General features: G+C 41.2%; 1 non-coding gene across 1 annotated transcript; it reads left to right on the forward strand.

The window, feature by feature from the left end:
- The first annotated feature begins 36,585 nt into the window (after positions 1–36,585).
- On the forward strand, positions 36,586–36,691 carry LOC140858899 (small nucleolar RNA R71). Its single transcript, XR_012142303.1, has one exon. It is a non-coding gene; the product is annotated as a small nucleolar RNA R71 (small nucleolar RNA).
- Positions 36,692–66,609: the final 29,918 nt, after the last annotated feature.

Genomic DNA, 66,609 nt, shown 5'->3' on the forward strand with positions numbered 1-66,609 from the left:
TCCTTAGTGGGTACTAGAATCCACACAGACTACACACGAGACCAACTTTGGTTGGTCAACCCATGTGCATCTATGGGTAGGTTCATAACCAGTTGTTTCTCTAAATTACTTCTAGTAATTGATTTTGCCCCAGAACCTAATCAGTAGGCTTTGGCCTCCACTGAAAAGATCTGGTTAGGTCCAACCATTAACATGACTTGATTTGGTGAATCGGACCAATAAATGATCAGGCCCGACTTTGGCTGGCCAACCTGACCACCATCAGAAAGACTCAAACCAAATTATCATATTATGAATGATAATTCCATTAGTCAATAAGCACCAGGCCTTTGGGCCTCCAATGATTATTACACTAATGGACTGATTATCACTCACTTAATAGGAGGCTATGACTTAGTTATCACTATAACTTAATCATTTTAGGGATCTAATAATTTTGAGGATTTTATTAAAGGATAGATGAGAAGAAAATATCATATCTAGCTAATTTCAATCCTCCCACTGACTTCACCAAGTCAGATTAAAAAGGATTTAATTAAAGCCGGCATTAAGAGCACCTAAATCAGTCACACTGATTTACCTAATGACATGGGTGAGCCCTAATCACCAAGTGATCTAATCAAAACCTAATTCACCAGGTTGGCCAGGTAAGTGAGATCAGTGGTGGGGATAATCCATTAACTCGTCAGAGATCGAATCACTGCGAGTAGCTCCCGCTTAAAAACCACTGGTCAAACTGCCAAACTTACCTTAGACACCAACCGGTTCATTAGTTTTAATTTGATCAACTTAGTAAATAGGGTTCTACCGCATAGCCATGAATTAAGTCCATCTTGGTCTAGTTAAAGACATGGACCCATTCAACTACAACTATTGGAGTTGAGTCTAGAGTATCCTTGACCTAATCTAATTCAACTTTTGATTAGATTTGATCAATTACTCTAATTTATTTTATTTCTTTAAGCTAACCTTAGGTCTAACCTATCTAACCCATTGACCCACAAGTTTATGCAATTGTCTTAGGTCTTAATTCATAATTCTAGACCTACTAGACAACACTTAATTTTTTTTTTTAATTAAGTATTTGGGCTGATGGGTCAGGATTTGGCATTTCGAAAATAATTTTGAAATTTGAAAGATTTTATTTTCTGTTCACCAAATATGTTGACTCATTTCACAAATAGATCAGCATATTTCACAAATAGCAATCCTATTGCTAATTACATAATAGAAAATAACTCAATCAAAATAAATCATGAATATTTCTTTAGATCTAATCTAACACATTCATGATAAATTTCATAATTGAACCTATACAATTAATTTCTTTCGCTGCTTCATCTGCATGGGATATAATTGCAGCGGCATCCCAACTGCCATAGGAGACCCCATCGAATGGGAGGAAAGGGCCTTTAAACCCTACTTTTCTTCTATGACCGGATGGCCATGGCAACCAACCCAATTCGATTACTTGCTACTTGGATCAAGTATATCTAAATATATCAATTTTAATATTTAAATTTTAAATTTCAAATTTTAAATTTTGAATTTTAAATTTCAAACAAATTTCAAATTTCAAATTTCAAAATTTTGAATTTCAAATTTTAAATTTCAAATTTTGAATTTTAAATTTTGAATTTCAAATTTGAAATTTCTATCAAATTTCAAATTTTAAATTTCAAATTTTGAATTTCAAATTTTTGAATTTTAAATTTCAAATTTTAAATTTTTAATTTCAAATTTCAAATTTTGAATTTCAAACAACTTTCAAAATTTAAATTTCAAATTTTGAATTTCAAATTTCAAATTTAAACTTTTTTAGATTATAACTTAATCTATGCATGCAAATATATATATCATATCCTAGAACCTTGCTCTGATACCATTTGAAGCGAAATTCAGTGCAGGAGTAAAATGGTAATTTTAAAACTTTTTCAAAATTATGATTTTATAGTGGAAAAATATTAATTAATCTAATTAATTAACATAAATTTATCCTATACTAGGATCTAAATATGATATATAGTATGCATGTATTTAAATTTAAAATTCGAATTTGAACAATAAATACTTTACTGTAATGTGTTCAGAACACAATACCTTTGTGCGGGTAGTAGATCACCGCAATCTGATTACCGTTGGAAGAGTCTGATCGTCATGATGTAGCCACATAGTGTGTCTAGCCTCTGTGGATCGTCCACATGAAGTTTTTGATCTGATCGACTCCTCACGAGTGCTAGCTCGTTGTAGAGCCCTTTCGACGGCCGATGTTGATCGAACTCCTTCGATCGATGTTTGTCGATTCTTTGGATGCTCTGGATCATCAGCAAACATGCTTGAGAGGATAATAAAGATCTTCCTAAAATTTGGTGGGCTCACGACACTCGTAGCTCACCTTCTCACTTCCCTAACCCCAAGCTGAAACCCTAGGGAACTCACTGAAACCCTGCGCATCTTTTTTTTTTTTCTTTTTCTCTCAGAAGGATATGGACCTTCACCTCACGCACAAGGATTCCTTACACCCAAATTTTCTCTCCAAAATTTTTCCAATTACCCACGCCCAACTCTTCTCCTCCTTTTAAAACAACAACAAACGTCTTATCCACGTGAGAGGATAAAGATGAGTAATTGCACATTTAAATTAAAATCAAATTTTGAATTTAAATAGAAACTAATTTATCCCTATGCACTAAGAGCATGAGAAGAGGAGGGCATGGATTAATTTGTGCATGAGTGATTTCATGAGAAACATTTTCTCATGTAATAAATGGGGCGTTAGAAGAGGATAAGGTCAAGGCGCTAAGATTGGTTGCTAATTCAAATTCAAACTTTGTTTTGAATTTGAATGGCCAACCAATCATCCTTATCCACTCATTTGGTGCATTAAAGTAGGGCATGAGGAAGGCTTTGCGTGAGGTAAAATTCATGAGAACTTCTTTCTCGTGAATTCAAATGGGCGCAGTGGAAGTGAGGTGGCGCAGGGAGAATGGGTCAAGGTGGTTTCATTATTTAAACCAACCTAATTGAACCAAATAAGTTAGGCCCAATTAGACTAATTTAAATCCAACTTAATTAGGCTTAATTAGGCTCAATAAAATTTTAATCAAATCAAAAATTGATTAAGCCCAACCCCTGATCATATCAGGGACCAAACCATCTCGACGATTAGGTCAACTCTTAACCTAATCAGGTCAAACCCAACTGAATCCAATTTAATTGGACTTGATCCAAAAATAATTACTCAATCAAATCAAGTTAATTAGCGATCAAATCACTAATTAAACCTCTCATAAATATTGAGTCCAAATTTGATGGGTAATCGGGCATCAGAATTTATCGATATGTAACCCTGATCGAAGAGTCCTAAACCAGTGGGACTCTTGACCTCGATACCCAAAATGTGTGGAATTCGTGATCAGAGAATCCTGATTCTCGATCACAGAATCCCAGACATGAAGGACTTTTCACCAGCTATCAGATCAGATAGGAACCTCTAATGTGTGTGACCCCGCAGGTTCGAATCTAAGCCGGTAGCACAGGAATCAATTCCTGTACTAATCGAAGTGACCATCTAGCAATGATACCCGATATCCGGATAGGTCGAATAGTCGCAATCGCAACACTCAGAACCTACGTTAATATGGTTACTGTATAATTCATCCTTTTGACCCCTATGTTTAGGATGACTCAGGGTTAAACTATCAACCCTGATCAGATCATCCGAATCGTGCTCAACTTAAACAGTCCTGTGACTCCTCACTAGGACTATCTTGGCCAAGGTTTTGATAAGTTGAAATACACAGCTCCTAAATTGGAGTGGTCAATCTCATCTTGACACACGCACCGACAAGTCAAGTACTTGACTACACCCAGCAGCCTTCCATCACTGAATTAGAAATTCAGATAGTCCAGTGCCTAAGTGCAGTGAGTTGCTTGCAAGTCACCATGGCGGTCTCAGGTCGGAAGGACATTTATACCCATATTCCATCGGAGCAAATCATGACAGTAGAAATAGCTCCAGAGACGGTCACGTTCAGTGCAGATGTACCCTTACATCTCACCTGTATGCCATACCAGTATCTACACACTCTTTGGTTAAGAGGACAACCATCCTATATGGCATACAATGACCTATGCTTGATAAACGTTGTCATCCTTGGTAGCAATGTATCATTTGGTCGTGAACAGATTTAATGACTAAATGACAAATCCTCCTTTGTCGAGTCTAAATAGTCCTAAGAACTTCACCACAATATAGGAGTTCATTAGAAGATGAAATATTTTGTGATGAATAAAAATATCAAAATAATTTTTATTAATTCATAATTCATGTACATATACAAAAGAAGCACAACCGTCAACAGACTGACAATTGGCTTTGGGATACTATTCCCAACATACTCTTCGCACCTCAACATGTTTCTTTTCGAGGTAGTCGTGTATGATATGATACCACCGTTCAATGTGCTTTGATTTCTGATGAGACCTTGGCTCTTTAGCAAATGCTATGGCTCCATTATTGTCACAGTAAAGTAATATGGCATCCGATGTCATAACCCCAAGTTTTGCGATAAATTTTTTAAACCAGAAGCCTTCTTTTGTAGCATCTGAAGCAGCGATATATTCAGTCTCTGTGGTCGAATCTGCTATGATGGGTTGCTTAAAACTCCTTCAGTTGAGTGTGCCACCATTGCATATGAACACATAACCTGACATAGACTATCTATCATCAGGATCAGACATGAAGTCTGAATCAGTATACCCCTCGACTCGCAACTCAGAACCTCCTCCATAGATCAAGAACAAATCCTTAATTCTTCTCAAGTACTTAAGGATGTTCTTCACAGCTATCCAGTACTCCTCACCTAGATATTCCACTGATATTTGCTCGTGACACTCATAGTAAGGGCAATATCAGGTCGAGTACATAGTATGACATACATGAGGCTCCTTATGGCTGAGGCATAAGGAATCCTACTCATACAATGAACTTCTTCAGATGTGGTCGGACACATCATCTTGAAAAGATTAATATCATGCCTAAGAGGTAAAAATCTTCTTTTAGTATTTTTCATGCTGAACCTTTTCAACACTTTCTCTATTGTATAGCTTTTGTGACAGGCCTAGCATCCTTTTAGATCTATCTCTATAGATCTTTATTCCAAAAATATAGGATACTTTTCCTAGGTCTTTCATGGAGAATTTTTTGGACAACCATTTTTTGACCATGGTCAACATGGAAATATCATTCCCAATGAGGAGAACATCATCCACGTACAATACAAGAAATATTATTATGCTCCTACTGACCCTTTTTTATACACAAAGTTTTTCTTCATTTTTAATGAAATCAAACGATTTGATCACATCATCAAAATAATAATTCTAACTCTGAGAAGCTTGCTTTAATCCATATATGAATCTTTACAGCTTGCAGACTCTATGATCACCATCACCAGATGTAAAATCTAAAAGCTACTCTATATAGATATCTTCCTCAAGATATCCATTCAGGAATATAGTTTTCATATCTATCTGTCAGATTTCATAATCATAATGAGCTATAATAGCAAGCAGAGTGTGGATGGATTTCAACATGACTATAACCTTTTGTCACAAGCTTAGCTTTATAGGTCTCTACCTTACCATCAGTACCTTTTTTTTTTTGTAGATCTATTTACACCTAATGGATACTATACTATCAGGTGGATCCACTAAGGTCCATACTTGGTTCGAGTGCATCAAGTCAATTTTTGACTTCATTGTATCTAACCATTTCTTAAAATCGATGTCAGACATCGCCTCGTCAAAGATATTAGGATCATCACCATGATCCTTATCTCTCATAAGGAATATTTTTTTCACTTCCTCCATAAGCATACCCATGTACCTTTCAGGAGGTCAAAAGACCCTGCGAGATTTACAAGATGGTAAAAAAACATCAACTACTGGCTCATGAATAGTGGATTTCTGAGGATCTATAGCTCCTTGTTCTTCAGAGACCTTCTCTTCGAGCTCAACTAATCTCCCACTACCATCATCCTGGATAAGCTATTTTTTAAGAAATATGACATTCTGACTCATAATCACATTATGATCTTGTAAAAAGTAGAAATAGTATTCCATTGATTCCTTCGGATACCCAATAAAATGAGCTATTACAGATCTATCCTCCAATTTATTAGCCATTTGTCTCTTGACATAAGCCGTACATCTCTAAATCTTAAGATAACCTAGACTTGACTTCTTACCAGACCATATCTCATATGGTGTAGTAAGAATGAATTTTGATGGAACCCTATTCAATAGATGAATGGCAGTTAATAAGGCATATCTCCAAAGATATAAGGATAGATCAGTGAAGCTCATCATGGACCTAACCATATCTAATAGGGTCCTATTCCTCCTTTCGGATACCCCACTGAGCTGAGGTATTTTGGAAGGAGTCCATTGAGAGACTATGCCATTGTCTTTGAGATATCTCAAAAATTTTTGACTAAGGTATTCACCTCCTCGCTTAGATTGAAGAACTTTAATGGGTTTGCCTATTTATTTTTCTACTTCATTTCTGAATTCTTTGAACTTTTCAAAGGCTTCAGACTTGTGTTTCATCAGATACACATATCCATACCTAGATAGATCATCGGTAAAGATAATGAAGTAGCTATAACTATCCCTGGCCTGCACATTAAATGGCCCACACACATCAATGTGTACCAGAGCAAGTAACTCGGAGGCCCTTTTCTCATGTCCTATAAAGGATAACTTGATCATTTTTCATCAAAGACAAGATTCGCAAGCTGGATACAGTTCTGGATGAAGAGAGCTAAGGATCTCATTCTTTTTCAGTTTGTTTATCCTATCCTCTACAATACGACTTAGTCTATAATGCCACAAATACTTCTGATTAATTTTATCTCTGAATCTCTTTTGACCTATGACACTCACTATTTGCTCGTTTCAATTCATATTCGTATCAACATACAAGTGATATAGACTGTCAATTAAAAGATCTCGGGCAACTAATTTATTTCATAAATAAATAAAATAAAAATTTTTATTAAAATTAAATTCAAAATCTTCTTATGCTAGTACAGAGATGGAAATCAAATTTTAACTAGCTATAGGAATAAAATAACAATCTTTTAAATCTAATCTAAATTCTGACGGTAATCGAAGAGGACAAGTGCCAATAGTTTCTGCAGTAACTTTTTGCTCCATTACTGACCTAAAGGATTATGTCACCTTTCCTCAACCTCTTACTTTCTATTAGACCCTACATTGAAGTACATATATGAGCACTCGAACCAAAGTCTAATACCCAACTAGAAGTAGAAGAAATCGTAAGGTTAGATTCAATTACGAGCATACCTTCTGAAAGTTTATTATCCTTCTTGATCTTTAGGCTCTCCAGGTAGAGTAGACAGTTCTTTCTCTAGTGACCTTCAGCATCACAGTGAAAATACTTTCTCTTTGCTTCAGCCTTCTTTGGCTTGCTGTCTTTCTTTTGCTTCTTAATGGATTTAGTCTTCTTCTTCTAACTAGACTTTTTCTTAGAAGAAGTCCGCTCTATAGTAAGAACAATACTCCTTGAACTCTTCAAGGTTCCTTTCATAATGACCAATATGTTGATCAATTCAGATATAGTGCAATCGAGTTTGTTCATGTAAAAATTTATAATAAATTGACTATATAAATTTGTAAGAAATTGAAGGATCAAATCCATCTATAATTTCTTTTGCATATCAAGCTTGAGCTTTTCAAGCTCCTTAATGTCCTTAATCACTATCATACAGTGGTCATGGACTGATTGTCCTTCACATATCTTCAAATTGAAGAGTCTCTTGGATACTTTGAATCATGCTGTATGGCTTTGCTCACCATACAACTCTTGTAGGTGAGTTATCATAGTCCTGATAGTGGGCATATGCTCATATTTGCTTTGCAACTCATTTGACATAGAAGCTAGCACATAGCACTTAATCCGGCTGTCCTCATCCATCCACTTTTTATAAGCAGCTCTTTGCTCAGTAGTAGGATAGTTTGGTAACACTATGGATTTCTGGTCGAGTACATAATCTAGTTTTTCTGAGGTCAGGATAATCTGGAGGTTTCTTAACCAGTCTTTATAATTTGTTTCGGTCAAATGATTGGATTCAAGGATGTGGGCTGGAGAGTTTGAGGCTGACATTGTTTAACTGTGAGAGTAGATTCAAGTTAGACTTTTATACTTTAAAATTATATTTACATTTAAAAACTTTAAGATGCAAACAATGACTCCTATGGTGCTGTAGTCCCACCGATGCCATGTATCTCACCTAACAGTTATTGGTAATATGCACACCGATGCATGGACAACTCTTTGCCCAAATGATTTTCTAAGCATATTACAATGACTTGATCTCTAAGTTATGTGGGCTCACCTAATAGTTATTGACTACACTCCTTAGTTAAGTCTGACCCCCAAGGTTGTCATTGGATCCCTCACCTAATAGTTATTGGGCCCAACCCCATCCTTACCCTAGAGTAACTCTTTGCTAATAGAGTGGTTGCATGTTCTTGGTGTAATTGAACCACTGTAACCAACTGAGAACAATCAACACCAATAGCATGCTCGCATATCTACAATGGTGGAAGACCTATGGACTTAATATTTATGGAGAGATTTAGGTTTAGATCTCATCTAACAATCATCATATGATTGATCTAATTAGCATAGACTAAACCAAAATACCAAGCAACCTTATTGAAGATCCAATCTTTCAAATTGGCCAGATAAGTAGAGATCGATGGGGGTCCCCCCATTGCTTTTCTTAAACATTAATAAATTGATCAGGTCAGCTAACGGAACCAATTAAATAATCATCTCTCAATTACTTGCCTTAGACATCAATAGATCAATTGGTCCAAATAGGTTAACTTAAACAAGTCAAGCTCAAGCCATTGAGCTGAATTAGGTCCTTAGGTTAATCGATTCTACATACGAAATTCAATCGATTTGATCAACAATAATTGCATGATCATATTACTTAATTGATCTAACTATAATCAACACTTGACTCGATTTGATCAATTACTTAATCAAATTAGACTCATATTATTCAAATCAAAAATCTTAGATGCAATCTAATTACATGATCTAATTTTTAATTTTTTTCATAACCAAAGCCCTCATGCATAAACACAAATTACAGATTCTAAAACTAAATTTCAAATCTAAATTCTTTATATAAAAGATAAGTTTTAAAGTATAAAAATAATTTTTAAATTTAATATACAAACATATATCTCATATATGTATATAAAATTCAGATCTAAGTAAAAATTTAGATCAATACATGATATTATATATCTCATATACAAATCATGAATCATATTGAAAATAATTTTATGATCTAAATATACAATCATATATCTCATTTATAAATCATGAATTAGATCAAATAAAATTTTAGATTTATGCATGCATCTACATGCCACATAATTATGAACTAGAAACCATTCTAGAATAAAATTTAAATCTATGCATGCTTTCACATATCAACTATATATTTTAAAATTAAATCTAAAATAAATTTTAAATTCAAAATATTCATCTATATATCTCATATATCAAGAAAAAAATAGATTTTGAAACTCTTTTCAAAATATGTATATCAATTTTATGCATATGAAACTCGTGGCTTTGATACCACTGTTGGAATTTTGATGTAGGGGCATGCATGTATGTTTCAAATTTTTTTTTTCTAAACATGATAGTAGAATAGAAGATTAAAATTTTTTTTAATCTATATTATGTATGTATAAAATATAAACCATAAGGATCTACTTCATATACTGATATTGAACATATGCTGAAATTAAATATGTGATCGAATCATATATATGTTTCATAATTTTTTTCTTTAAATTTGGATGTGGAAGAGAAAAGGCTCTCTCTTAGCTGTACAAATGCCCAATCTCTACGAGTATCCACTCAAGATCAGTCTAGAACAGCCCTTTTAAAATTGATTTTTCTTCTTCAAGAAAAATCAACTTGTGAATCTGAATGAAGCCTGGATCGCGATCAACATTTTGATCTTTTCTTCTCTTCTTCTCTTGCTTTTTCTTTTCTAGATTATGGAGCAACTAGAGACTACAAAGCAGCAAATAAGAGGGATGCCCAATAGCCCTTGGGCATGGAAGAAAGAGGATGCCCAAGCTTGGGGCGTTGATGCTCCAAGGGAGAAGAGAGGGGCATGGGGCTCTCCTAAGGGGGCGTGGGGCTGCTGGTTAAAGTGCCTAGGGACCTTAAGAGAGATTTTTTTAAATAGACATAAGATTTGAATCCTATTTAAAATCAAACAAGCACTTAATACAAGTCCTACTTGCATTATGTTTCCTTATTCTTTTAGTTATTTGACTTCTTTTAGGAAACTAATTAGGCACCAACTATTAGAGCCCTTGCACCCTCAAAATCATACCCCACTTTGCACCCATTGGATGCCCCATAAAGGATCCACATGCCCTCTAATAGATGGGCATGCCCAACTTGATCAAATCAAGTGGTACCCAATCAAAACTATCAAAAAAATTAATTAAGGACTTGCACCCTTAATTCATTTGATCCAAAATCTTAGGCACCCAATAATTAGAGCCCAATAAATCTAATTTATTTAGGTTATTAGCAGAGAATTTAGTTTAAATTAATCTTATCAAATAAAAAATTCAAATGTAAAGAAGAAATTAGGTCTAATCATGTACTTGCAAGATTATCCTGAACCCAATAGGGTTTTTCTAAACCCAATTGAGACTTCATAAGCCCAATTGGTTATTCTAGATCTAATTTCTTTATTATGTGATCTTATAGGTTCAATTCTATCTGGTAGTGAGATATACAATGATCTCTATCATTGCATCATTGAAACTCTTTTCAATGGATCAAAATAATTTTACTCTAACTCATCAAGGATTGTCGATCCTGAGCAATCCTAGTGAGCTCTCACAATCCACTAGTGACACCTAGCAGTATGTAGTGGCAACCCAATAGAATAAAAAACAAATCTCAAGATGTAGTTAATGTGTGATTCAATCCCTTTATCATGAGTCCTGATTAGATGGCAGGTCATAAATAAATCATCAAACCTCATCATCAATCATATGATAGATTCGATCAGCTCAAGTCCAATTGTGATCCTTATGAAAACTCTTTTCCAATAATCACACAACTGTGGTCACAGACTCTCGAATTTAGCCTCTTAAATTTCATAGGATTACACTTTTTTATTAAGGTCGAAAGATCTCATCTTGATGCATACTCTACTACTACAGTGGACCAACTATCACCAATATCCACTACAAAGGCTTATTGAGATCATGTTTATGTGTCAGTTAAACTCCAGCAATATCACTGCGAGCAGTCATACCATTGCAGATCAAAGGACCATTCACACAACTACAGTATCAAGACAATCACTGACAATCGAGTAAAAATTCAAGTAATCTCTTGTATAGTCATGCTCAGTACTAATTATTTTCTAACAACTACCTGCACTCATCTCTTAGTGTCTCTACACTGTAGATCAGAGACTCATCTACCTTGAAGGAAGTGACCTGTGTACCGATCTATCCAAATTGATCACTGTTCTCATGATGATACTATGATCGAGAGTATTTAGAAATTAAATATATATCTCTAATTCTCAATACTTTGAGAATATATATCAAAATATTAATTCTATAGATGATTGAAGGATACATCCCACTTGAATGAAAAATAAACTTTCCTTTTATTGATCAAATCAATGTATTAAGTATAAAATTGTATCCTAGCTTTATTACAATGTGTTAGCTATATTGGCTTCTAGACATATATCTAACACTCACATCAAAATATGAATCGATGTGACTAACTACAACTAAATTCAACTTTGAGCCTCTTTGATCTAATCCTAATCAGCCATCGATTAGGTTCAATCAATTACTCAAAATCAAAAATAGATTCTAGCCTGATCTAATCAATTAGACCTTAATTGTAGTTTGATCACTAGACCTAATTTGCTCAACCCATACCCATATGTAACAACATAATTTAAGATCTAAAAGAATTTTTAGATTATATTTCATTGCATGCAATTAATGGCTTATGATCTTGAAACTGTTTCAGTTTTAAATCTAATTTTATATATCAAATATTTGTAATTTTTGATCTAAATTAAATATGCATCACATATATATTAAATTTTAAATCTAAAATTAAATTTATACATATCAAATATATGTAAAACTAGATCTAAAATAATGATTAAAATATTTTAAAAATATTTTTTTAAAAATTGATTTACATAAAAGTAGGACAACCTTTACAATATAGGGGGTAAACCCTATATCAGGACAACCTTATATTAGTTTGTTGTGAACTTTTAATCATTTTAATTTTAGATCTAAAGTTAAAATTAAATATATCATATATATTAATTTTCAAATCTAAAAGATTGATTTAATTACTTTAAAAATAATTTTCAAAATCGATCAATCTTGTGCTAGGATAACCTTTGCAATATAGGGGGTAAACCATATACCAGGACAACCTTATATTAGCACAAGATCGATTTTAAATCATTCAAACTTTCAGATCTAATAGAAAAATCAAACCATATATGTTTTCAAAAATCTGGCTCTGATACCATTGTTAGAAAATCAGGTAGGCAGCATGTGTATATTTCAAAATATTTTTGAACTGCAATGAAAACTAAAATGGGATAAACCCTTTAACCCTACATACATAAGATCAAATCTAATCCTATCCAAAGCTCAAGAGAAAAAAAAAACATATAATCTAAAATTTAGAGATAAATATGAGATCGGATCTTAATACCTTGGTGCAGGTAGATATTCATCTCTATCAATGATCACAGATTCGTAGATACTCGAGCCATACATGTGTCCGACCTCTACGGATATCTATCAAGATTAATCTTGAATGGATCTCCTTGTAGTAGATTCTTTTTCTCCAAGAAGAATCTTAGCCTTGGAACTTAGATCAACTCCTTGATTTAGACTGTGGGATCAACTTCTTGATCTGCAGCCTTTTTTTTCTCTTCGTTCTTCGCTATAGATGGACAGCAGCTCCACTATTGGCATGTGAAAATATGGGATGCCCAACCCTTGGGTGTGGAAGAGAAGAGAGGGAGGAGAGGAGGCTTGGAGAAGGGAGAGAGAGAGAGAGATTTTTTCTCACAAAAATTCTATCCTTTGTAACCCTAGAGACATTCTCTTTATATAGGCACTACCTTGACTCAAAATAAGAATCCAATTATTTTAAAAAGGTATATTCTTATCTCATAAGAATATTCTACCTTTTTAATCTAATTTATTCTCAATAAAATCAAATATGATTGATAAATAATCAGCCCCATAAGGTAGGTACAAGAGGTGCCCATGGAATATAAGTCAGGTAGTTGGGGCGTCAACTCTTGGCACCCCACATTAGGATTTTGATCAAGAGAGGGGGTGTGGCCCCTTTCTCTCTCCTCCACATCATGCCACATAAGAGGGATGGGCTCCTCTTGCAATATCCTAAGATTTGGTGCCCCTTTTTCTGCCAAAATTGAAGGAAGGCGCCACCCATTCTTTCCTTTATTCCACATGCACCCTTAGAGATAATTAGGAGATAAAGAAGAGATAATGTTAAGATAATTATGCCAACTAATTGATTTAATCAAATTTTTTTGGGCTCACAATTGAGAGTCCTATTAAATCCAAATGGATTTAGGTTAGGTTGAAGGCTATTGACTTGATCAAATTCAAGTTTAGAGAAGAATTAGGTTTTACCATGTGCTAGCATGGTTCTCATAAACCTAAAAGGATTTCAATAAATCCTAACTCAATTAGAATTTTATAAGCTCAATTGATAAATTTAAGATTAAATCTCTTAATGTGTGACCCCATAGGTTTCATTCTATCTGATAGTGAGATATATTGTGATCTCTATCACAATATCATCAAAACTCTTTTCGATGTATTGAAATATTTTTAATTCTATACTTTGAGGGTCACGATCATTAAGACAATGTCCGATGAGTCTCACAATCTTCCAGTGGTACTTATCAGTATGTAGTGGCAACCCATTAGAATGAAAGAATGAACCCTTAGGTGCAGTTATCATATGATTCAGTCCTTCTATCGTGAGTCTCGATTTGACAGAGGTCATGAAAAATTTATCAGACCCCATTGTCAGTCATATACTAGATTGGCTTGACTTGAGTTCATTTATAAATCTCATAAAAAATATTTTTCAGTATTCACACATGCTTTGGTCAAAGACTTTCTGAACTCAGTCTCATAAATCACATAGGACTTCTCCTTTTCTACCAAGATCGATAGATTCCTTCTAGATGTTTCCTACTCCAAATAGCAAACTGGAATCTATTGAAGCCAACATACATAGCAAAGATCTGAATGGCTAGGGACCAAGAAAATATGTAGTCAAACCCAATAGCCTCGCTGAGAATAGCTAATGATGAGTGAGTGGACATCCATATGATTTTCGTGTTGGTCACACTCAGTGTAAGTTGTTCTCTAACAACCACCCGTACTTTCATCCTGCTATCTCTACACCACAGACCCAAGACTCATCTACCCATAAAGGAGGTGAATCCTACACCGATCTCAAATAGATTGATCACTACCCTCCATGATGATCTTTTGATCGAGAGTATTTAAAAATTAATCACTAATTAATGTATGTCTCAAATTCTTAACACTTTAAGAATACACAAAAATCATCTTTATTAATTTTTAGGATAAATCATGGACACATAAACATGATTGAAATAAAAAAGCCCTTTATTGATAATAAAAAGATTATGAGTATAAGTTTAAGCCCTGAAATTACATAACGTGTCAACCAACAATTGGCTTCTAGGGCACAAATCTAATAGGTATATCTTGCTGTGAAAGTCACGAGCAGATATTAGTCAAATCTAGGCTGGGAGCATTGGATTGTTGTGAAAAATATCCCTAAGTACTTAAGAAGCACTAAAGATTATTCTTCATCTTTGAAGAAGGGTTAGAGCTAAGAGCAAGAGGATACACTGATGCTAATGATAGAATATCTACATCAGTATATATTTTTGAATAATATTGATTCGGTATGTTGGAAGAGTTCCAAGCAATCAACCAATGGAAGCTGAATATGCTATAGGTGTGCAGGATGCATTTTGATTCTCATGATAGTTACAGTACTAGATGTCATACCATTTGATGCTATGATATTTTACTACAAAGATAATGATCCATAGCCCTCTCTAAGGAGTCAAGGTCTCACCAGAAGTCCATGCACATAGAGCAAGGATATATGCGATTATCTTAAATAGAAATACATGGAGGTGTAGAGAGTAGACTCCACATAAGATGTGGTGGGCCCTAGTCACTTAGCCAGCTAAACACTGAAGCCTGTCTTCAGAAGATGGGGCTCAGGTATATGATAGATTGACTTTAGTGCAAATGAGAGTTTGCTAAATATGTGTCCTAGAAGTAAATCTTGGCTGACACATACCCTTTTTTAGGGCATGTTTAGTACTTGACGGGCAGTCTTTATAATCAATCATGTAATATGTGTCCATAATTTATCATAAAAATTAACAAAAATAATTTTATATATTCTCGAGATATTGAGAATTTGAGACATACATCATTAATGGTTAATTTTTAAATACTTTTGATCAAAGGATCGTCACAGAGGATAGTGATCAATCTATTCAAGATCAGTGCATGGATCATCTTCTTTTTCGAATAGATGAGTCTCGAGTTTGCAGTGTGAAGACACTGGAGTGAAAGTATAGGTGGTTGTTAGAGAATAATTTGCACTGAGTGTGACCAACACAGAAAATCACTTGGATGTCTACTCACTTATCAGTGGTTTTCTTGATATTGCAGTGATACGACTGGTCCTTTGACCTGCGGTGTATTGGCTATTCATAGTGAGGCTACTTAATTTGACTACACGTTCTCTTGATCCTTAGTCATTTGAATCCTTGTTGTGTATGTTCGCTATTGTATATTCAGGTTCGCTGTTTGGAGTAGGATGTACCTAGATGGAATCTATCGACCTTGATAGAAAAGGAGTAGTCCTATATGATTCGCAAGACTGAGTTTAGGAAGTCTTTGGCTAGAGCAAGAATGAATACTGAAAAAGAGTTTTAATGAGATTCAAAGATGAACTCGAGTTGAGCCAATCTAGCATATGACTGACGATGAGATTTTATGAGTTCTCCATGATATCTGTCTAGTTGAGACTCACGACAAAGAGATTGTATCACACGATAACTATACCAAGAATTTTATTTTTTTTTATTCTACTAGATTACCACTACATACTGCTAGGCATCATTGGTGGATCATGAGAGCTCACTAGGATTATTTTTGGATCAATAATCATTGTTGAGGTGAGTCGAAATCATTTCAGTCAATTGAAAGGAGTTTCGATGATACTGTGATGGAGATCATGATATATCTCACTACTAGACAGAATAGAATCTGAGGGGTCATGCACAATGTTGGGTATAAAATCCCCCCCCAACTGAAGTTCATGTCAGGAGTGACTACTCAGGGATTCTACCGGCATCCGACCTTTGGCGACTTCTCTCCTACGACCGAGTCTCTGTAGCATTCCTGAGTTCTGCCGATGGATAAACCCCCACCAGCGTCGATCAGATTCTTCACGACTGCAGGAAGACTTCGTCCGGACTCCTACGGGAGTCGGACTTCATCCCCGATTCTGGCTGCAGGAGGACTTCGTCCGGACTCCTACGGGAGCCGGACTTCATCCCCGACTTCAATTGCAGGTAGACTTCGTCCGGACTCCTACGGGAGCCGGACTTCATCCCTGACTTCAATTGCAGGTAGACTTCGTCTGGACTCCCACGGGAGTCGGACTTCATCCCCGACTCCAATCACAGGTAGACTTCATCCGGACTCCTACAGGAGCCAGAATTCATCCCCGACTTTAATTGTAGGTAGACTTCGTCCGAACCCTTACGGGAGCCAGACTTCGTCCGAACCCCTACGGGAGCCAGACTTCATCCCCGACTTCAATTGCAGGTAGACTTTATCCGGACTCCTACGGGAGCCGGACTTCATCCCCGATTTCAATTGCAGGTAGACTTCGTTCGGACTCCTACGGGAGCCAGACTTCATCCCCAACTCCAATTGCAGGTAGACTTCATCCGGACTCCTACGGAAGCCGGACTTCATCCCCGACTTCAATTGCAGGTAGACTTCGTCCGGACTCCTACGGGAGCCAGACTTCATCCCCGACTTCAATTGCAGGTAGACTTCGTCTGGATTCCTATGGGAGCTGGACTTCATCCCTGACTTCAGTTGCAGGTAGACTTCATCCGGACTCGTACGGGAGCCGGACTTCGTCCCCGACTCCGACTGCAGGAAGACTTCATCCAGACTCCTACGGGAGCCGGACTTTGTCTACAGAAAGCCTCTGACTGGGCTCCTACAGCAAATGGTCCTCGCCTATAGTACTAACGCTCAAGGCACCCAATGGTAGACAGCCCGCCAGCAGCATCCGAGCTCCTTTCAGATGGATAGCCACCTCTCTTCGCCAGACGCTTCAACCGAACTTCGATCGATAGGCCTGGACTTCCTAACAGGCCACAATAACGGCCATGACTCTGCTCCACCTCCTGCGATGGATTCTGCAAGGCTCCATCACTCCCCGTAACAGGCTCCATGCGGTAGGCCGCAGTAATGGCCACGATTCTGCTCCACTTCCTGCGACGGATACTGCACGGCTTCACCACTCCCTGGCGAGTCGCGACAACGAACACCGCTCCACTCTCTGCAACAGACTCCATGTGGCGAGCCATGGTGACAGCCACGACTCCACCCCATTACTCTTCATAATAAATTCCTCCTGACCCCGAGCGGCCCACTACTAGGTGGTTACAAACGTCGCTATCAATCTGTTGCTCCCTCCGCCTATAAAAAGGGGGGCCCCAGATACGTTACTCTCTAAGCTCTAATTTCTATCCCAAAACTCTGCTAAAATTTTTGTTCGAGCACTCCATTCTTGTTGAGGCAAAGAACTGACTTGAGCGTCGGAGGGTCTTGTCGGAGCAACCCCAACTCCGGTTTAGACTTCCTTTGCCGGAGCTTCTCCGATGCAGGTGGATTTTTGCACCAACAGGATTGGCGGTAGAGGAAGGACCCTTATGTCTTCACAGTACCCTTGTTCTTAAAGGAGCGCTCAATGGGACCGCCTCCGGTCATCTTCTCCGATATCTTCTCCTCCAGTTTCCTGCCTGGCCTCCACCTGATGCCTCCCCGAAGGGCATCCTCCAGGCGGTCAATGGCCTCCGTGACCAGGTCTCAGCGAGCTCCGCAAACCCCGACCCCATCTCCGGCCTCCCAGGCTCCTCCTCCGGCAACAGCAATCGGCATGGAGCAGTCCGATGATCGGCCTCCGACAGATTTTGCCAACACCATCTTGGGAGAATCCCTATAGGAAACAACCGATGTATTGGTCGGACCCCTTAAGCGACAAAGGATCGAGGAATCCATAATCTTTACTGAAGAAGATGCTCGGAGAGTTCAATTTCCTCATGACGATGCAGTTGTAGTTTCTTTAAATATAGCTAATTACGATGTCCGTCGCATTCTCATCGACAATGAAAGTTCGGCCGATATTTTGTTCTATGATGCCTTCTCAAAAATATCCATCCTTGACGATCATTTGGGGCCGATCAGCTCCCCCTTGGTAGGATTTACCGACGATGCTGTCCCGATGGAGGGAGTAATAACTTTGACTGTGGTTGCGGGTTGATATCCAAGACAATCCAGGGCTTTGGTGAATTTTCTGGTGGTGAAGGCACCGTTAGCCTACAATGCTATCCTCGGCCGACCCGGTCTCAACGCTCTTCGGGCCGTGGTATCAACCTATCATTTGAAATTGAAATTCTCTACTAATCGAGGGGTTAGAGAAGTCAGGGGAGACCAGGCCCTGGCCAGACACTGCTACAACATAGCCTTGCAAAGAAGTGACCAATCTGACCTCGTCCGGTTGATGGATTGGACACCCACGATGATCTCACTGAGGAAAGGGGCGGCCCAATCGAAGACCTGGTTTCGATCCCTTTGAACGATGGGGATACGAAGCATGCGGTGAAGATCGGCTCCAACCTGGGGGAAGAGGTGCGGACACAGCTCATTGATTTCCTGCGAAATAATGTGGATGTTTTCGCTTGGGTCCCAACAGACATGCCAGGGATTGACACAGAAGTCATGGAACACTGTCTAGCCATCGATCCAAAGCATCGACCGACGAAAGAAAAAATCTGAGGTCATGCACCGGAGAGGTAGAAAGCGATAGCCGAGGAAGTGGACAAACTCTTGAAAGCTAGATTCATTAGAGAAGTCAATTATCCTGACTGGATTTCCAACATCATCCTAGTCAAAAAGGCAAACGGCGAGTGGAGGATGTGTATAGACTTCAAAAAGCTGAATAAAGCCTGCCCGAAGGACAGCTACCCTCTGCCCAGAATTGATCAACTGGTGGATGCAACCTCGGGCCATGAGCTTCTCACCTTTGTGGATGCATTCTCCGGCTATAATCAAATCAGGATGGTCCCAGAAGATGAAGAAAAGACTGTTTTCATTACTAACCGTGGTCCTTACTGTTACAGGGTCTTACCTTTCGGCCTCAAAAATGTCGATGCAACCTATCAGCGGCTGGTGAACAAAATCTTTAAGGAGCAGATCGATCGCAACATGGAGGTCTACGTGGATGACATGCTCGTGAAAAGCAAATCTTCCATGAACCATGTCGTTGACCTCGAGGAGACCTTCGACGTGCTCCGAAAGTATAAGATGAAGCTGAACCCGACTAAATGTACTTTCGGAGTGACCTCGGGAAAGTTTCTAGGCTTCATGGTATCGGGAAACGAAATTGAGGCCAAACCAGAGAAAATTCGTGCCATCTAGGAGATGGCTGCCCTGAAGTAGGTAAAAGAGGTTCAGCACCTTACAAGGAGGGTGGCAGCCCTGAATCGCTTCGTTGTGAGGTTGGCCGAACGGTGCTTACCCTTCTTCCAAACCCTCAAGTGGTCGAAGGACTTCTGTTGGACCACTGAGTGCCAACAGGCATTTGAAGAACTAAGGAGCTACCTCAACTCACCTCCACTGTTGGCGAAGCTCGAGCCTAGAGAGGAGCTATTCTTGTACCTGGCGGTCTCCCCTATGGCTCTCGCAGCAGTTCTCGTTAAGAAAAAAGCAAAAATTCAACGGCCGATCTGCTACATCAGTCGTGCATTGAGAGACATCGAAACTAGGTACACTAAATTAGAGAAGCTAACTTACACCCTGTTGATTGCAGCCCGGAGGCTCCGACCCTACTTTCAAGGACATACCGTAACGTTGCTCACTGACCAGCCGATCAAGGCGATCCTGCACCGGGCAGATGCCTCTGGGAGGATAGCGAAATGGGCGATCGAGCTTACAGAATTTGACATCAACTATCGACCCAGACCGGCAGTGAAAGCCCAGATATTGGCGGACTTTATAGTAGAATGCACTATCTCGGAGAAAGCCAAACCTGAACAGGGTGAAATTGATGGCCTGGAGCCCCGATCAAACTCCTTCGAAGAAGAAGCGGCCCCCCCCCGATTGCTTTTGGGCCCTCTACGTGGACGGATCCTCCAACATGTCGGGTGCAGGCACGGGCCTGATCTTGATCAGTCCGGAGGGAATCATCACGGAGTACGCTCTGCGCTTCGAGTTCCCCACAACTAATAATGGAGCGGAATACGAAGCTCTGATCACAGGGTTGAGGATCGCCAAAGAATTTGGAGTAGATCGGTTCCAAGTTCACAGCGACTCTCAATTGGTAGTGGGACAAGTCAACGGAAACTATGAAGCGTGGGAGGACAGCATGGCTAAGTATCTTGAAAAGGTAAAGGAGCTCATCCCCGCCTTTAGTAGCTTCCACATCAGGCAGATTCCAAGGATGGAAAATACCAGGGCCGATCTTCTCTCCAAGCTGGCTACGCTGGCTCCGACTGAATTGCACAAGGGTGTTCTCTTTGAGGTTCTGAAGTGCCCAAGTACGGAAGAATCGCGGCCCATGATGAAAATTAATCATGAGCTCAGTTGGATCGACCCACTGGTGGTATATCTCAGGGACGGAGTTCTCCCTCATGATGCGAAAGAAGCTCGAAAGCTCAGAAATCAAGCCTCCCGATACATCCTCTATGAGGACAAGCTGTACAAGAGATCATACTCTTTGCCCCTCTTAAAATGCCTCCGACCTTCGAAAGCTGACTATGCCTTGTGGGAGGTGCATGAGGGGATCTGCGAAAGCCATCTAGGGGCTAGATCCTTATCCCACAAGTTGCTCCGCCAAGGGTATTACTGGCCGACAATGTATCATGACTCCATTGAATACGTCAGAAAGTGTGACCAATGTCAGAGGTATGCTAATGTCCAGAGATAGCCCGTCGCTGAGCTTACACCCTTGAGTGCCCCATGGCCGTTTGTGCAATGGGGAATGGATATCCTTGGACCCTTTCTCGTGGCGTCGGGGTAGAGGAAGTCCCTCCTGGTAGCGATCGACTATTTCACCAAGTGGGTCGAAGCCGAACTGCTGGCGAAAATCACAAAAGCTAAAGTGCAAGACTTTATCTGGAAGTCAATCATTTGCAGGTTCAGCCTGCCGAGAACCCTAATTACTGATAACGGGCAGTAATTTGCGAGAGTGAGATTCATCGAATTTTGTGAAGACCTAAACATCTTCCACAACTTCACATCGGTAGCCCATCCTCAGGCGAATGGCGAAGCCGAAGTGACCAACAGAACTCTGCTGCAAGGGATCAAGACAAGGCTCGAAAAGGCGAAGGGAACTTGGGCAGATGAATTTTACCATGTGTTGTGGGCGTACCGAACTATCCAAAGACTGCCCACAGGGGAGACCCCCTTCGCTTTAGCCTTCGGCACAGAGGCTATTATCCCAATTGAGCTCAAGCTCCCGTCGGCACGAGTCGTGGCATTCGACGAACATCATAATTCGCAAGGTCTTAAAGCCAACCTCGACCTATTGAAAGAAAAGTGGGAGATAGCCCAAATTTGGATGGCAGCCTACAGACAGAAAGTCACCCGCTATTATAATTTCTGGGTCAAAAATAAAGTCTTTAGAGTGGGAGACCTAGTGCTTCGACGAGCCACTGTCTCGCAACCTCAGGATCGTGGGAAGCTTGCCCCAAATTGGGAAGGCCCATACGAAGTCAAGGAAGTAGTCCGGCCCAAAACTTATTACCTCAAGGAGCTCAGAGGAGCAGACCACCCGCGACCCTGGAGCTCGAAAAATTTATGAATGTATTATCGATAACTTCATTTTTAATAAACGTCTCATATCCACATGTCTTCTCCCTTGGCACGAGCCTATATCGACAGGACGACCGAAACAAATCATGTCGAGAGTAGGAGGAGAACTTCACCTCGACAAAGTCGAAGGCTCGGTTACATTTAGACCGGATGGGGGGAGAGGCCCTGCAACGCCCATATGTGCCCCCACAGCCGTGTTAGGAATAGGAGGAGAACCTCGTCCTAACATGAGCAAAGTCGAAGGCCCGGTTATATTTAGACCGGATGGGGAGAGGCGCCCTGCAATGCACATATGTGCCCCCACAGCCATGTTAGGAACAGGAGGAGAACCTCATCCTAACATGAGCAAACTCGAAGGCCTGGTTACATTTAGATCGGATGGGGGGAGAGGCCCCGCAACGCCCATATGTGCCCCTACAGCCGTGTTAGGAATAGGAGGAGAACCTCGTCCTAACATGAGCAAAGTTGAAGGCCCAATTACATTTAGACCGGATGGGGGGAGAGGCCTTGCAACGCCCATATGTGCCTCCACAGCCATGTTAGGAATAGGAGGAGAACCTCGTCCTAACACGAGCAAAGTCGAAGGCCCGATTACATTTAGACCGGATGGGGGGAGAGGCCCTGCAACACCCATATGTGCCCCCACAGCCATGTTAGGAACAGGAGGAGAACCTCGTCCTAACATGAGCAAAGTCGAAGGCCCGTTTACACTTAGATCGGATGGGGGGGAGGCCCTGCAACGCCCATGTATGCTCCCATAGCCTTGTTAGACACAAGAGGAGGACCTCATCCTAACCAGAGCTGAAACCTATCATGTCAGAAATAGGAGAAGAACCTCGTCCCGACATCAATTAAGGTCTGGTCACTCAAGACCGGATGGGAAAAAGGGAACCTTCCCAGCAACCTCTCCGCGCTCCCGCGACCCCATCAAGAGTAGGGGGACTAAGAGCAGGGGGACTAAGAGCAGGGGGAAAATCCTCACTCAAAAATAAAAAAAGAAAGAAAAAGAAAAAGAAAGGGAGAGGGGTTAAAAAGAAAAGCGACAAACTACATCAGCGACGACTGAAAAATAATTTACATTAAAAATACAGGGAACCTCGTCTCGACGAGGATCGGGGCTCTCATCAAAATTCCCGATCTCTCAAAAGAGCTCTCAACACGGGCCAAAGATAAGACAGCTTCCTCAGGACGACAAGAAGCTTAGACCTCCGAGCTCAAACTCTGAAAGGAGGCATCAAACTCGAGCGGTCCCAGACGAATCAGTGGCCACAAACAGAGAGATGGGTCAATGAGACGGCGATCGGGTACTTCCAAATGGCATCAATATCAAGCGAGGCAAAAGCCGAAGAAAGATCGGCGAACGACAATTCAACACGTGAGTAAAAGAGGTAACAGAAAATCCCCTTCTCATGTTATCTACTAAATATACATTACAAAGTCCTTAAGGCTGAAGAAGAAAAGAAAAAGAGGAGGGGAATACAACAATAACAATAGCGAATGATAGAAGCTCGGCAGGTGACGATTTGATGCAAAGTGCGGACAAGGTAACAAAATCTTCTTCTCATTCTCGATTAACAAGATGTACGTTACAAGACCCTGAGGGCCAAAAAAAAAAAAAATACTACAAGACTCGAAAGGAACACATTAGGGACCACTTCAAGCTTTCGACTTCTCCTTCCGGTTCTGTCCTTCTCGACAGCATTTTTCAGTGCGTGTGATAAATCCCTCAGCTCTCGCCCCCCGCCTCATTCCGCTCCATCATCGAAACCCCAGCCCTAGGGGGAAAAGGGGGGAATAGAATTCAAGGGGCAGCGATGGCGACGGCAGCAGTGACGATGACCTGCATCGGAAAGAACCGGAAGTACCCCGGAGGCCACGATGGTGCCGGAGGCATGCACCACCATCGTGTGCTCCACGACAACCACCGTCCTAGGTACTTCAGCAAGGTCGGCATGCGCTACTTTCACCGTCCCCGCAACAAGTTCTACTGCCCCACCGTCAGTGCCGACCGCTTCTGGTCCCTCGACCCCGATGACGTCAAGAATCCTATCACAGCTTGTGACGATAACTCTGCCCCCTTAACCGGTGTCACCCCGTTCAACTACTCCAAAATTCTCGAGCGAAATGCACTCACCGGTTGTTTCCATTATTAAATCCCTGTTGTTGAAGGAATTCTCCCTCGAGCCCCCTTTGAGGCGGTGGGAACCCTCAGTGACAGTTCAACAGCCGGAGAATTCACAGGCTACTATTTTTCCCCTCATACTCCTCTTGATCCGTGGCATCCTCTCGAGGTTGGCCTCCGGGGCAGAAGCCTCGGTAGGAGAACCCCTCGAAGGGGCTCGGAAGACTGAAGGTGGCGGGGAGCCGGTGGAGATGGCGAAGACTGGTGCGAAGAGTGCTTAGAGTCAAAAAGGGCACCGATGGAGTGACTAAACTCTCAGGCAGAAGAAAGGTGTCAACTCTCAGGCGAAGTGAAGCCCCTGGAGGAAAGGAGGGGGCTTAAATAAGCGACAGGGCCTGGCGCAGATATGGTGGCGGATATCCCTAAGTCCACCAGCGCCCGCCATGCGTCCCACTCACCGTGACGTAGGGCTAGCTGCTAGCGGGACCATTATGGTGTGGTACTTAAGACTACGCTTCGGGGGGAATTTTGAAAGGATTCTTCGGATCGTCCTAATCGGAAAAAGACTCCAGCACACACGCATTGAATGCCAAGATTTTCGAGGGCGGTCATGTGCGGAATTCAAGGAAATGACTTCAGCTGTGAAAATTTTTCTGTACTTCCTTCGTTCGAAACTCGAACTCGGAAATAGGGGGACTGGTGTTGGGTATAAAATACCCCCAACCGAAGTTCGTATCAGGAGTGACCACTCAGGGATTCTACCAGCGTCCGACCTTCAGCGACTTCTCTCCTACGGCCGAGTCTCCGCAGCATTCCCGAGTTCTGCCGACGGATAAACCCCCACCAGCGTCGACCAGATTCTTCACGACTGTAGGAAGACTTCGTCCGGACTCCTACGGGAGCCGGACTTCATCCCCGATTCTGGCTGCAGGAGGACTTCATCCGGACTCCTACGGGAGCCGGACTTCATCCCCGACTTCAATTGCAGGTAGACTTCGTCCGGACTCCTACGAGAGCCGGACTTCATCCCTGACTTCAATTGCAGGTAGACTTCGTCCGGACTCCCACGGGAGCTGGACTTCGTCCCCGACTCCAATTGCAGGTAGATTTCGTCCGGACTCCTATGGGAGCCGGACTTCGTCCCCGACTTCAATTGCAGGTAGACTTCATCCGGACTCCTACGGGAGCCGGACTTCATCCCCGACTTCAATTGCAGGTAGACTTTGTCCGGACTCCTATGGGAGCCGGACTACGTCCCCGACTTCAATTGCAGGTAGACTTCGTCCGGACTCCTATGGGAGCCGGACTTCATCCCCGACTTCAATTACAGGTAGACTTCGTCCGGACTCCTATGGGAGCTGGACTTCATCTTCGACTTCAATTGCAGGTAGACTTCGTCCGGACTCCTACGGGAGCCGGACTTCATCCCCGACTCCGACTGCAGGAAGACTTCGTTCGGACTCCTACGGGAGCCGGACTTCGTCTACAGAAAGCCTCTGACTGGGCTCCTACAGCAAATGACCCTCGCCTATAGTACTAATGCTCAAGGCACCCAATGGTAGACGGCCCGCCAGCAGCATTCGAGCTCCTTTCAGATGGATAGCCACCTCTCTTCGCCAGACGCTTCAACCGAACTTCGATCGACAGGCCTGGACTTCCTGACAGGCCACAGTAACGGCCATGACTCTGCTCCACCTCCTGCGACGGATTCTGCACGGCTCCATCACTCCCCGTAATAGGCTCCACGCGGTAGGCCACAGTAATGGCCACGATTCTGCTTCACTTCCTGCGACGGATACTGCGCGGCTCCACCACTCCCTGGCGAGTCGCAACAACGGACGCCGCTCCACTCTCCACAACAGACTCCACGTGGCGAGCCATGGTGACAGCCACGACTCCACCCCATTACTCTTCATAATAAATTCCTCCTGGCCTCGAGCGGCCCACTACTAGGTGGTTACAAACATCGCTATCAATCCGTTGCTCCCTCCGCCTATAAAAAGGACGGCCCCAGATACGTTACTCTCTAAGCTTAAATTTCTATCCCAAAATTTTGCTAAAATTTTCGTTCGAGCACTCCATTCTTGTTGAGGCAGAGAACTGACTTGAGCATCGGAGGGTCTTGCCGGAGCAACCCCAACTCCGGTTTAGACTTCCTTTGCAGGTCCCGACGGCGACCGCGACTCCCTCGACTCCAGCTTCTCCAATGCAGGTGGATTTTTGCACCAACACACAAAAAGAGCATAATCTGATCAATAATTTGAATCATATTCAAATTATCAATCAGATTGATAGTTTGAATTTTAAAAACTGCTAATTTGTAAGTGTTACAGTTTTGACAGCTACTAATTGTTAGCGTAGGGACTTACTTGCCAATGTTGTAGTTTATTTTAGGGCTGATCAAATTATGGATCAAGTCTTAATTATTTTAAATCAAATTTAATTTAGTTAGGTTTGATTTAATTTAATGCTAGTTGGGTTTAATTATCCAAATCAGATTTAGATTTCAAGCTTAATAAGATCAGGTTTGATAGCATTTCGAATTTGACTTGATTTAAGCTTGATTTGAACCCGATTGAGATCCAATTTGAACCAAATGAACCATGACTTAGTGAGTCTAAATTTTTTAAAACTCTCTCTCCTAATCTCAAATAAAAAGAAGAGATGGCATACATTGAGACACACGCTCCTTCTTTGCATGCATGAAAAATAAGGGGGCGCCAATTATCTGGGACTCTTTCTCCTTTTGATTCATCCTTCCTATTTGAATTTGATTTAAAAGTAAAGAGAATCAGATCTTTTCCTTATCTGAAAGAGGGGCCATGCCTTATATTTTTGTGTGATAAAAATATTGGAGAAATTATGGGCGTGTGCTAGGTTTGTGCGTGAGATAATTTTCTTCTTTCTTCTCTTATCTCAATGAATCTTATGCCTTCTTTTTGATATAAACACCTAAGATCAAATGAATTTAGATCTATTAAGGTGTTAGGAAGTGTTTGGGCATAAAATAATTTATTTTGTGCAACAAAAGATAACATGAAGGTGAGTGTGTGCATGTAAGAAAATAAGGCTCTCTTTTCTTGCCATGGGGTTGTCTTCAACGCCTCCTTTTCTTTCTTCCCTTCACCTCCATGCCTAAGATCTGATGGTGATCAGATCTAAGAGAGAAAAAGAGAGAGAAGAAGAGAAGAAAAAAAGTTTTTTTTTTCTTCTTGATGATCTGGTTTAGATCTTGTTGGATTTGCACGAAGAAGTTCGTGCAGCGATCATTTTCTTCGAGATCTAAAAGAAGAGATTCAGATCCAAGATTGAGGAACGAGATCTGCAAGGTGCTAGTACACTGATGATCTCAGTGCTTCGATCAGGCATTTTCATATGGATACTAGTAGAGGTTGGATGCATGCACAGTTACGATCGAAACTCTCAAGATCCACAGGATCTAAAGGTATGGAGATTTGATCTCCAATTTTATTTTATTGATGATTGTTTTCTTTTCAGATTTTAGATCAAGGTAGCATGTTCATGTCAAGATCCTAAGCATGATTTTCATATCAGATCTGGTACATATATTAAATTAAAAATATTTTAATTTATTTATTTTTATTGTATAAAATTTTTAAAAATTTTTTAAACTATACGCACAAAATCATAGCGTATTCTAACACACTTGACTCTATTTGCTCAACTACATAATGAAATTAGATCTATTATGCTCAAATCAAAAACTCTAGATGCAATCCAATTTCATGACTTAATTTTTGATTTATCCATGACCAAAACTCTCATGCATAAATATAAATTTTAGATTCTAAAATTAAATTTTAGATCTAAATTCTTTGTATAAAAAATAAGTTTTATATCATGAAACTAATTTTTAGATTTAATATACAAACATATATCTCATATATGTATATAAATTTCAGATCTAAATAAAAATTCATATCATAACATGATATCATATATCTTATATATAAATTATGAAATATATTAAAATAATTTTTAGATCTAAATATATAATCATACATCTCATATATGAATTATAAATCAGATCAAAATAATTTTTAGATTTATGCATACATCTATATATCATATATACATGAACTAGAAACTTATCTAGAACAAATTTTAGATCTATGCATACCTTCACATATTGAATATATGATCAAAAAATTAAATGTAAAATAAATTTTAGATTCAAAAAAATCATCTATGCATCTCATGTATTAAGAAAAATCAGATTTTGAAACTCTTTTCAAAAATATATATGTCAATTTCATGCATATAAAATCTATGGCTTTGATACCACAGTTGGAATTTCGTATCGAGGTATGCATATATATTTCAAAATTTTTTTACATAACTTAGTGGAATAAAAAATTAAAATATCTTTTAATCCAAATTATGTATGCATAAAATAAAAAATATATAGATCTACATCATATGCTAAAATTGAACACATGCTGAATTTTATGTTGAAATTAAATATATGATCGAATGACATACCTATTTCATAATTTTTTTTCTTCAAATCTGGATCTGAAAGAGAGTAGATTTTTTCTAAGTCATGCAAGTAATCATTCTTTATGGCTATATACTCAGAATCAGTCTGGAACAGTCTTCTTTGATGTTGATCTTTTTTCTCCAAGAATAATTACCCTATGAATTTGAATGAAGCCTGGATCACGATTAACTTTTTAATCTTTTTTTTGATCTTTTTCTTCTTTTCTTCTCTTACTTTTCTTCTCTTAATTATAAAGCAACCAAGATCTAAAAATTAGCAAGGAAGAGGGGACATCCAAGCTTCTCATGGGCATAGAGATGGAGGATGCCCAACCTTTGGGCATTGGAACTAGAAGGGAGAAGAGAGGGAGAGGCATGGGGACTCTTAAGAGGAATGGGGAGCTGCTGATGCATAGTCATTGATAGCACCAAAAATAACTCTACTCACTACGTAGGTAGAATGAGTCGAGATCGTATCCTCAGGGACCTTGGGCTAAGTTGAGATTGTAAAATAAAAGAAAGAAGCGTTGTTTTTGATTTAGAAAATAAATTATCTTAAAATTGATGTAATTAGGAAATAAAGAGCTTAAGAGTTTTGAATTAATTTGCACTAGCAGAGTTGTATCTCTTTTTTAATTAAATAGATGTGATTAATCTTAAAAAAAATACGTATCTTTCCTCAGCACGCCCCGTACCTGTAGATCATGGTGCATCTCCGGAAAGTACTAGGTAAACAACTCTTCTTTCCTCGGCACGCCCCATACCCGTAGATCACGGCGCATCTCCGAAAAGTAAAAGTTATTTCTCATATTAATCTAACAATAAAGCATAAATAAAAATATATGAAAGAGAGCAAATAAAGAACTCATGATGATTTAAATAAAAAGCATAATCTTTATTGCATATAAAGAAATACAAGAAAGTTTAGAACAATAAACCATCTCTGTGTCGTTACAAAATTTCTTCTCCACTCCCGAGACTGCTAGCCTAGCTGCTCATGAAGTAGTCCCTTTTTATTCCTCTATGCAAGGCTCTAGAAGAATTTCTGGGCTCTCCCCCCAATGAGAGTACAAAAGTTTTTTTATAGGTGTTAGGAGGGAGGAGTTTTACATGATTTTTCGATGTGGGACTAAAAAAAATGCTAAAGACTAAAAGATGGATGGATGAGATGGAAAGATCACAAATAAATAAAGAAAATACAAATCTTTCCTCTCAAATTATTTTTAAATATTAATTTTTTTTCTTTAATAAGTATCTGTTCGTCCGCCAGCAAAAACTCCCCGCGAATCCGCCTGCCGCGCGCCCGCTCACCGCGCTCACGCCCACACCTGCTCGCCCACACCCGCACGATGCCGCGCTTGTGCCCGCGCTCGCCTGCGCCGCATCTGCCCCGCATCCATCCCACATCCTTGCTCACCCACATCCGTCCCGCATCCGTCCCGCGTCCGCGCTCACCCGCGCGCCCACGCGCTCACGTGCTCACTCGCACACTCAGGAACACTACCACGTGAAACATTCTTTTTGTATTCCAAAAAGAAACTTTTATTTCTTCACAAAGATGTCTATATCCTTTTGGATTCCTTGCATAGTATCTTCATTTTCTATAATACCATATGCATCCTTCTTTTATTTTAATTTTATTTTAAGTCCAAATTTCTTCAAACTTGAGTCTTTTTGATCTATGAATCGAACTCTTTGTATCAGCGATCATCTTTCCTGTAAAACATAAAAAGAAGCATCAAATTCTTAATAAATAAAATAAATTAAATATGATTTTCTACTTTAAATGACTTAAATTAAGTGTTTATCACACCCTCCAACTTGAATTTTGCTCGTTCGAGTAAAATAGATATATCAGCATTGTGTACCGACTCGATCTTGAATCAAAAATTAGGTTAGAGATCCCAAAAGGTAGATGATACCTGGTCAGACCATTAAAGAGATATTTCATTGGATTATCAATTTGACCCAATTAGTGGCTGAGTATTAACTAAAGAAATTTCAAGAGCTTTTCTTTCACCAACTCCCCACTTTACTCTTTAAATCCTCTAACTTAATGGGAAAGAGGTTTATTATCTTCTTGCAATTTAGTCCCCTTAATATTTTTTTTTTTTAACATTGCCTACCTTTTTACGCGAACCACAACGCTTACTTAGGCGAAAGGGCCCGGTTACTCAGTAGGAAACCAATGTTATTGTTTTTTCTTTTTTTTTTTTTTAAAGTAAATTTTAAGAAGAATTTTTTGCATACCTCGACCTTTCCACCTAATTTCTCATGAAGCAGATTCTTTATTGAGATCAGTAAGAAGAGCGTTGTAGAATCACTTCTAAAATTTGGTCTAGTCTAAACCCTACCATTCATTGAGTTTTCTTAATAATTTATTCCTCAGTATCTCTAAAATTATCTTGACCATTAATCATTCATTGTTTAGGATGCCTAATTGACTCTTAATCAAAATAAAATTTGGATACACAAAACTAATTATTTCTGACCATACTCGAGGATTTGATTAATTTCCTCCCCCCCCCCCAACTTAATCTACATTGTCCTCAATGGAGTAGGAAAGCAAAGAAAATAAAAGGAGAGAGTGCACCTTGGATAATTTTGCTTCGAAAGTTGAAGATAGCTTCATTGATTAATAGGCTCTTGTTCTAAATTCCTGTAGCTGCGGTAAAGTAAAAAAAATATGAAATCGTTGGGTTGCCTCCCAACAAGCACTAAGTTTTACGTCTTCAGCCAGACTGAATTGAGTATTATGGCAATTTTGGATCCACTAAATCAACAGATTCAATTAATTCTCCATCACTAATTCCATCTATGTAAGGTTTCAATCGCTGATCGTTCACTTTAAAAGTGTTCTCCTATTTAGGATTTTTGAGTTCTATAGCTCCATGAGGAAATACCTGAGTTATAATGAAAGGTCCGTCCCAACGTGAGCGAAGTTTTTCAGGAAACAGACGCAACCTAGAATTGAAGAGCCAAACTTTTTGATTGGGCTCGAATATTTTTCGTGCAATGAATTTATCGTGGTATGCTTTAGTTCGAGCCTTATAAATTCTGACACTCTCATACGCTTCATTGCGTAGCTCTTCAAGTTCATTTAATTGAAGTCTCCTATTGGAACCTGTATTTTTCATATCAAAGTTAAATTGTCGTATGGCCCAAAATGCATAATGTTCCAATTCCACCGGCAGATGACAAGCTTTTTCGAATACAAGTCAATAAGGAGACATTCCTATGGGTGTTTTAAAAACAGTACGGTAAGCCCATAATACATCGTCTAAGCGAAGAGACCAATCCTTTCTATCAGGCCTAACCATCTTTTCTAGGATATATTTAATCTCCCTATTTGACACCTCTACCTGACCATTAGTTTGGGGGTGATATGGTGTGGCCACTTTGTGTGAAATATTATATTTTTTCATAAGTACTTCAAAATATTTATTCATAAAATGAGTCCCCCCATCACTAATGATCACCCTTGGGAAGCCAAATCGACTAATGATGTTTCGTTGGATAAAACTAGTTACAATTTTATTATCATTAGTCCGTGTAGCTATTGCCTCCATCCATTTTGATACGTAATCAACTGCCACCAGAATATATTCAAATCCAAATGAGGCTGGAAAAGGTCCCATGAAATCAATCCCCCAAACATCGAAGATTTCTACTACTAAAATGGGGGTCAACGGCATCATATCCTTCTTGGATAAATTTTCTGTTTGCTGACATCGCAGACAACTTTGGCCAAATTCATGTGCATCCTTGAAAAGCGTTGGCCAATAAAACCCACTCTACAGTACTTTTGCTGCAGTTTTTCTTCCACTAAAATGTCCCCCACATGCCGAAGAATGGCAAAAAGTGAGAATGCTTTGGAATTCACTCTCGAGGACACAACGGTGAATAACTTGGTCAGGACAGTATTTGAATAGTTCAGGTTCTTCCCAGAAATAATATTTAATTTGCGAAAAAATCGATCCTTTTCTTGTTTTGTCCAGTGAGAAGGTACTTGTCCTGTTGACAAGTAATTGACAATATGGGCAAACCATGGAAGACAGCTAGAGAAGATTGCAAAAAGTTATTCGTCAGGAAATTTCTCTTTGACCTCATCTATGCCTATCGTGTGTTCAACTAAGATCCTGGAGATGTGATCAGCTACCACATTCTCGGAACCCTTCTTATCTCAAATTTCTAGATCAAATTCTTATAAAAGAAGGATCCATCTGATCAAACACGGTTTAGTATCTTTCTTTGAGAGGAGATGTTTCAGAGCCGCATGATCAGAGTAAACTAGAACCTTAGACCCTAATAGATATGAGCGAAATTTTTTAAGGGCGAACACTACTGCTAGTAGCTCTTTTTCTGTTGTGGTGTAGTTTAGTTGGGCATCAGAAAGAGTCTTGCTAGCATAATAGATCACATGTGGCTCCTTATTGATTTTTTGGTCTAAGACGGCACCTATTAAAAAGTCAGAGGCATCACACATAATCTCAAATGGAATGGACCAGTCAGGGGGTTTTATTATGGGTGCTGTTGTCAGGGCTGTTCGTAATGTGTTGAACGCTTTCAAACAGTCTTTGTCAAAGACAAATGGTGTATCTTTGGCCAACAGATTGCACAAGGGTCTTGAAATCTTGCTAAAGTCTTTGATGAAGCGTCTATAAAATCCGGCATGACCTAAGAAGGATTGTATTTGTCAGACCGAAGTAGGGGGTGGTAGTTTTGAAATGACCTCAATTTTGGCTTTATCTACCTCGATCCCTCTTTCAGAAATAATATGTCCTAATATAATTCTTTTCCACACCATGAAATGGCTTGTTTCCCAACTTAGGACAAGATTTGTCTCCATACACCATTTAAGAACTTTGAAAAGATTATGGAGACAATCCTCAAAGGTGGTTCCAAACACAGAAAAATCATCCATAAAAACTTCAAGACATTTGTCCACCATATCCGAAAAAATGGCCAGTATGCACCGTTGAAATATAGCGGGTGCATTGCAAAGCCCGAATGGCATACGTCGAAAAGCAAAGGTGCCATAGGGGCAGGTGAAGGTAATCTTTTCTTGGTCATCCAGAAATACAGGTACTTGATTGTACCCTAAATAACCATCAAGAAAATAGAAAAAACTTTATCCTGCTAATCGTTCTAAGATTTGGTCGATGAAGGGCAATGGAAAATGGTCCTTCCTAGTAATGACATTCAGTTTTCTATAATCTATGCATACTCGCCATTCAGATGATATGCAAGTGGGAAGCAGTTCACCTTCTTCGTTCTCAACCACAGTAATACCTGATTTCTTAGGTACTACTTGAGTGGGACTGACCCATTTACTATCGAATATGGGGTAGATGATTCCAGCATCTAACCACTTTACCACCTCTTTCTTTACTACTTCACGCATGTTTGGGTTCAATCTCCTCTGCATATCTCGATGGGGTTTGGCATGTTCCTCAAAATGAATATGGTGCATGCAAATGGAGGGGTCAATTCTTTTTAAATCGACAATGGACCAACCGATAGCCTCTTTGTGTTCCTTCAGAATACCAACCAATTGTGCTTCCTGATTAGGGGTCAAGTCTGATGCAATGATTGCCGGGAGGGTGTCATTGAGTCCTAGAAATACATACTTGAGCATAGCAGGAAGGGGTTTTAATTCTAACGTAGGTGGTGATTCTAAAGATGGGACTATTGGTGTACTGGCTAATGTGGGCAATGGCTCATACTTGATTATCCATGGAGGAGTGGTTTTATCATGTGGTGTATCCAACAAGATGTTAACTTCTTTCATATATTCCTCAAAGTCATACACTCCAAAGTGAGCCAAGCAAGTATCTAAGGGGTCTGGTGCTAGAATTGTGGATGTTGCATCTTCTATAATATCTTCTAGTTTATCTACTTCGAAGCAACTATCCATTGATGGTCCTTGGGAAGCATCAAACATATTCAGTCTTAGTTTCTTATTCTCAAATGATACGTCCATGACTCCTGTCCTACAATTAATATATGCATTTGCCATAGCTAGGAAGGGTCGTCCTAAGATAATGGGAATTTGTCTGGGGTTGCCACTTAGTTTCATGTCGAGAACCAGAAAATCAACTGAAAAGTAAAACTCATCTACCTTGGTCAAGACATCCTCAAGCATTCCACGTGGTTCCTTAATTGATCTGTCGGCTAACTGCAGTGTGACTGATGTGGGTTTCAGTTCTCCGAATCCAAAAAGTTCATACACCGAACTAGGTAAAAGATTCACACTTACCCCTAAATCCAGAAGAGCTTTTTCAATGTGATAATCTCCTATAACATAGGAAATGATGGGGGCTCCTGGGTCCTTAAGCTTTGGAGGAGTGGCATGTTGGAAGACAGAACTAGCCTGTTCAGTGAGGCATACTTTCTTTAAAATTTGTGATCTAGATTTACGTTTTTGGGTGCACAAATCCTTCAAAAATTTAGCATAAGCAGGGACCTGTTTGATTGCATCTAGAAGGAGAAGATTAATTTGGACTTGCTTAAATAATTCCAACATCTCATCGAGTTTTTCTCCCTTCTTATCTGCAGGGCATCCGAAAATGGGGCTTTAGGCAAGTAAGATGATTCTGGTGCAGTTGGTTCCTTCTCTATTTTCAGGTCCTCCTTGTTCTTGGGTGATTTGGCTTCGGTTAGAGGTTTAGGGTCGGTCTCATTGGTTTTACTAGTGTGTTCAATGACCTTCCCACTTCTCAGAGTCATGATTGATTTGGCATGTTCAGAAAAAACTTCTGGGGTATTAGAGCTCTCGATCACAAATTATCCTCTTGGGTTGCTCTCGGGTTGGCTAGATAATTTTCCTCCTTCCCTCCTACTGAATGCAGTCGCTAGTTGACCTATTTGGGTCTCTAGCTTAGCAATGGATTATGTGTGGAAGTTAAGGGTCTGAGTGTTGACTTCTAATCATTCTAGTGCTTTCAGAATATTTTCCTCAAAAGCTGAGCTGTGACTAGTAGTAGACGGTTGAGGAACATTTTGAAATTGATGGTATGATCCATGCCTATATGTTGGGTCTTGATATTGAGGTCGAGGTATGGCAGGACCAACCACTGGTTGTGGTCTCTAAGAAAAATTTGGATGGTTTCTCCAGCTGGGGTTATAAGTGTTCGAATATGGATCATTTTCTGATCTGCGAGCTTGTTGGACTTGAGCTTGCTGAACCTGCTCATGCACAAACTCAGAAAATTGAGATGCGGCTGGACATTTACTAACAAAATGGTTCGGACTTGCACACAATGCACAAACTTCTTGGATTGAGTTAGGTGGAATCGGAGATTGTCCAGTATTTAGAAGACGATCTAATTTTTGGGACAGTTCATCTACCTTATGATGGATATCTATGGCATTTCCTACTTCATATATTCCACCTCTTTTTGGGTTTAACATGTGTTTATCTCTAATAGAGGCAGACATATGATGTAATGAATTTTCACTTAAAATTTCAAACAGTTGCCATGCCTCATCCTCACTTTTCAGCATGAATGTCCCACCGCATGATGCATCGACCATTTGTCGATGTCTTTCAGAGAGCCCATCATAAAAATATTGGATTAACTGCCACTTGGGTACAGCATGGTGGGAATATTTTCTAATAAGGTCCTTTAATCTCTCCCATGTTTCATGAAATATTTCTCCATCTAATTGGGAAAAACTAGTTATGGCTTTCCTTATTTGATTAGTTTTTCCTATGGGAAAATATTTCTTGAGAAACTCTCCTTGCAGCTGGTCCCAAGTTGATATAGTCATGGAATCCAAAGTATGTAGCCAGTATTTGACTTTGTCCTTAAGTGAGAAAGGAAATAATTTTAACCTAAGAGCATCATTGGAGAAGCTGTGAATTTTGACAATTGAGCATATCTCAAGAAATTCTTCAAGATGTTTATAAGGGTCCTCATTACTAAGTCCATAAAAAGAAGGTAACATTTGGATTATACTGGACTTAATTTCATATTGAGTGGCCTCCACAGGGGGCACTTGAATACAAGGAGAGTAGGTATATGTGGAAGGAGTAAAGTACTCCTTTAGTTGCTTGGGTGGATCATTCTCCTGATTTCGGTCTATATTTTTACGTCTGTTGGCTCTAAAGGTTCTTTCTATTTTTGGATCAAAAGGTTGGATTTCTGATCGTAACAATCTACGGCCAAGCATACACCTTACAATTATATTGTAGAGCAAACACAGAAAATTTTTCTTTTTATAATTGTTGGGTATAAAATACCCCCCAGTCGAAGTTCGTGACAGGAATGACCCTCCGGGGATTCTACTGACTTCCGACCTTCGGCGACATCTCTCCGAACCTCTCTGGCGGCTGAGCCTCCGCAACACTCCCAAGTTTTGCCAATGGATAAGCCCCCACCAGCGTCGACCAGATTCTTCACGATGGACGGACTCCACCCAAGTTTCCATGATGATCGACCACCTTCTAGACTTCGTCCGGACTCCTACGGGAGCTGGACCTCATCCCCGACTCCGGCTGTAGGAAGACTTCGTCTGGACTCCTACGAGAGTCAGACTTCGCCCTCGACTTCAATTGCAGGTAGACTTCGTCCGGACTCCTATGGGAGTCGGACTTCATCCCCGACTTCGGCTGCAAGAGGACTTCGTCCGGACTCCTACGGGAGCCGAACTTCGCCCCCGACTTCAATTGCAGGTAGACTTCGTCCGGACTCCTACGGGAGCCAAACTTCACCCCCGACTTCAATTGCAGGTAGACTTCGTTCGGACTCCTGCGGGAGCCGGACTTCATCCCCGACTCTGGCTACAGGAGGACTTCATCCGGACTCCTACGGGAGCCAAACTTCGCCCGTGACTTCAATTGCAGGTAGACTTCGTTCGGACTCCTACGGGAGCCGGACTTCATCCCCGACTTCAATTGCAGGTAGACTTCGTCCGGACTCCTACGGGAGCCGGCCTTTGCCCCCGACTTCAATTGCAGGTAGACTTCGCCCGAACTCCTACGGGAGCCAGACCTCATCCCCGACTCTGGCTGCAGGAAGACTTCGTCCGGACTCCTACGGGAGCCGGCCTTCGCCCCCGACTTCAATTGCAGGTAGACTTCGTCCGGACTCCTATGGGAGTCAGACTTCGTCCCCAACTTCAATTGCTGGCAGACTTCGTCCGGACTCCTACGGGAGCTGGACTTCATCCCCGACTCTGACTGTAGGAGGACTTCGTCCGGACTCCTACGGGAGCCGGACTTCGTCCCCTACTTCAATTGCAGGTAGACTTCGCCCGGACTCCTACGGAAGCCAGACTTCATCCCCGACTTCGACTGCAGGAAGACTTCATCCAGACTCCTACAGGAGCCAGACTCCGAGCTCCTATTGCAAGCGACCCACTCCGAGCTTCCGCTGCAAACGATCTACTTCAAATTTCTACCACGAGCGGTCCGTGCCGGATTCCCACCGTAAGCCTTCACCCAAGCTTCCATTATGGATGAATTTCTTTCGGATTTCTGTTGCAAACAGGATCCTTGGCCGAGACTCTTCGACAAGTGATCCCCATCTGGGCTTCTACGGAGACTGGACTCCAATCGAACTTCGGCCGACAGACCTGGACCCCCTGGCAGGCCGCAGTAACGGTCATGACTCTGCTCCACTTCCTGCAACAGATTTCGCATGACTCCATCACTCCCTGGCAAGCCGCAGTAACGGCCATGACTCTACTCCACTTCCTGCGATGGATTCCACGCAGCTCCATCACTCCCTGGCAGACCACAATAATGGCCACAATTCTGCTCCACTTCCTGCGGCGGAAGCCGCGCGGTTCCTCCACCCCCTGGCGAGTTGCGACAACAGACGCCGCTCCACTCTCCGCAACAGATTCCACATGGCGAGCCATGGTGACAGCCATGACTCCACCCCATTACTCTTCATAATAAACTCCTCCTGGCTCTGAGCGGCCCACTACTAGGCGGTTACAAACGTCGCTATCAATCTGTTGCTCCCTCTGCCTATAAAAAGGGGGCCCCAGATACGTTATTCTCTAAGCTCTAATTTCTATCCCAAAAACTTTGCTAAAATTTTCGTTCGAGTGCTCTATTCTTGTTGAGATAGAGAACTGACTTGAGCGTCGGAGGGTCTTGTCGGAGCAACCCCAACTCCGGTTTAGACTCCTTTTGCAGGTCCCGACGGCGATCGCGAGTCCCTCGACTCCAGCTTCTCCGATGCAGGTGGATTTTTGCGCCAACAGGATTGGCGCTAGAGGAAAGGGCCTGTGTCTTCACAGTATCCTTGTTCTTAAAGGAGCGCTCAATGGGACCACCTCCAGTCATCTTTTCCAGTGTCCTCTCCTCCTTCCCCCACTAGGTCTTCGCCCGATGCCTCCCCGCAAAGCATCCACATGGCGATCCACCGCCTCCGCGGCCAGATCTCAGGCTCCGGCCTCACCTCCAGTTTTCCAGCCTCCTCCTCCTCCTCCGGCAACGACGGTTGGTGCGGAGAAATTTGACCTACTGGTGCAGCAGGTTAGAGACCTCAGTGAAGCTGTGCAGGCCATACAACAGCAGCAGCAGCCGCAGGCATCAGTGCGACTGGAGAGAGCGTCATCAGAACATCAGAATCCAACGGTAGGATGGGCCACTTGGGCCAGCCGCCCCGTCTTTCTCGGAAAGACAAATCTGAGGGTGGAGAGCCCTCAGTTAGATCATGATTCCACCCCTGGAAGATCTCTACCTCCATTCTGCCAGAAGACCCTTGAGACCCATAGTCGAGAGGATTTCCTAGACCGGAGGCTCCAGGAGATGAACCGGTGGATTGAAGAACTCTGCCACGCTCCCCCCACTTATGGTGAGGATATTTGTACTGATCCTCCCTTTTCTCAAATGATCATACAGGAATCGATCCCGCCAAACTTCAAACTCCCTCAATTTGAAAGCTACGACGGGATTTCGGACCCAGTTGACCAGCTGGAGGCCTTCTAGATAATGATGCTGCTTCATGGCGCACCCGATGCCATTCTATGCCGAGCCTTCCCATCCACCTTGAAGGGAGCGGCGAGAAACTGGTACTCGGTGCTGAAGCCGGGTACCATCTTTTTCTTTGATCAGATGAGCCATCAATTTGTGGCTCATTTTGTTAGCAGCCGGCATCCTCGGAAGGGTTCGGAGTCCCTCATCAACATCAAGCAAAGGGAGGGGGAGTCCATTCGGGCCTACATCAATTGTTTCAATGTCGCCGCATTGGAGGTCCGGAACTTGGACCAATCGATAGCGATGGCCATCCTGAAAGTCGGCCTTCAGAAGAACGACCTTTTATTCTCCCTGAAAAAGAAGTACCCCAGGGATTTTGCTGACTTATTAGCTCGGGCCGAAGGGTACGCCCGAGCGGAAGAAGCCTTCAAAATGAAGGATGAGGAGACCGCGAGAGAGCGGCAGGCGGGAGACTCGAGTAAGCCCATAGTCGAAATAGGGCCGAGAGAAGCTCGGCCACGTTCTCGAACTCCTCCCGGGACAAGCACATCCAGACTCCTCCCCGAGCATGCAGGTAAGGAAGCCAGGAGCACCGGGCTCGGCAGGGCTCTCCCCTAGGAAGATTCCATAGCTACGCCCCCCTCAATGCATCGAAAACCCAGGTGCTGATGGAGGTCAGAGAGCAGCTCCCAAGGCCAGAAAAGATGTGCACACACCCCGAGAAGCGCAATCCTAACAAGTTCTGCCTCTACCATCGTGACCAAGGCCATGACACGGAGGAATGCATCCAGCTCCGAGACGAGATCGAGGAGCTCATCCGACGAGGTCGACTCGATAGGTTCATTCAGCACTGGCCTGAAGGTAGAGAAGATCGGCCAAGAGCCCTACCGCAGCCTGAGCCATCAAGGAGGGAAGAGCAGCCCAGAGATCAGCCTCCAATTGGGATCATCAACTCCATCTCTGGAGGACCTTGATAAGAAGCAGACCTTCCACGGCCCTGGATTTTGAAAACTTGTAAATGTATTACGAACGACCTCACTTTAAATCAAGATTCCTTTCAGATCTACACATCTTTTCCTTTATGGCATGGACTTGTAACGACAGGGGATGACCCCTTCGGACAACGAAAATAAACCCTAATATGAGCAAAGTCGAAGGCCCGGTTATCCTTAGATCGGATGGGGGGAAAGGCCAAACAGCACCCATATGCACCCTCACAGCCATGTTAGGGACAGGAGGAGAACCTTGCCCTAACATGAGCAAAGTTGAAGGCCCGATTACCCTTAGACCGGATGGGGGGAGAGGCCAAACAGCGCCCATATGCGCCCCCACAGCCATGTTAGGGACAGAAGGAGAACCTCGCCCTAACATGAGCAAAGTCGAAGGCCCGGTTACCTTTAGATCGGATGGGGGGAGAGGCCAAACAGCGCCCATATGCTCCCCCATAGCCATGTTAGGGACAGGAAGAGAACCTCGCCCTAACATGAGCAAAGTCGAAGGCCTGGTTACCCTTAGCCTGAATGGGGAGAGAGGCCAAACAGTGCCCACATACACCCCCACAGCCATGTTAGGGACAGGAGGAGGACCTCGCCCTAACATGAGTAAAGTCGAAGGCCCGATTACACTCAGATCGGATGGGGGGAGAGGCCCCGCAGTGCCCATACGCGCCCCCATAGCCCTATTAGCGACAAGAGGAGGACCTCATGCTAACCTGAGCTAAAATTGATTATGTCAGAAATAGGGGAAGAACCCCGTCCTAACGTCAGTCAAGATCTGGTTATTTAAGACCAGATAGGAAGAAGGGAACTTTCCCAGCGACCCCTTCGCGCTCCCGCGACCCCACCAAGAGCAGAGGGAAAACCCTCACTCAGAAAAAGAAAAAGAAAAAGGGGAGGGGAGTTAAAAAGAAAAGCGACGGACTGCATCAGCAACGAATGGAAAATAAATTGTATCAAAGATGCAAGGAACCTCATCTCAGCAAGGATTGGGGTTCTTATCAAAATCCCCGACCTTCAAGAAAGCTCTAAACATAAGCCAGAGATAAGGCGGCTTCCTCAGGGCGACGATAAGCCCGGACCTCCAAGCTTGAACTCCGAAAGGAGGCATCAAACCCGAGTGGTCCCGGACAAATCAGTGGCCATAAACAGAAGGACGGGTCAATGTGACGGTGATCGGGTACTTTCAAACGGTATCGATATCGAACAATGCAAAAGTCGAAGGAAGCTTGGCAAATGACAATTCAACACATGAGTAAAAGAGGTAATGGAAAATTTTATTTTCATTAATTAAGTTTACATTACAGAGCTCTTGAGGCTGAAGAAGAAAGATGACGAGACAAGCAAGCCGATGTGGCGACGATCAAGAACCTCCAAACAACATCGACATCAAAACGAAAAAGAAAAGCAACAACGCCAACAAACAAACAAGTGGCAAAAGAAGACACATAGGAGGACGAAAGATAAAAAGAGCCTTAAGTGGGCCCGACTTCTCTGGACTTCGAACTTTTGGCTTCGACCCTCATCAGGGAGTGCCTTAAGCTTTTGACTTCTTCTTCCAATTCCTTCTCTCTCATTAACATCTCCATATATCTCCGATAAAGTTGCTGGCTTTCGTTCTTCACCTCTCGACACCTTTTTCTCAAGACCTCAGATTTTGCCTCTGCATCCTTGACTGCTCGCTGCTCGTATACCAGCTGGACCTTCAATTGCTGCAGTTCGACCTTTCCCTCCCCAAGGGCGATAGATAGCTCTTCTACGATTCTTCTCAGGGATTGGAGTTCGTCAGAATCCCAAATTGGAGCAAACTGAGCCCCTTCAGCTAGCTGCATTCGAAGTCGGGCAACCTCGTCGGTCGCCATCCTGAGCTTCCCCCTGTATTCGTCCACCTGCCTACACCAGCCGGCCCGGTACGCATCATAGCTCGCCTCGGTATCCTGGAGCTGTTGCTGAAGGTCGGAGAACTTCTTCGACCATTCCCGATCGTAGTCGGCCTGAGTCGGAAGCCGGGATGAGCTTCCTTCCAACTGGCTAATCCTCTCTTGTGCAGCCGACTGCTCCACTCTGAGAGAACTGATCTTGGCAGCTTGAGCCCAAGATCGATCGCTGGCGTGCTTCTTGTGTTCCTCGAGCTCCTTCTCGAAGTTCGCTTTCCTCCGACTGTACTCCATGATCCCCTTCACGTGGAGGTTTCGAAAGCGGGTGGCCTCCGCGGTAGCTTCAGAGTGGCTCTCCCTCAACCTGCGAAGCTCGCCATCCATCTCTTTCGATCTTTTTGTTAAATGATGAACTTTCTTCTTCAGACGTTGGATCGCGGACTTCAGCGGAATCCCCTGTGGTAGGAGAAGCGCTTCGGCAGGACACTGTCATCGGGAGACAAAAGCGTCAAGGTGCATCTCATTGCATAAAGCAAAACAAAAAAAAAGGGGGAGCAGAGTGGAGAAGCCCTCCAAAAGGAGAAACCCAACTTTATTGATTGAATGTTTCTTAAAGACAAGAGGAAAAAGAAAAATTACAATAAAAGAAAAATATAAAGTCAGAGGTCTTAGACCTCTGAAGTAGGAGTTGGGGAGCTCGGTGTCCCCGGAAGGGAGGCTGCAGTGGCAGTAGCAGTGGGAGAGGGACCGGCTTCGTCTTCAGACGCCTCGCCCAAGAAGCTGAGATCAAGCTTGAGAAATTTTCTGACCACCTTCTCCTGGCAGAGCTCGAATCCTTTGATGAATGCTTCTTGACCGAACTTGACGTTCAGGTCCCTCATCTCTGCAGAGGCCTTGAACTCCTCCACCGCTAGAACCCTAGCCTCCGAGACCAGGATCGGGATCTGCTCTGCCAAATTTGCGACCTCGGCCTCCGCCTTCCTTACCGTCTCCTCTGAGGTCTGCTTCTCTTTCTCGAGGGCCTCTTGGAGGGTGACTACCTCGACTGCCTTTTCTTTGAGGCGGGCGACTTCGGCCCGGCAACTCTCCACCGCCTGGATGGCATCCCTCCTCGCCCGGTTCGTCGCCTCGATATTGGCAAGGAGCTGGTTCCCGATCTGCAAGGGCAGCTAGGAGGTCAAAACGAAGGTTGAGAAGCTAATTGAACGAAGGGGCGAGGAGAAGGGGGAAGGTGAATCTGTTTACCTCGAGAAAGGACCCTAGGGAGTCCCAAACCCGCTGTTCGGGATCGGCGCGATCAATCCTCTGGATGACCTCGAGCAGGATGCAGCCGTCAATCAGCCACTTTATCAAGTCCCTGTCATTGAAGGGATTCTCCCCCGGCTCTTCTTCGAAACCGTGGGACTCTTCGATGGCGGCCCGGTGGCTACTCAACCTGCGGGCCACCGACTTCCTTCTCCTCCCCCTCTCGACCCCGGGCGCCTCCACGGAATGGACCCCCGAATTGGGAACCTTGGTGGGGGGACTCCTTGAAGAGGCCCGGAGAGCCAAAGGTTCGGCGTCCGAAGGAACATCGACTGCGAAGGCCGCCTGGGCAGGCATGGCCGAGCTCGTCTCCTCCGTTCTAGCCTTCTTTGCCGATCCGGAGGTCGCGGCGCCTTTTCTTTTGTGGGTCTTGAGACCCCTGGCGAGCATCCGTGCTGCTTCGGCGTCCATTCCTAAAAAAAAAAAAAAAAAAAAAAAGATCAGTGATGGGGTGAAAAAGGAAGAAGTGGCGCACAAAAAAAAAAAAAAAAAGAGAAGAGCAGGAGAAAAAAAGAGGAAATGAAAGATGGGATACTCACAGGATCCAGGGGACTCAGGCTGATGTTGAACAAAAATTGCTCCTTCAGAAGGTTGGGAAGGGAAGGAGCCGAATAACCAAGAAGCCTTCGGGTGGCCTGAAGGTCATCCTCCCATAGGCTAGGAGCCCGGCAGACAGAGTCCCTCAGGGAGCCCCAAGGGTGCAATCCCAGCCTCAAGGTCGGGTAGTGGACAAAAAGGTACTTCCCCTTCCAGTTATGGATTGAAGAGGGAGCACCTTTCAGCAACCCCTTCTTGCCAAACTGAGGAGAGAAATACCACCAGTCCTTTGCCGAGGGGTGATGCTTGAAGGTGTAAAAGTGCCTAAACAAAGAAAGAGATGGCTGAACTTCGACTACATGGCAAAGGGAGAGGAACCCTATCAAAAACCTAAAGGAATTCGGTGCTACTGAAGCTAAAGAAATGTCTAAAAAATGGAAAATAATGATGATGAAGGGCGGAAGCGAAAGCCGGAGTCCGGCACGGAAGGCCTCCTGATACAGGCAGAAATGGTCAGGTGGAGGGGTGCTAGCCCGGTCGGCGGGATCAGGAAGCTCCAGATCATACTCCGGAGGAACTCCATACTGAACCCTTATCAGTAGAAGTTCATTCGGAGTCAGAGAATAGGGAATGGCACTCGACACAAAAATCGGGCGAGGCCCAGCCCTAGATGTAGGTTCGTCTATAGTGTGGGGGTTCTGGGGGGCTGAGGTGGACGAACTCCTGGAGCCACTAGAGGCGGAGGTGCCGGAAGACATTTCAAACAAAGGCCCTAAAAATCTTGAAGAAATCAGGTGGGACAAGAGGCGAAAGGTTTGCGAGGGACCAAACCAGAGGAATGCGGCAGAAGAAAAATAGAGGAGAAAGGGCCCCTAGATGGCAAGAAGAGAAATGAAAGTTTCGGGACTAACCTAGGTCACTCCGAAGGATACAGAGGGGCGAGGACAGGGATGACTCGAAGAATGCTTAGGGCCAAGGTGGACGCCAACGAGGGTCAGAGCTCTTGGGGAGAAGGCAGACACCGACAGAACTCTCAGGCAGAATGAAACTCTTGAAGGCGGAAAGGCGGTTTTAAATAGACCTTGGGATCCGGCGCTATAATGATCGTGGATCTCCCCAGGCCGACCCACGCTCGCCATGTGTTCCACTCGCCACCGCAGGCGGCTAAAAGCGGCTGACAGCTGACAGAGCCATTACTGCATCGTACCTGGGCCAGCGCACCAGCGAGAATTTTGAAAGGTCCCTTCGGATCGTCCTGATTTGAAAAGACTCCAGCACGCACGCATTAAATGCTAGAATATCTGAGGGCGATCATGCACAGGATTCAAGGGGACAACTTCGGCTGTGAAAATTCCTCTATACTTTCTTCATTCGAAACTCAAACTTGGAAGTAGGGGGACTGGTGTTGGGTATAAAATACCTCCCAGCTGAAGTTTGTCATAGGAATGACCCTCCGGAGATTCTACCGACTTCCGACCTTCGACGACATCTCTCCGAAACTCTCTGGTGGCCGAGCCTCCGCAACACTCCCAAGTTTTGCCGACGGATAAGCCTCCACCAGCATCGACCAGATTCTTCACGACGGACGAACTCCACCCAAGTTTCCACAATGATCGACCACCTTCTAGACTTCGTCTGGACTCCTACGGGAGCCGGACTTCATCCCTGACTTCAATTGCTGGTAGACTTCATCTGGACTCCTACGGGAGCCAGACCTCATCCCCGACTCCGACTGTAGGAAGACTTTGTCCGGACTCCTACGGGAGCCGGACTTCGCCCCCGACTTAAATTGCAAGTAGACTTCGTCCGGACTCCTACGGGAGCCAGACTTCATCCCCGACTCCGACTGCAGGAGGACTTCATCTAGACTCCTACGGGAGCCAGACTTCACCCCCGACTTCAATTGCAGGTAGACTTCATCCAGACTCCTACGGGAGTCGGACTTCGCCCCCGACTTCAATTGCAGGTAGACTTCATCCAGACTCCTACGGGAGCCGGACTTCATCCCCGACTCTGACTGCAGGAGGACTTCGTTCGGACTCCTACGGGAGCCGGACTTCGCCCCCGACTTCAATTGCAGGTAGACTTCGTCCGGACTCCTACGGGAGCCAGACTTCATCCCCAACTTCAATTGCAGGTAGACTTTGTCCGGACTCCTACGGGAGCCGGCCTTCGCCCCCGACTTCAATTGCAGGTAGACTTCACCCGGACTCCTACGGGAGCTGGACCTCGTCCCCAACTCCGGCTGCAAGAAGACTTCGTCCGAACTCCTATGGGAGCCGGCCTTCGCCCCCGACTTCAATTGCAGGTAGACTTCGTCCGGACTCCTACGGGAGCCGGACTTCATCCCCGACTTCAATTGCTGGCAGACTTCGTCCGGACTCCTACGGGAGCCGGACTTCATCCCCGACTTCGGCTGTAGGAGGACTTCGTCTGGACTCCTACGGGAGCCAGACTTTGCCCCTAACTTCAATTGCTGGTAGACTTCGCCCAGACTCCTACGGGAGCCGGACTTCATCCCCGACTTCAATTGCAGGTAGACTTCGCTCGGACTCCTACGGAAGTCGGATTTCATCCCCGACTTCGATTGCAGGAAGACTTCGTCCGGACTTCTACAGGAGCCGGACTCTGAGCTCCTACTGCAAGCGACCCACTCCGAGCTTTCGCTGCAAATGATCTACTTCAAATTTCTACCACGAGTGGTCCGTGCCGGATTCCCACCGTAAGCCTTCACCCAAGCTTCCATTATGGACGAATTTCTTTCGGATTTCTGTTGCAAACAGGATCCTTGGCCGAGACTCCTCGACAAGTGATCCCCATCTGGGCTTCTACGAAGACCGGACTCCAACCAAACTTCGACCGACAGACCTGGACCCCCTGGCAGGCCGCAGTAACGGCCATGACTCTGCTCCACTTCCTGCAACAGATTTCATGCGGCTCCATCACTCCCTGGTAGGCCGCAGTAAAGGCCACGACTCTGCTCCACTTCCTGGATGGATTCCATGCGGCTCCATCACTCCCTGGCAGACCACAATAATGGCCACGATTCTGCTCCACTTCCTGCGGTGGATGCCGTGCGGTTCCTCCACCCCCTGACGAGTCACGACAACGGATGCCGCTCCACTCTCCGCAACAGATTCCACGTGGTGAGCCATGGTGACAGCCACGACTCCACCCCATTACTCTTCATAATAAACTCCTCCTGGCTCTGAGTGGCCCACTACTAGGCGGTTACAAACGTCGCTATCAATCCGTTGCTCCCTCCACCTATAAAAAGGGAGCCCCAGATATGTTATTCTCTAAGCTCTAATTTCTATCCCAAAAACTCTGTTAAAATTTTTGTTCGAGCACTCCATTCTTGTTGAGGCAGAGAACTGACTTGAGCATCGGAGGGTCTTACCGGAGCAACCCCAACTCCAGTTTAGACTTCTTTTGCAGGTCCCGGCGGTGACCGTGACTCCCTCGACTCCAGCTTCTCTGATGCAAGTGGATTTTTGCACCGACAATAATATATATATTTTTATAATAAAGTGAGAAAAGAATGAAGAAAATCTAAAGAGAAGAACCTAAGAATCTTAAATCTATGAAAAGAGATAAATTAGTTAATGTTTAGATGTTAATTGCAATCAACTTAAACAAGCATAGACTCTCTATCCTAAGGTTAACTTAGATCTAGACAGCTCCTAACTTCCAAGATCGCCTTTGAGCACTCCAAGCTCAAGACTGACTAACTGACTCGGCCAGGTAAGCGTAAGATATGGGAGGTTCTCTGCTCGTTGCTTTCCTTAGACACCAACTGAGTTGGCCAGGTCAGTCAACGAAACCAATTGAAAATCACTTTCTTTAACCACTTGCCTTAGACACCGAGCAATTAGTCAATCCACACTCAGTTCAACTCTAGAGCTTTCTTATCCTATTGAGCTCGAAATTCCTAGGACTGACGTCTAGTTGATTTTAGATTAAGGTCTAGGTTATGCAAATGCAAGGGAGTGATTTATGGGTCAAGGAAGGGTGATCAAATCCCCACCTTATCTTAGTTAATGGGTTGCACCCTTAAAGTTAATTATGGAGATGAGATGCAAAGAAACAAAGTGTCCAATCAAGTTAGAAATTTTTATATTGGGGTTACGCTATTTTAGTTAAATGTTATGAAATGTCAGTGGCTTTTTTTTTTTTTTCAACCGTGCTAAGGTCCCCGGCAACGGTACCAAAATTTGATGCGTAGTCGTTGATAGCACCAAAAATAACTCTACTCACTATGTAAGTAGGATGAGTCAAGATCGTATTCTCAGGGACCTTGGGCTAAGTTGAGATTGCAAAATAAAAGAAAGAAGCATTGTTTTTGATTTATAAAATAAATTATCTTAAAATTGATGTAATTAGGAAATAAAGAGCTCAGGAGTTTTGAATTAATTTGCACTAGCAGAGTTGTATCTCTTTTTTAATTAATTAGATACGATTAATCTTAGAAAAAATACCTATCTTTCCTCGGCACACCCCATACCCGTAGATCACGGTGCGTCTCCAGAATGTACTAGGTAAACAACTCTTCTTTCCTCAGCACGCCTCGTACCCATAGATCACGATACATCTCTAGAAAGTAAAAGTTGTTCCTAATATTAATCTAATAATAAAGTATAAATAAAAGCATATGAAAGAGAGCAAATAAAGAACTCATGATGATTTAAATAAAAAGCATAATCTTTATTGCATATAAAGAAATACAAAAAAGTTTAGAACAATAAACCATCTCTGTGTCATTATAAAATTTCTTCTCCACTCCCGAGACTGCTAGCCTAGCTGCTCATGAAGTAGTCTCTTTCTATTCCTCTATGCAAGGCTCTAGAAGAATTTCTGGACTCCCCCTCCAATGGGAGTACAAAAGTCTTTTTATAGGTGTTAGGAGGGAGGAGTTTTACATGATTTTTTGATGTGAGACTAAAAAAAATGCTAAAGACTAAAAGATGGATGGATGAGATGGAAAGATCATAAATAAATAAAGAAAATACAAATCTTTCCTCTCAAAGTATTTTTAAATATTAATTTTTTTCCTTTAATAAGTATTTGTTCGTCCGCCAGCAAAAACTCCCCACGAACCCGCCGCCACGCGCCCGCTCGCCGTGCTCGCGCCCACGCCTGCACGCCCACACCTGCACGATGCTGTGCCTGTGCCTGCGCTCGCCCGTGCCATGCTCACCCACGTCCGTCCCGCATCCGTGCTCACCCGCGTGCCCACGCGCTCACGTGCTCACTCGTGCGCCCAGGAATACTACCACATGAAACATTCTTTTTGTATTCCAAAAAGAAACTTTTATTTATTCACAATGATGTCTATATCCTTTTGGATTCCTTGCATAGTATCTTCATTTTCTATAATACCGTATGCATCCTTCTTTTATTTTAATTTTATTTTAAGTCCAAATTTCTTCAAACTTGAGACTTTTTGATTTGTGAATCAGACTCTTTGTATCGGCGATCATCTTTCCTGTAAAACATAAAAAGAAGCATCAAATTCTTAATAAATAAAATAAATTAAATATAATTTTTTGCTTTAAATCACTTAAATTAAGTGTTTATCAGCTGCTAAAATTCTAATATAAAGAGCCTTAGAGAAGGCCTCTTTAAATAGACAAAAGGTTTGAATCCTATTCAAAATCGAATAGTCCCTTAATACAAGTCCTACTTGCATTAGAAATCTTTGTAGCCTTAGATATTTGACCTCCTTTAGGAGATCCATTAGGTGCCAACTATTAGAGCTTTTGCATTCACTTTTTCACATGCCACATGGAGCTTAGGGGATGCTCCATGCTGGTCCTATATACCCTCTTTTAGGTGGGCATGCCCAACTTGATCAAATTAAGTGGCACCCCATGCAAACAATCAAGAAAATTGATTAATGATTTAATCTCTTAATTCATATGATCCAAAACCCTAGGCACCCAACAATTAAATCCCAATGAATCTAATTCATTTAAGTTATTAGTAAGTAATTAATCTAAATTAATCTTATCAAATAAATAATTCAAGTATAAAGAGAAAATTGGGTTCAACCATGTACTAGCAAGATTACCTTGAACTCAATAGAATTTTTTTAAATCCAATTGAGACTTCATAAGTCTAATTGCTTATTTTAGGTCTAATCATTTTATTGTGTGACCCCATAGATTTAATTCTATCTAATAGTGAGATATACTATGATCTCTATCATAGTATCATTGAAACTCTTTTCAATGAATCGAAATAATTCTATTCTGGCTCATCAAGGATTATCGATCTTGAGCAACCCTAGTGAGCTCTTACAATCTATTAGTGACACCTAGCAGTATATAGTGGTAACCCAGTATAATTAAAAAAGAACCTCAAGGTGTAGTTCATATGTGATTCAGTCTCTCTATCATTAGTCCTGACTAGATGACAGGTTATGGATAAATCATCAAATCTCATCATCAGTCATATGATAGATTTGATTAGCTTAAGTTTAATTGTGATCCTCATAAATTTTTTTTTCATCAATCACACTGTTGTGGCCACAGACTCTTAAACTTAGCCTCTCTAATTTTATAGGACTACTCCTCTCTATCAGGGTTGATAGATTCTATTTAGATACACATCCTACTCCTACAGTGGACCAACTGTCACCAATATTTATTATAAGGTCACAATAAGGCCATGTTTATATGTTAGTCAAACTTCAGTAGTCTCACTGTGAGTAGTCGTACCATCATAGATTAAAGAATCATTCACACAACTACAATATCGAAATGATCATTGATGATTGATTAAAAATCAAAGTGATCTTGTATATGGTCTCTCTCAGTACTAGTTATTCTCTAACAACTATCTGCACTCGTCGCTCAGAGTCTCTATACTATAGATCAGAGACTCATCTATCTCAAAGAAAGTGATCCGTGTGAAGGAAAAAATCACCTTTTTCCTTGTAGGATGTTCCAGATCTAATGAAATCTGGGATGGAATATTTTAAAAAAAAATTATCCTATGATATTTCAGATCTAAGATCTATTAGATCTAATTTTTATTATCTGATATTTAATCTAAAATTAAATCTAAAACTTGAGGATTAGAGGAATACCTCTAGGGTAACTAGATTACCCTGTTGATGATTGCAGCAACACCCGAGGTTCTAAAATAGCCACACAGTCACCTGGCCTCTACCGATATCCACTTGAGTAGGATCTGGATTATCTTTTCCTTACAAATCTTTGCTCCAAAAATCAGATATAGATCTGATCTGCAAGATCTTCAAAAGATCTTCTGAAGCTAGAGCAGCAGCTTCTCGATAAATCCCTATAGCCTTCTGATCAAGGAGCCACCACACCTTGGACAAGCACCAGATGGATGCCCAGCCTCTTGGATGTGAAGAGGGGAGGGAGAGGAGCAGAGGGGGTATAGAGAAGTAGAGGGGTTTCACATTTTTCCTGGGTATTGAGCAGATTTTTTTTAACCCTAGGCGCAGACAGGGTTTAAATAGACCCTGCTGCGCCATGTAGTGCCACATCATTCGACCAATCAAAAAATTATAATTAATTCTAAAAAAATTTTAATTGATGGAGTGATATCATCTGATCATATCAGATAAGAACCCCACCAAATCCTATTACTATTGGCACCAACACTAGATAAACACAGTGAGATTGGCGCTCAACAGTTTGAGTCGATCAAGGCATAGAGTCCTCATCTCATGGGACTCTATCCTTATCCACATAGGGTGCACGCCATATCTGATTATGGTGCCCACTTTGAGGGTAAAATTAGCAGGTGGACACTCCATAAAAACTCTCCAATGACCTCTTGCCAGGTGGCCTTCAATCCAAGGTCCATGGGTCAACGTTTGATCGATGTCCTAAAATGAAAATGGCAGGTAATAGGAATTAGCAGGTGTTGTCTTAAATTCATCTCATGAATTAAGACAAGACTTTTTTAAGCTGGACTGGCTCCAGTCAGACTGAAAGAAACCTTCTCAAGGTTCTCTGGGTGAGTCAAATCACATTTGGCTTAGTCGAGATAGAAAAGATTACACGAGGAGAAAGTTAGGCTCAATCATGTGCTAGCATGATTTTCTTGAACCTAATTGGATCTAATCCAAATCAATCAAACTGGACTAGCTCAATTGATGACATCCAGACCCTAACTCTTATTTGTGTGACCCAGTTAGGTTCATTTTCGTATGGTAATGAGACATGTCGTGATCTCATCATCGACATCATCGAAACTCCTTTCGATGGATCAGAAATTTCTGATTTAGACAATTAGAATGATTGATCATCAAGATCATTCTAATTGCTTCCAAAATCCACTAGTGACACCTAACAGTATATGGTGGCAACCCATCAAAAATGAAGATGAACCTCTCGGTGCAGCTACCGGTGTGATTGAGTTCCTCTATCATGAGTCCCGACTGAATTAGGGTTAAGGTGAACTCGTCAAACCCAACATCAGTCATATGAATCAATCGATCGATCCAAGTCTGATGTGAAACCTCAATGGAAATTTTTTTTTCATTATTTCACTCTGCCATGGCCATGGGCTTAAGGACTCGATGTTTCGATGATCATAGGACTACTCCTCTTATCTACCGAGGTTGATAGATTTCATCTTGGTGCAATCTGGTTCCTACAATGAATATGCTACAGCCAACATACACCTCAGGGTTTTGAATGACTAGGAGACTGAGTTATGGTGTAGTCAAACTATAACACACTCAAGATGAACTGTCGATGTACCTCAGGTCAAAGAACTAGACACACAGCTGCAGCATCGAGCTAGTCATCGATGAAAAGGTAGACTTCCTTATGACTGCTCGAGGTGGTCACGCTCAGTACTCTCATTCTCAATGAATATCTGTACTCTCACTCCAGTATCTCCACACCGTAGACTCAAGACACATCTATCCTAAGGAAGCGATCATACACCAACCTTCTGGATCGATCACCATCCTCATGATGATTTTATGGTCAGGTGCTATTTATGAGTTTGTTATGTAAATTCATGCCTTAAATTTTTAACTCTTGAAAATATGAATTAACATTCCTACTAGCTCAAAGGATGTATCACAGACATAATGTACACAATGTGATAGTAGAATAATCTTTTTATTCATTTATAGTTAAAATTATAAATTTGCTCTTATATTTGTACAGAAATGTGTCAGCCAATCTGGCATCTAGGGCACACATCTAACAAACTTCCACTTGACCTAATGCCAATTGGCTACATATCTAAGTCCCATCTTCTCAAGATGGGCTTTGATCTTCTGCTGGCCTAATGACTTTGTCAGTGGGTCTGCCACATTGTCTGTGGAGTCGACTCTCTTATCCTCGACATAACCTTTTTTGAGGTAATCACAGATCAGATGGAATCGCTGCTCGATATGCTTGGACATCTGGTGAGACCTTGGCTCCTTAGCTAGGGCTATGGTGCCATTTTTGTCGCAGTAAAGAGGGATGGCATCCGATGACATCACTCCAAGCTCTGTGGTAAACTTTTTATACCAGAATGCCTCCTTCGCATCTTCCGATGTAGCAATATACTCTGCCTCCATGGTGGAATCAGCAATCACCGTCTGCTTGGAACTTTTCCAGCTGACTGCACCACCATTGCAAATGAACAGACTCCCAGAAGTCAACTTTCGATCATCTATATCAGACATAAAGTCTGATTTTATAAATCCCTGAACCTGGAGTTCTCTATTCCCAAAGATTAGAAACATATCCTTAGTCCTTCTCAAGTACTTAAGCATATATTTCACAGAAGTCCAGTGCAATTCACCTGAATTTGACTAATATCTGCTTGTAACACTCACAGCATGGGCTATATCAGGTTATGTACATAGCATGGCATACATGAGGCTCCCTATTGCGGAAGCATAAGGGATCTTGCTCATGCATTCAATCTCCTCAGGTGTGCTAGGGCACATCTTCTTGGAGAGATGAATGCCATGTCTAAAAGATACTAAAACTTCTTTTGGAGTTTTCCATGCTAAATTATTTTAGCACTTCCTCTATGTACATCTTCTGTGAAAGTCCCAACATCCTATTTGGTCTATCTCTATAGACCTTAATACCCAGTATAAAGGATGCCTCTCCTAGATCTTTCATAGAGAACTCTTTAGACAACCATATTTTGACTGAGGTCAACATGAAAATATCATTTCCAATTAGGAGGATGTCATCAACATACAGTACGAAGAAGATAACTGTGCTCCCACTGACCTTCTTGAATACACATGGTTCTTCCTCGTTCTTGATGAAACCAAATATTTTGATCACATCATTGAAACGAGTATTCTAGCTCCGAGATGCTTGCTTAAGTCCATAAATAGACCTTTGCAGCTTGCAGACCTTGTGATCATCATCACTGGATGTGAAATCAAGTGGCTGTTTCATATAGATATCTTCCTCAAGATATCCATTTAAGAATGCCATTTTTACATCCATCTGTCATATTTCATAATCGAAATAGGCTGCAACAGCAAGCAATGTACGGATGGATTTTAGCATGGCTACGGGCGAGAAGGTATCCTGATAGTCAATACCTTCGCGCTAACTATAACCTTTCACTACGAGCTAGCCTTGAATGTCTCCACATTCCCATCTGCACCTATCTTTCTCTTGAAGATCCATTTACACTTAATAGGTACAATACCTTCAGGTGAATCTACCAAGGTCCAGACTTGGTTTGAGTGCATCGAGTCAATTTCTGATCTCATTGTCTCTAACCATTTCTCAGAGTCGATATCTGATATCGCCTCATCATAGGTCTTGGGATCATCACCATGAGCCCCATTTCCTATGAGGAAATTTTCTCTACATCCTCTTGTATAGTACCTAAGTATCTTTCAGAAGGACGAAAAATCCTAGTCGATCCACGAGGTGGAAGAGGTTGTGTTAAGATTGGTTCTAATTGATTGGGTTCCTCAGGTTCTTTAGCTCGTTGCTCTTGGGAGACATTCTCCTTGAGCTTAATTATTCTTTCGATGCCACTAGCTTGAATAAACTATTTTTCAAGAAAAATAGCATGTCGATTCACAATCACATTGTGGTCTTCCGAAATAGAGAAATAGTATCCTAATGACTCTTTAGGATATCCTATGAACCAAGCTCTAAAAGACCTAAACTCTAACTTGTCCGCCTACTGTCTCTTGACATGAGCCGGACAACCCCAAATTCTGAGATGACTCAGACTTGGCTTCTTACCATGCCATATCTCATACGGTGTGGTAGGAATGATTTTAGAGAGAACCCTATTCAATACATATATTGCTATCATGAGACAATATCCCCAAAGAAACTCAGGGAGGTCCGTGAAGCTCATCATGGAACGGACCATATCTAATAGGGTCCGATTTCTCTATTTTGAAACCCCGTTGAGTTGTGGCATTCTAGGTAGAGTCCATTGAGAGACTATGCCATTGTTCTTAAGATAGTCTAGGAACTCCTGACTAAGGTATCCTCGATCTGATTGAAGAACCTTAATGGGCTTTTCTGTTTGTTTTTCTACCTCATGCCTAAATTCTTTGAACTTTTCAAAGGCTTCAGACTTGTGTTTCATTAGAAATACATACCTATACCTAGACATATCATCAATAAAGGTTATGAAGTAGACATAGTTGCCTCTAGCCGGTACATCAAATGGGTCGTACACATCCGTATGTACTAGGGCAAGTAGGTCTGTAGCCCTTTCCCCATGTTTCACAAAAGGGAGCTTGGTCATTTTGCCTTGAAGGCATGATTCACAAACTAGATATGATTCGAAAGTCAACGGACTCAATAGTCTGAATTTCTCCAATTTGTTAATCCTGTCTTTCGTTATATGACCTAGCCTTAGGTGCCACAGATACCTATCATTTAGACTATCTCTAGGCCTTTTAATTCCCATGGCATTCACATTTTGCTCGATATGAAATACAAATACATCAATATATAGCTGATAGAGACCATTAATAAGAAAACTATTTGCAACTTTATTATTTTCATAAAATATGTTATAATGGTCCTCATGAAAGCTAATCACATTGCCTTCTTATGCTAAACATGAAACAGAAATCAAATTTTTTGCTGCAGTCACATAATAACAGTCTCTACGAACTAAATCTAATGCTAACGGTAATCGCAGAGGGTAGGTTTCCATGGCCACAGCAGCAACTCTTGCTCCATTTTCGATGTATAGGATCATATCCCCATCCCTCAACCTCCTGCTCTCTTCAAGATCCTGCATAGAAGTGCACAAATAAGTACTAGAACCAGAGTCAAGTACCTAACTGGATGTAGAAAAAATTGTAAGATTAGATTCTATTACGAGCATTCCTCCAAAAGGATCATCCTTCTTGTTCTTCAGGGTGGCCAGGTACTGAGGACAGTTCTGCTTCTAATGGTCATCTGAATTATAGTGAAAATATTTTTCCTTTTCAGCAGCCTTCTTCTTCCATTCCGTCTTCTTCTTCTTTCCATCCACCTTCTGCTTCTTTGTAGACTTTTTCTTCTTTCCAAAAGATTTTCTCTTAGAAGAAGTCTGCTCCACAGTAAGGACTGAGCTTTTTGAACTCTTCAAAGAAAGCTCAGCTGTAACCAACATGTTTATTAACTCAGCCAAGATACACTGCATCTTATGCATATGGAAGTTCATGATGAACTGACCATATGCATCGAACAAGGACTGAAGGATCACATCAATCTGAAAATTCTTGTCTAAGATAATACCGAGCTTCTCAAGCTCCTCAAGGTCCTTGATCATTGTCAAACAATGATCTTGGACTGACTGCCCATCATGCATTTTAGCCTTAAAAAGTCTTTGGCAGACTTGATACTTGGTTGTGCGACTTTGTTCACCAAACAACTCTTGTAGGTGAGCCAACATTTGATGGGTAGTCATAATATTCTCATGCTGGCACTATAAGTCATCAGACATTGCACCCAATATATAGTACCTGGCTTTGTTATCTTCATCCATCTACTTTTTTAAAGACGCTCTCTGTTCAGCAGTCGGACGTGCTGGCATGGCAGGTGGGTCTTGGTCCAAGACATGAGTCAATTTTTCAAAACTCAGAATAATTTTGTAGTTCCTCAATCAGTCCTTAAAATTGGGTCCAGTCAATCTGTGGGTGTCTAGTATTTTGGTCAGGGGGTTGGATGCAGACATATTTTTTATGGAGAGTCAAAAGTTTCTAGTTAGATTTTGTAATCAGACTTAATCAATTTATTTAGGAGTTTTATTTTTAAATAAATTAGGCTCCCACTATTTTTTCAGATCCCTACACTCCCTAGGTAGAGATGTGAAAATCTCCGTGATTAGTGATTTCTAGTGGGTGATGCGGTCTCACCGACTGGCTCACTACCTCACCTAACAGTTATTGATGATGGGTCAACTGATGAGTGGACAACTCTTGTCTAATGATTTTCTAATCATGGTGCACCCAAAACTTGATCTCTAGTTCATGAAGCTCATCGTGTCCAGAATAATGCTCCAATCCTTAGTTAAGTCAGACCCACTATTTGCATGAACTAGATTCCTGATTGATTTCCTCACCGTATCTGAAATATTGAGCACAACCCATCCTCTAATCCATAGCATCCAATGCCTAATGGACATGGTTGCATCTTCCCGGTACAACTGAGCCATTGTAACCAGCTGAGAACAATCAACCCCGAGAAGGGCACGCACATCCACAATGGTGGAAGACCTTAGACTTAATATTTTCTTAGGAAGATTTAATTTAGGTCTCATTAAACTCGACTTGATATAGTCATAACAATTATGATTAACCTAGTGGCATGGGTTAGCTCGAATTGTTAGTCACCTCAAATCAGAACTGGGTCGACACATATGGCCAGATAAGTGAGTCCGATGGAAGGGATATGCCATTAACTTGACAAGAACGTATTTGAGTCGAGTAGCTCCCAATTAAAAACCAGTCGATCACATCTGCCCAACTTACCTTAGACACCAAATTATCGAACCAGAATCAATTGGGTTAGTCTACAATCCAAGCTCTAACCACTGAGCCAAATTAGGTCTTAACTTGATCGAGTCACATTTAATGTGATTCGACCTTGACCTAGACTTAATCCTATTAGACTGGTCAATTATTAACTTTCATGATCCCACCTAATCAATTTTTGATTCGGTTTGATCAATCGCTAGACCTAATTGAGCTACCCAAGTCCGAACCCAATTTTATGAAAATGACTTAGATCTGAAATTTTTAATTTTAGATCTAATTTAATTTCATAAGCTTAATTCATTAATTAAGTCTTGGGTTCATAAACAAAATATGTAAAATAAATCCTAGGGTTTCAGGATCTAGGGTTTTGCAGAAAAGTAAGTTTGATTTCTGATTAAGGATGAACATGCAGCACCCCTATACGCCATAAGAACACTCCATTGAATGGAAAGAGAGGGTCTTAAATCCTACTTTATTTTTATGACTGGACGGCCATGAGGAACACCTTAATCAAAAATATTGATTTAACTACAAAGCTAGTTAGATCTAAGTTACATATCATATATATAATTTCAGATCTAACTTATACATGCTTTGCATACATCTCATGTATTAAAATCTGATGTAATTAGCATACTTTTAGATCTGATACATTATATGTAACATCTGAAAAATAAGATTTAAATTGAACTATTCAATATAAAATCTATTCTGGATAGTTACTAGAACAATTCTACAACTAGTCTAGGCATGCAGCAGATCAATCTTATGAATTAATTAAATTTTATTTTTTATTTTTTGATCTAAATATAATATTTATAATATCAAAAAATTATGGAATAAATTAGATCTAATTTATATTTTAATCATATTAAAATATAAAACTTCAAGACTATTCATAGTTTAAACTATTCCTAGTCTAGTCATGCATCTCATACATGTTAGATCTACTTAGATTTAATTTTAAATTTTTTGATTTCAGATCCAATCATATCTGATGTGACATCTGAAATATATTAATATTAGATAAATAAAAATAAAAATTATATCTAAATTAGATCTAAAATAGAGCCATCAACTTAGCTCTGATACCAGTTGAAGGGAAAAATTATCTTTTTCCTTGTAGGATCTTCCAGATCTAATGAGATCTGGGGTGAAATATTTTAAAAAAAAAATTATCCTATGATATTTTAGATCTAAGATTTATTAGATCTAATTTTTATTATCTGATATTTAATCTAAAATTATATCTAAAACTTGAGGATTAGAGAAATACCTCTAGGGTAACTAGATTATCCTGTAGATGATTGCAGCAATGTCCGAGGTTCTAAAATAGCCACGCAGTTACCTGACCTCTACCGATATTCACTCGAGTAAGATCTATATCATCTTCTTCTTGCAAATCTTTGCTTTAAAAATTAGATCTAGATCTGATCTGCAAGATCTTCAAAAGATCTTCTGAAGCTGGAGCAGCAGCTTCTCGACAAATCCCTGCAGCCTTCTGATCAGGGAGCCACCACACCTTGGACAAGCACCAGATGGATGCCCAACCTCTTGGATGTGAAGAGGGGAGGGAGAGGAGCAGAGGGGGTATGGAGAGGTGGAGGGGTTTTACATTTTTGCTGGGTATTGAGCAGATTTTTTTAACCCTAGGCACAGACAGGGTTTAAATAGACCCTGCTACGCCATGCAGTGCCACATCATTCGACCAATCAAAAAATTTTAATTAATTTTGAAAAAAATTAATTGATGGAGTGATATCATTTGATCATATCAGATAAGAACCCCACCAAACCCTCCTACTGTTGGTGCCAACACTGGATAAACACAGTGAGATTGGTGCCCAACAGTTTGAGTCGATCAAGGCATAGAGTCCTCATCTCATGGGACTCTATCCTTATCCACTTGGGACGCATGCCATATCTGATTATGGAACTTACTTTGAGGGTAAAATTAGTAGGTGGACACTCCACAAAAACTCTCCAATGACCTCTTGCCAAGTGGCCTTCAATCCAAGGTCCATGGGTCAACATTTGACTGATGTCCTAAAATAGAAATGGCAGGTGATAGGAATTAGCAGGTGTTGTCTTAAATTCATCTCATGAATTAAGATAAGATTTTTTTGAGTTGGATTGACTCCAGTCAGATTGAGAGAAACCTTCTCAAGGTTCTCTGGGTGAGTCAAATCACATTTGGCTTAGTTGATATAGAAAAGATTACACGAAGAGAAAGTTAGGCTCAATCATGTGCTAGCATGATTTCTTTGAACCTAATTGGATCTAATCCAAATCAATCGAACTGGGCTAGCTCAATTGATGACATCCAGACCCTAACTCTTATTTATGTGACCCAGTTAGGTTCATTTTCATATGGTAATGAGACATGTCATGATCTCATCATTGACATCATCGAAACTCCTTTCGATAGACCAGAACTCTTCTGATTCAGATAATTAGAATGATTGATCATCAAGATCATTCTAATTGCTCCCAAAATCCATCAGTGACATCTAGCAGTATATGGTGGCAACCCATCAAAAATGAAGACGAACCTCTCGATGCAGCTACCTGTGTGATTGAGTTACTCTATCATTAGTCCCGACTGAATTAGGGTTAAGGTGAACTCGTCAAACCCAACATCAGTCATATGAATCAATCAATCGATCCAAGTTCGATGTGAAATCTCAATAGAAAGCTCTTTTTCATTATTTCACTCTGCCATGACCATGGGCTTAAGGACTCGATCTTTCGATCATCATAGGACTACTCCTCTTATCTACCAAGGTTGATAGATCCCATCTTGGTGCAATTTGGTTCCTACAATGAATATGCTACAGCCAACATACACCTCAGGGTTCTGAATGGCTAGGAGATCGAGTTATGGTGTAGTCAAACTATAACACACTCAAGATGAATTGTCGATGTACCTCAGGTCAAAGAACTAGACACACAGCTGCAGCATCGAGCTAGTCATCGATGAGAAGGTCGACTTCCTTATGACTGCTCGAGGTGGTCACGCTTAATACTCTCATTCTTAATGAATATTTGTACTCTCACTCTGGTGTCTCCACACCATAGACTCAAGCCACATCTACCCTAAGGAAGCGATCGTACACCAACGTTCCGGATCGATCACCATCCTCGTGATGATCCTATGGTCAGGAGCTGTTTATGAGTTAGTTATGTAAATTCATACCTTAAATTTTTAACTCTTAAAATATAAATTAACATTCCTACTAACTCAAAGGATATATCACAGACATAATGTACACAATGTGATAGTAGAATAACCCTTTTATTCATTTATAGTCAAAATTACAAATTTGCCCTTACATTTGTATAGAAATGTGTCAGCCAATCTGGCATCTAGGGCACACATCTAACACTGTGCGTCGGCCTACTTGGATCGATCATCATCCTCATGATGATACTATGATCAGGAGAATTTAAGAATTTTATACGTCTCTAATTCTTAATACTTTGAGAATATATATCAAAGTATTAATTCTATGGATGATTCAAGGACACATCACTCTTGAATGAAAATAAAATTTATTCTTTTATTGATCAAATTAATATATTAAGTAAAAAATTATGCCATAGACTTATTACAATATGTCAGCCGTATTGGCTTCTAGGACATACATCTTACAATAATGAACCCCATAGATTAGGATAATAGTTTTAGGACCATGATGAGATCATACCCGTGAGATCTAAATCTTTGATAGTCCTAATCTAAAATATTTTCAATCATAGATTCATTAAGTCAGAGATCAATGATACAGATAAGACAGGCACATCCTATATATGCTTGATAAAGAAGGTGGTTGATCTCACAATCACTTGTGTGGTGACACTAATATGAGGATGTGGGTGCTCATCAGAGAATGAGTTCACTGAATTGATCAAACGAGAGAACATCTGATGGAGCCTTATATGCATGTCAGCTGATTGTTCTTTAGTGAAAGTAGTGTAAGTGATCTTTAGACCTGAGATCACCATGGTACCTTGTGTATATAAATCTATATTTTGGTTCATTCCCTAAATTGACTCTTTGAAGCCTGTGTGGGGTGTTTTAGACATGGTGAAGTATGCATAAAGGCTATGAGCAATCAACAAGGAATCGATCACTCCTTATAAAAGGAGAGAACATCCCATGTGATCTCATAGGTTGATGATTTGAGAAGACTTTAGCCAAAGCAGGATGATAATTAGAAAAGAATTTCTGATATATCATCAACTGAATCATCACTTTCTAATCAAGATACAAATAGATAAATATTTGAACTTGACATGATTTTATACCCATAACTCATTCGGACTGTTGTATGGTCAAAGAATTGAATTGCATGATAACTTACCACTGAAGGATACTTTTGGTATTTCTACCAAATTTAATGTCTTTTAGATAGTCATGATATATTGCTAGATATCAATCTTGACTTATGGACTCATAAGAATTAAAAGTATTTAAATTCAAAAATTAATTAGAAAGAGTTCTGATTAATTGGTGTATTTGGGCTGACCTAATCTAATCGAATTGGTTTAGGTCATGAGCCTGAGTCTACTGCTGGCTAGATATGCAACCCAATGGGTGTCACACTTTAAAATTTGATCTTACTCTAATCTAATTGGATTTATTATAAATCCTATAGGTTAATTTTATATGCTAGAACATTGTATTAACCCAAGTTTCCAATTAGATTAGTTCAAAGGTGTTTGAGCTAAGATTAATCTTATTACCTTGACCTAATTAGATTAGGTTTGAACCTATGGATATTTAGGTGGCTTATCTGATTTATATAAAGTGTTTCATATATTTCAACCACCTCCATGCCATTTATTCCACTACAAAATAAATAAGGTGCCCACCTTATTTGCATTAAGAAGGAGAGTCCTTCTTAATAAAGTCTCTTAACAAACCTTCCATGTTCTCATTTAATTCCATGCTAATTCCTAAAGGGATGTGGCTTCTGATGGTGCTTAGGGAGTTGTGTGAGAGGAGGAGTCCTTCTACTCATTAAACTCCTAACTAATTTCCGTAGGTTACCATATAATTCAAGGCAACGCCAAGTGTTGGCGACCCTTGGTGATGTCCCTTCCTTTCTTATTTAAAGGGGGGCATTTCATCAAATTTGAGAGTATATTTTTTTGGTTGTTAGGCATGGGTTTGTGAAAAACAAAGACAAAAGAAATTAAGAAAAAGACAAGAAAAAAAGGAGAGAAAATAGAAAGAAAAATAAGAGTGAAAAAGGAAAGACAAGGGGTTGCTGATCCTAGGTTTTAGAATATCCAAGAGTTGGGTTTCTACATCTGATTTGTGTGGTGAGATCTTTTAAGAAAAGATCCTTAGCATGGATTTAATGGAGGATTCAAAAGCATACTAGTGGTGGTGCAATCCATTCTAAAAGAAGAAAAGTAAGTAGTGTACTTCTGAAGAAGGTTGCAGCACTACATCTATTGGAAAGGACCTTGACCAATCCTGTTTGGATCACCATTGGAGAACACCTACCTTGATGTCTTGTGGAGATCATTCTGTCATCGGATCATTACATTCGGAAGGTATATTATCTACATTATTGCATGCTTGTTTTGTTTGATTGAAGTCTATAGTGTTCCTAGGGTTTGTATTTCGATTGTTTTATTTTAAGTGTTAAAACTTATTTTATACATGTTAAAAAATTTTAAAATTATATTCTGCTGTGCAATCAGAATCCACCTTATTAAATTTGATCAAACAAGATGCTATTATTGTAATATAGATTAGATTTGATTCATATGATACCATGTTGATTATGAAAGATTTTAATACAATGGCGGAAGCATGGATTTCAAAGCAATTATTATGAAATCATAAAAATAAAATCTAACTCCAAGATCACCTTATCAGAAATTAAACCATATAATATGCATTAATATCAAATAAAAGATATAGAAACATACCTCTTATCGCTAAACCCTAATTTGTGCTTAGCTGCCTGCAGCAATCTGTTTGGGTTTTCACAAGGTGCCCACGTGTTCACCCTCCAACGTTGATCCACACGGGGACTCGATCAACTCTCTAGCACTTATTAGAAAATACTCTATAATTAAATTTTGATTTATCAGAATTTAAATGCAATTTGGGCAGAACCTCCTTTCTTGGCTTTGTTGTCACACTGTTGGACCTTTTCTTCCCTTTCTTTCTTGCTCCTTGTCTCCTTAATTTTTATTCTAATTCTCTAAGCCTTTTGGAAGATTTCTTGTCCTTTATCAAGACCTTATCTAGACTAGAGAGAAAGAATAAAGAAAATTGGACAAGCAGAGCCTCTTGTAAGAAAGAAAGAAGATTTCTGAATACCCGAGACTCTTCAGCGTGCACCCCTATTTATATTGCACGTAAAGGTGCAATCCAAAATATCTCACACCCTCTTACAATTTATCTCATGCCTCTTGTCTATTTCTCATGCCCCATAAGTTAAGAAATGCCATGTGTACATCAAAATTGGGTTGAAGAGATGCCTTATTTCAGAAAGACTCTTCGATCTTAACTTACGGTGTTCAGATGAGAAGCCACGAAGCTTCTCTTATTGGCGCCATCAACCCATGCCTTTGGATCTGGAAGGAAGCCCATCCAATGGCCAAGATAGAAGGTGCCAACTTGAAGAATGGCGCAAGAGATTAAGGGCGTGGATAATTTAAAACTTATCTCCCCATTTGAAATTTCAAAGGGGCACTTTCAAGAGGTGGCACATGGATTAATCCTTATCCCTTTTCTTAATTCTTCTACGATGAGTTATACTCAGAAGACTCTTAGGCACCTCCTAAGATATCTAAAATATATTCGTAGAATAAAGGTTACGGAGAAAAATAGGATAGACCTTATCTTAAAGGTGGCGCCAACTCCATCCATGCGCCATGTGGCTCATGCGCATGGATTTAAATCCACACACCAAGAGAGAGACTCTTAGCATGGTCCCTGGTTTTTGGCACCCAACAGCAAGCCCAATTAAATACTTCGAACCCACTTCAAGACCAAATCCAATTGGCTCAAATTGGTTTTAAATTAGCCCAAATCGGAACCTGATTCGAATTCGATTCGAATCTAAATGCTAGGGTTGCAACATTGCTAGCATGTTCAACTTGCAAACATGGTTAATCAAATTAAACCCATGATCAATTTCCTTTGTGTGTGACCCATGGGTTCCACATCTAGCCAGCAGTGAGTCCAGGTACAATTTAAAACTAATTTGGTTTAGAAACCAATCTAGCCGATTTAGGTCAAATCAAGCTGAACCATTTTGATCAATCAAACAGCTTTTAATTATGATCGAATTAAACTCTTTAATTTGATCAATTCACAAGACATGATTGATATCTAGCAACGTACATGTCTACCTGGTAGATATAGAATTTTGATAAAAATACCAAAATACCCTTCAGTGAAAATATCGTGCAACTTGATCTTACGATCATCCTCATCCCGAATATAAGTTTGGGTATGGAAAAATGTCAAACCTAATTTATATTCATATTTCTCTTGATCAAATAATAATGATTCAATTTATAAAATATTAGAAACCATTTCTAATTTTTTTCATAATGCTTTGATCAAAGTCTTCTTGAATCATTATTTGATTGAAGCAGATAGGATGCGATCTCCTCTTACTAGGAGCGATCGTTTCCATATTGACCTACTCACAACCTTCATAACCAATCCATCATATCCAGAACATCTCGTACATGATTAAATCATGAATGAGTATGATCCAAAATATGGATTCATGCTTATAAGGTTCTATGGCAGTCTCAGGTCAAAAGATTTACATGCACAATTCCCACTATAAGAAAAAATCTGTTGACATGTAGATAAGACTCCATCAGATATTCTTTAATTGGATCAATTCAGTGAATTCATTCTCTAATGAACACTTACATCCTTATATTAGTGTCATACATAAGTAATTGTGAATCAATTATCCTCTCTGTCGAGAATACACAGGATGTACCAATCTTATCGAAAATATTGAT

Source organism: Elaeis guineensis, chromosome 6, assembly GCF_000442705.2.
Source record: "Elaeis guineensis isolate ETL-2024a chromosome 6, EG11, whole genome shotgun sequence".
Taxonomy (NCBI): Eukaryota; Viridiplantae; Streptophyta; class Magnoliopsida; order Arecales; family Arecaceae; genus Elaeis; species Elaeis guineensis.